Source organism: Cottoperca gobio, chromosome 3 (assembly GCF_900634415.1).
Source record: "Cottoperca gobio chromosome 3, fCotGob3.1, whole genome shotgun sequence".
NCBI lineage: Eukaryota > Metazoa > Chordata > Actinopteri > Perciformes > Bovichtidae > Cottoperca > Cottoperca gobio.
In genome coordinates, this window is record NC_041357.1 from 11,008,340 (window position 1) to 11,079,526 (window position 71,187).

General features: G+C 39.8%; 4 protein-coding genes across 7 annotated transcripts in view; 2 read left to right on the forward strand and 2 right to left on the reverse strand.

Annotated features, from left to right (window-relative positions):
* Positions 1-2,570: 2,570 nt before the first annotated feature.
* LOC115026113 (CD151 antigen-like) lies at positions 2,571-22,947 on the reverse strand. Its single transcript, XM_029458754.1, has 8 exons — positions 22,746-22,947; positions 19,879-19,963; positions 15,535-15,726; positions 8,634-8,708; positions 6,500-6,604; positions 4,851-5,009; positions 3,965-4,051; positions 2,571-3,845 (listed from the first exon to the last, which is right to left on the reverse strand). The coding sequence occupies exons 2-8, from the start codon at positions 19,960-19,962 to the stop codon at positions 3,786-3,788; spliced, it is 762 nt and encodes a 253-aa protein (XP_029314614.1). The 5' UTR covers position 19,963; positions 22,746-22,947; the 3' UTR covers positions 2,571-3,785.
* LOC115026126 (transmembrane protein 138-like) lies at positions 21,023-30,567 on the forward strand. Of its 3 annotated transcripts, none has more exons than XM_029458782.1 (5): positions 21,023-21,134; positions 26,652-27,208; positions 27,404-27,575; positions 27,939-28,014; positions 29,759-30,567. In XM_029458782.1, the coding sequence occupies exons 3-5, from the start codon at positions 27,450-27,452 to the stop codon at positions 29,869-29,871; spliced, it is 315 nt and encodes a 104-aa protein (XP_029314642.1). In that variant the 5' UTR covers positions 21,023-21,134; positions 26,652-27,208; positions 27,404-27,449; the 3' UTR covers positions 29,872-30,567. The 3 variants fall into 3 exon arrangements, with proteins under 3 accessions (XP_029314642.1, XP_029314625.1, XP_029314633.1); XM_029458765.1 differs by lacking the exon at positions 21,023-21,134 and adding an exon at positions 24,696-24,884; XM_029458773.1 differs by lacking the exon at positions 21,023-21,134 and adding an exon at positions 25,215-25,645.
* Positions 30,537-43,362, reverse strand: LOC115026102 (cilia- and flagella-associated protein 70). 2 transcript variants are annotated; one of them, XM_029458741.1, is made up of 25 exons: positions 43,229-43,362; positions 41,791-41,977; positions 41,119-41,214; positions 40,948-41,021; positions 39,922-40,113; positions 39,457-39,639; positions 39,031-39,125; positions 38,392-38,482; positions 38,023-38,160; positions 37,535-37,651; positions 37,235-37,326; positions 36,917-36,977; positions 36,604-36,786; positions 36,320-36,451; positions 36,114-36,242; positions 35,645-35,778; positions 35,045-35,160; positions 34,228-34,434; positions 33,442-33,584; positions 33,055-33,207; positions 32,439-32,600; positions 31,916-32,005; positions 31,430-31,531; positions 30,961-31,008; positions 30,537-30,676 (listed from the first exon to the last, which is right to left on the reverse strand). In XM_029458741.1, exons 1-25 carry the CDS (start codon positions 43,301-43,303, stop codon positions 30,581-30,583), a joined length of 3,096 nt encoding a protein of 1,031 aa, XP_029314601.1. In that variant the 5' UTR covers positions 43,304-43,362; the 3' UTR covers positions 30,537-30,580. The 2 variants fall into 2 exon arrangements, with proteins under 2 accessions (XP_029314601.1, XP_029314594.1); XM_029458734.1 differs by having other exon boundaries at positions 33,382-33,584.
* Positions 43,363-47,990: 4,628 nt separating this feature from the next.
* ddb1 (damage-specific DNA binding protein 1) overlaps positions 47,991-71,187 on the forward strand; it is a 39,368-nt gene continuing 16,171 nt past the window's right edge. The window contains exons 1-15 of the mRNA XM_029461240.1: positions 47,991-48,186; positions 49,735-49,883; positions 50,680-50,796; positions 51,065-51,286; positions 52,535-52,649; positions 53,203-53,300; positions 57,055-57,213; positions 58,811-58,894; positions 59,497-59,613; positions 62,930-63,032; positions 63,744-63,819; positions 63,908-64,016; positions 65,993-66,171; positions 68,122-68,285; positions 69,961-70,068. Coding sequence (XP_029317100.1) covers positions 48,126-48,186; positions 49,735-49,883; positions 50,680-50,796; positions 51,065-51,286; positions 52,535-52,649; positions 53,203-53,300; positions 57,055-57,213; positions 58,811-58,894; positions 59,497-59,613; positions 62,930-63,032; positions 63,744-63,819; positions 63,908-64,016; positions 65,993-66,171; positions 68,122-68,285; positions 69,961-70,068 — 1,861 coding nt within the window. The 5' untranslated portion in view covers positions 47,991-48,125. The remainder of the gene's footprint in view (positions 48,187-49,734; positions 49,884-50,679; positions 50,797-51,064; positions 51,287-52,534; positions 52,650-53,202; positions 53,301-57,054; positions 57,214-58,810; positions 58,895-59,496; positions 59,614-62,929; positions 63,033-63,743; positions 63,820-63,907; positions 64,017-65,992; positions 66,172-68,121; positions 68,286-69,960; positions 70,069-71,187) is intronic.

Genomic DNA, 71,187 nt, shown 5'->3' on the forward strand with positions numbered 1-71,187 from the left:
GGATTATTCCAATTAATTTCAATTTCAGTTGGCAGCCCTTGACCGCCAAGACAATAGACTTTTTAAAAATTTTTATTGAGACAGATTGGCCAAGAGTGTTGCTGCCATCTACAGACTCATGATTACATCCCCCGCCCCCTGCTCAAACAAACACACACACAATTCAGCGAGGCCTTGAATGGAAATGAAAAGACCTGAGATGCAGCAGCAGAGGTTTAGGATACAGAACATGCATACAGTTTAACATGAGAGCAGTTTATGTTTTAGACTTCCTGGATACACCTCAGTCACAGGTTTAGCTGGCTATAAGTCACAGCTAGATTCTGCCTACAGAATCACCTGTAGTGCTTCCCTCACATCCGTATGTCTTTTTATGTAATGTACACACGTTGACATACAGTCGCTCTGTAACCCTTGTGGCATGTGTCCTCTTCTAACAATGCAATGTCTATTTGTGGACCCTCGTCTTAGTTTGCATACCTCTACCCAGTTAGGTAAAAAGTCAGTGCAGATACATAAACATTGATTTATTTAAATGTTTAGGTGCTTGAGGAGGTCAAACTATAAAGTCCTTGATGAGAAGAAACTAACAGAATTAGAGCAAAGTCAGAAAAAATAAACATAATATTGTTTTCCTATGCTGTTAATGATCTGAATAATGAACTGCTGGGATTTATCTTGCGACCTCTTTGGGTGGTCCTGACCCGCAGGTTGGGAAATACTGCAGTGTTTACCTCTGGGGTGTACATACATTTCCGTACTGGTAACCACGTATCCATAACCATATTTACCTAACCTTAACCCGAACCATTTTAGCTCATCATAAATGTAACTGCTGTGAAACCAAATCAGAAAAAACAAATTCTTGACCTCAGCAGCCGGGTTGTCTCCAGTCGACTAAGTTTAAGTTGAAAATTATGCAAACTATATCTAAAATTAGACACACACAGGTTTCTGTACCCTTGGGTTCCCCTGCCTTTGGGTGACCCTGGGAACAAATGCCTGCATGTTCCTCTTACAGTCACCAGCTGCAGACAAAATGTAGCACCGCTCCCTGTTGTCGGTTTGTCCTGTAGGCACAGAAATCACCTCTCGGGGAAAAAAAGGTGGACGGAGAAGGGTGGACGAGCCCCCTCCCAGACAAAAAGATAGCATACGTCTCTGCTGGATGGGCCAACAGGTCGAGGTGCAGCGGGTGACATGTGCACTGGATAGATTGGAGGAGATATTTTGGAAACGTCATGCACCGGCGTTATTAACATACCCCTTGTGTTAGCCTGTATGTGGGCTGTCACACCAAGCAAGCAGAACAGGCAGGGAGGCCTGCACGGCTGGCAAGGATGAGGGAGATTTATTATGGTTTTCGTCAGCGTGGCACAATTGGTTGGGACACGCTGCTTGTTCAAAGGCCCGTCATAATGTCTGTCATCTATTTAAAGGCAAATTCAGGCAACAAGCAAAGGCAGCGGCTGTGTCAAGAGCAGGACTTGCATTCCACAGATGTCCGCTCTTTGGAAAGAAGCCCTGTTAAAAATGGCCATGTGCTGAACTACTTTCACTCCAATGGAAACGTTAACTGCTGAACCCTTATGAGGAAATAAATAAATAAATAAACACAACTCACCTGCTCATTTTGCCAGACATGACTCAGCTTTCACAAGGTGAGAGCACCTTTAAAGGGAACTATGACAATACAGGCAGATTTCTCTTGTTTCCCACGTGCGCCTGTTACACGGAGGGGAAATGTTTTACTCTGCCATCTTCACCAACTGAGAAATGGCTTCATTTGCATTGTTAGCCGTCCCAATGGAAACCAATTAGCAGTCATGCCATTTGAGCATATTTTTGGATGAATGAATTGTATGTTTTTCAAAAACAAATTACAAGCAGATAAAGTTTAATGTCCAAGTAACATTTGTCATGTCTAGCCACCCTCCCCTGAACGCTTTGGGAAACCATATTAAAGCTTTGCCATTCTGAATGAGGAAGAGGAAGCGAGTGTGTAATCCTCAATAGCCTCAGGGTGTTTTGCTCACACTCTCACCAGCTGTTTTCATCAGTGTGGTGTTGTGGTGGTGAAAGCCTGGCGGGTGCTGCCTCCCTGTGTTTGCACGCAGTAACTGCCGCAGCTCGCAGTCATGACACTGATGCACAGTCACTCTAATACAAGGGGTCAAATGAGGTGAGCTTTCACCTAACAGCAGAACAACTCCCATTACAGACCATATAGCTGTCATGGTATAGGTAATACACTCCAGCAGCAGCTGTTAGAAATATGGCTCACATCCCAAATCACCACAGTACAGTAACATTAGGGAATTGACTTTGGGTTAATACACTAATGCACCTGTAAGCTGGTGCCAATTGTGTAAGGGCCACTGGTTACAGGCACATGGTTTTGTCTTTACACAATGTTTTTGGCAGTTTTTATGAATGACATGACCTGACAACTGTGAGGTGAAGGACGTTGCTCAGTATTTGTGCAGTAACGTTATTCAAATATTTGGTTTATTTGTCAGTTGTCACACTGAATAAAAGAGATGAGATAAGGAAACACAGCAGACGCAAAGTGTTATTGTTGATCAATGTTTATTCAAACTAAAATAAATCCTGGATTATCACAAAAGACAGAAATACAGATTAATTTAATGTCGTCTTTGAGGCACACGGGAAAAAGATCAATGCCAACAGTGAGTGATTATCATGTCCTACCAATGTGTCCTGTTAAATACAATAATATATTCATGGTCTATAGAAAAGTAAACAAAATGTTAATTTATGAAAATCTAAAAAGAGAGACATCGGTAGATACGTGAACAAGGCTGGAAGAGATACAGTAGGTCCTTACACAAAGTTGACACCTTTGGCATCAGTGGATAAATCCCTTGTACAAAAAAGAAGCAAACACGAGGCACATTCTTATGAGCAATATTAGTGGCACTGCTTGTATGTAACAATAACGTCATCAGTGTTTACACGGGGGCAAAATGCTGGCGGGGCTGAGTCAAAGGGCAGCAGTCATGCTGTTGAGGGAGGCACTACCTTCCCCCAGCTGATACTGTGTCCTTCTCAGCCGGTCATCAAGGTGGCACAGTTGATTCAAAACATGATCAAAACACTGAACATGTCACTATGAAGACACATAAATAATAAAAGCTCACAAGAAAGCACCTCTAATGTTAAAAATGACCATTTACAAAATATAAAAACGAACAGTTCAAAAGTTTAAAAGGCCACTATTGAACAAATATTTGAAATGCATGAGTGTCTAGTTGAAGAGGGCCCCAGAAAGGAGGCTTGTTAAGGCGCGCTGCTGGGAAAGGGAAGCTGCTGCGACCAGGATTAACATCCTCTGCAAAGTGCCAGTTTTACTCCACTGATCTTTACAGCACTCTCGGGTGTAGCACCTGGTCCACAAACAAATGTACATCGAGGGAATCGGAGTGGAAAAAAACTACAATGTTTTAGTCCCATGGAGGCTGTCTCACACTAATTTACACAATCTGTGTTAAAAATCAGTTTCTCTCGGAGGGTTTTTTTCAGTGCTGTGATCTTCAAGATGTAGCTGAGACTGCAATTTGAGTGCCTAATTACTTCAAGAAACCTTGTAGTGTTATTCCATCCTTTGTTTACCAAAATGATATCTCAGATGTGCAATTTGATCCCTTGCCAAATTTTCCTTCCCCTATGTGCAAGGAAAAGAAAAGAACCTATGGGCTATTTGAGTATGGCATGTGGTGATGAAGCACCTCCCTCACCCACACACTTTTCTTCTTCTGCTTCTCTTAGTACGGCTCTGCCTTCAGACTTCGATATAGGCAGCATGTAAACACCATACCTATGACCTGGGGATTGGATAGCGGGGAAGGGAAACTTAATTTAGCAAATTCTCCATGGATCTCCATTTATATAATCTGTGTTTGTGTGCAAGCAAACTGTCGAAAGAGTGGACTTTATTCCTCACCTGTACACAGGCAATCCCAATGCCCACCGCTCCGATGATCTTCAGATGGTCCAGGATGAATTTCTCCAGTTTGGTGATGCAGCCACCCTAAATGAAAAACAAAGAGTGTCTTCATGTTGCATCAGTTGATGTGGGAGAGTTGCTGGAGTCCCGGTGCAAACAAATGTTATGTACGTGTACAGTTGGGAAGCGACAACTCTTCTTTCTCTGCTGCTCTTACACAGTGTTGGAATGTAACTACGTGCATCGGCTCAAGTACTACTGTACAAATGTTCATGCCACTGTCTACTCAACTACATTTCAGGGGGAAATAGTGTAACTTTTTACTTCAATTCATTTATCTGACACATTTAGTTACTTTACTAATTAAGATGTTTGCATACAAAATACAAAAAGAGATTATAGAATATGTTTTATAATAAGTTAAACTACTAATTAGTCAATTGACAGAAAATTCATTGGCAACGATTCTTTACGCTTAAGTCATTTTTTAAGCAAAAACCTTTCCAGCTTCACAAACATTTGCTGGTTTACCTTTTAACGCTTTAAAGTTTTAAAGATATAATATGTAATATATATAATAGATTAAGAGTTACATTTTTCTGCATTGAATATTTTTACTTTTTATACTTTTAAGTATATTTTCCTGATTATACTTATGATCTTATTTAAGTAACAATTTCAATGCAGGACTTTTACTTGTAACAGATTATTTCTACGGTGTGGGATTAGTACTTTTACTTAAGGATCTGAATACTTCCTCCATCACTTCCCTTACACTACACAATCTCAGCTGACGTACGGAGACATGACAGAAATACTGATCCAGCCACCCGCAGTGAAAGTTCAACCCCATCGACACCCACAGCACCCTTCATCTTCTCACCTCCACCTTGTAGATGTTGGATGGGTGGTCCCTGCGGCCGCAGAGCTCAGTGAGACTCTTACAGCAGCTGTCAGGCACAATCCTGCCGTCCGCGTCTCTGGAGCGAATCCAGACGCTCTCAGCCCAGTCGGATGAACTGTTGCTGCCACAGCACTTGAACTGACGGGAGACAGAGGAAGACACATTTTCTATCTTTAGACGGGAATTTTGATGGTAGCAAAGACATTGTTAAATTGTTTTATACCAACATTGTAACACTGCACTTTAGAAAGACGAGCAAAACCCAGTTTAATGTGCTGAAGGAGTAGTTTGAACCTTTGGGTTTATTTGTTTTCTTACCAATAGTTGTATGAGGAGATCGATACTTCTCTGATATCTGTACGGTAAATATGAGGCTACAGCGAGCGGCTTGGTCTAGCATAAAGACTGGAAACAAGGGGAAACAAGTCGCCATGCACAAAGGTAACTAAGTGCGGGACTGTAGGGCTTTGAATTTGATTCTTGGGGTCACGATTCTATTCAAAACAAGGTTCAAGATACACCAAAATTAAAAATGCTGCCTTACTTACATAAATACAATTGATAGGTTTAGGCTAGCTGCCTTTTTATTTCTCACAAACTTGCCAATTACAAAAATAAATTGTCCACAAAATCACACTGTAAATGTGATGTTTGGTGTGATAAAAGGAAGAAATCACAGACACAACTTTGACTAGGAGTGTAGGACTTCTGAGTGTTTTAAGTTTTCAAAAATCGATTTTTGGAAGTTGTGAAGATAAGAATCTGCATTCTTACAACAATCAATTTAATCCCTCACAACTCATTTCTCAGGGCGGGGGTAGTAAGCCTCCTGGAGACTGGTAACTACTCCCAATTACAAAATAGTCCAGCACACAACCGCCTGTAAAACCACAAAGCATTTTTACAGTTTGTTTTTGGTACAGATTGAGCAAAGGGAGATTTAATGTGTTCATTAGTCATTAGTTCATTGAAAGAACAAAAAGATAAATGTTGACGTCTGACAGCCCGGGGGCATCTCATACTTAACAAACTGAACATAAAAACTGAACCAACTGAAGTCTCGACTGCTGCTCAGATTGATCCGTTCCTTCATGTGCTGTCGACCGGTATAAGCAATAGAGAGGGTAAATTACAAAACAGGGTGCAGACAAGTCCATCATGCTTAGCTGAAGACAGAGGGACTAGAATCGGATTTGTTTTTGACTCGCCCTCATCACCAAAATCTCTAATCTGATGGGATGATAAATGACCAAAACCAATCAACAAGCCACATGTGTGTCCCTGTGACTGTTGCTTAGAAGCTCTGGTTCACTTATAAAATGATGCTTTCCAATGTATCTTGGGTCAAAGAAAAACTGCAGCCTTATAAGTAAATATCAGTTCATTTCAGACTTTGTGTTAAAAATACGATTAAATTAAGCCCCGCTCCACAGCTGCAACAATTAGCAGGCAGGAAATGCTGTTTTCAGCCTCTCCAATATGGAGTTCTCTGTTTTATATCATTTAAACTTAATATCTTTGGGTTTCGGACTGACAAAACCGGACACCTTGGACTTTGAGAAACTGGGATTAACATTTTTCAGCATTTTATAGACCAAACGGCCCTAAACTGGTCTGCAGACACTTACCTCCTTCTGCAGCTTGTCCACAGCCCTGGTGATGTGCTCATGGGTGCTCTGTTGATACTTCTGGGTCATGGTCTCCCTCAGGTTCTGCTTCAGCTCCTCATTCAACTGCTCAGACACACAGACACACATATTATATTCACTAGCAGCCCACTACATAGCAACACAAACAATCTCAGGCCAGCACGGAGCATGACAAAGTGATGAAATGAGTTGTGACTGTTGACGGAGGAGATTTACAGCACTCAGACTTTAAACGCTCTCCTGACGATACATGTCATGGACAGCAGGTTAACAACAGAGGAGCAGATGAGGACAAAGCTGAGGCGAAGGCAGAGGATGTCTGTGTTTTGTTCTCGAGACCAGTGGCAGAAAACGCACACTGTAGGAGCGGGAGGTCTGGGGGGCTCAGTTTCTATGGCAACAAGCCAGCTGGGAAACCACTGTAAATCAAAGCGTGAAGGAGATATCAAGGGAATAAATGATGAAGAGGGGCAGGGAGGGGCGGAGAGAGATGAGAGATGGGAGGTGAAGACAAAGAGGGACGGACATTTTACCTGTTGACAGTCTGGGAAACACTGCGGCAGTAGAAAATGGCCCAATAAGTAGAAACAGCCGTCGTGTGAGAGAACAGCACTGTGTGGCGTTAACCACACACAAATACACGCAAACCTGAGTTCAAGCATCTATTCAGGTGACGGCTGACACATTTAGCTCCACTTGTCTGTTGATCCCTTGGCTGACAAAGCTTAATGCTAATCTAAAGCCATACAAAGATAGAACAAGTATTACATCTTAAACCTCACGCACAAAAAATATAAATAAATTGCGGATGTACAGGAGCACCCATCGGCTTTAAGTGGTGGAAAACAGTTGAGCCGCTGCTGAAGGAGGCAGCGTATTTACATCTGCAGGTCTTTGTGAGTGAGTTACAAACAGCAGGTTCCATGAGGTGTTTGGCATAGTTAAATAAAATGTCCAGTTCTCACAACTAATCATCAGAGAGAAAAACAAGGAATACTAACAAGGGATGAATAACAGAGGGAGGGAAGAATAGTGGCTTTAAAGAGTTTAGCAACACTTAATTAATGCAACACTCTTTGAAGCAAGTAAAGGAGCTTTATGAAACAGGAGAGAGCCATGGAGCAAAGAGTCTGCTCATGTTCAGAAGAGTTGTGTATTATGAATGAGCAAGTTATAATGAAGGCAGTGCACCTCGAGACAGAGAAAAGTCCTGTTGCTGAGCTACAAGCCACCAGGCTTTAAGACTAGTCGAGGTGGGAGTGACGTTGGTGGAGAGCAATGTCATATTAATATTACACCAGTGAAAATGACTTCTCATTTGCAACTGCTTGCCCTGCAGTCGGTCACACACTGTCGCTTTTAGTTTAGTTTTTACATCAACTACAGCACATGATACAATAATCACCTGTACTCTCTTTAGTCATCAACCTGTGTCAGTAGAGCTTTTAACAGCTCTGTTTAAGTGCAGTTCAATCCAAAATCATACCAAAATGCTTCTGACAGTGCAACCAGCTTTGTTATGCGTACTACTGGAGGCTTTTTCTCTTCCATTTGGACCAAATGTACCACAAGTAATATGGTCAGTCGGATATTTGGATTTGTAATGTGTGATATTTATTCCCCGCAATCTGATTTTAATCACGGCAAAACCAGCATGATGAATCTCTGTGCAGCGCTTGCCACGAGGGAACAGAAAAAGTAGTCTTTATTACAACTGCTTTGACTGCGTGCTCAGATTAAGACAACATGTGTCAAATATGCTCTGTTGATGTTCGAAGCACTTCAGAGCTGCTATACACGCAGACATCAGGTGATACGTTTTAACATTCAGGGACAATACACTGGACCATTTATCAAAAATATGTAAATCAGAAGACACAAAAAATACTCATGAAATTTCATGACAACACAATTCAGCAAAGACCGTATAATCACTTTAGAACAATCACAAACTGTGTCCAAATATGAATCATCAATATCTAATCTTCTCATATCTGTCAGCTGCTCCTCCATCATTCCACACATACAACCTAACCAACAGTACAAATCCCCGGGTGCGTTGTAAAATATATTAGAAAGGACTTTTTCTTTTTATCGCCCTGAAGGGGATTACCTGCTGGTAGTAGATATAAGCCAGGACGCCAGCCAGGATCTCCAACAGGAAGATACACAGCAGCAGGACAAAGTACTGAGGACACAGGGAACAGCAGAGAAAATACAGTTAGTGGATGAGTTTATGTTAATGAATGAAGCGACAGGTGGCTTAACAATCTGATGTGGGAGCATTTGAAGTCACACATGCTGCGCTGCTAGAAGTGGAAACATATAGTGGCTCAAGTCTGGTCCCATTATATTGATACATGTTCATTAGAAATAAAAACATTGTGGGTCCACTGCACTGCAGGTTTCTACAGACATGGGATAAAATGGAAAAACTGCAAACAAACAATGCTCATAAATACAGTTTCCTGCTGATGGCACAAAAGCACAAATAAAATGAAGGAGCAGCTAGAATTGTAGATGGTGGCGAAACAGCTCCAGGAACATCTCAAAACATCGTGTCGTCTCTTTGGTAACTTTTATTGGCAGTCACAGTTTGACGTGTGAAGTACTGGATTATTTATTTTGTTGATTCTGATTATGGAGCAACGTAATCCTTCATTTGGAGTCGTGTTTGTGTACACCTGACCTCTCTATTTAGCCCTATGTTTCATCTCTAACAACTCCTGAAGGAAATATCCATCTTTTTAGCTGCTAAATGCTCCACTTTCTTCACCAGTTAGTCTCCAACTGTGTCTGTCTGCTGTTTGGTGCTGAGCAGGTAGTGCAGTTGGGTGTATTGAGCCTTTATGTGCAAAACAGCTGTGGCCGAAAATGACGCTAGGAGAGCGGTGAGAGTGAACAGTAAAGCCAGACATCTAAAACAGTGCGTTGTTTTCTTGTAAATGCACCAACATTATGTTGTAAAGATTAGTATATATTCCACATACAATTTATATGCAGTATGGCAGTGGGACAAAGCGTCTAAAACGTCCAGGGTAGCATGTGACAGGACTGTAAAACATTTCATTAATGAGCAGAAAGATGATGATTTCAATTCAACATGAATATAAGAGAGAAAAATGTAAACTGGCAAATCAATACTTGTTCATGTATAAGACCACAGAGGTGTTTTTAGGATATTATTTCACCTTCCTACATGTAAATATAAAGTAATCACCAAATAGAGCCTAAATAAGCTTCACAAAAGTAGGATTTATTGAAGGGCTGATGTTGTATATTTAATTAAATTGCACAGGTCTAACTAATGCCTAATGGTACAATATAATACCATGTACAACTGTGCCAGCCCATAAGAAAGAGGCGTCACACCGGATGAGAAAGCATCGAGTTAGGCAAATTGCAGTAAAAGGACTCTGTGCTTTCTTATAGTTTTCTATTCATGTCCACCTCTGTTGCTCAAAGTTGGTTTATTAAAGTCGGACATTGCAAAACTTTGAGATATTGCTCAGTGACACATCTCACACTCTGAACAGAGAAACCTCACTGAAGGTCAGAGTTTATCTTCAGTATCTGATTTGTGACCAGCCCCATGAGATTTAGAGGGAAGGTCTGCGGACGTTTCTGCAGAATTAAAGACAAAAAGATATAATCAGACTAAAACCTTGACCCAAATTCCTCTGGCCTGCTGCTATCGGAGAGAAAATCAGGCTGTTAAAGTGGACTTGGACTTTGATTTGATAGCTTGGGCTGATTAGATCTCTGAAAGGCTCTGAGCCTGAATGCTGAACAGACTCTCAGATACAATTTGTTGCCGTGTTGATGGTTTAAGAAGCATGGCAACATAGATGCTAAATACATAGAAAAGTCTGATTAAACACCACGGTACAGTAAATAATGTGTGCGAGGATCTGATCCGACAAGTTGCATCAGATCCTTTATGTCAAGATTTGATTTGATTCATTTCAATACTTCAAAAGTAACTAAACTGATTCAACATGAACACATACATGTGTTTGCTGACACAAAGGGGGAAGTTGCGGTACATAGATGCATACATTTCAATAAAGTTATTTAGAATTAATACATTTCTAGTTAAGTTTTCCATTTCATTTGATGTTTTCTTCACTTTACTGTTAGGGTCATGTTTGATAATAATAATAGTGTTACTGTAAAATGCTTCTCAGGCTGATCGCACACGGACAGTGATGTGTACAGCGTGAGACGGAGACAATGTTGTTGGCTGCTAGAGACTGAGGCGGCTGAATTACAGACTGCAGTGACGGCTTATGAGTAATTACTGCCAAAACGACTCTCAGCAGGTTCATATGTACAGAACCTGCATTGCTTCAGACTTCCTCATGTCTAACATCCCACGGTAAACCTGCTGAAGTTGCAAGAAATTCTTTGAACAGCTTCTTTTGTCTTGTGTCTATTTCACATCGGAGATTTTCTCATTTCTTTCCTCCGGGATCCAGTGTACATGAAGGAACAACGTTTAACTGCAGCGAGGATTCACACACACATTTGTATGCAGCTCCGTGTTTGACTGTGTTTCTATTTCAGACTTCATTAGAAGCGTACTGCTGCATTTACAATTACTGGCCGAGTAGCAGTTCAGAGTCACGCTGAAGGACACGTTTTTTTTTTTTGGAAGGAGTCATCCTGCGACCTTTTTTAGCTATATGATGGACTCTCTGGCCACATGCAGCAAATCAACTGGAACTTTAAATTGACTTCAACCTGATGCAGACTCTATTATCCAGCAGCTGGTGATTATCAAACTACCTTCAGCTTGCTGTCTGTCTGACCTGCAGTGAAGCGTGTTTTCTCACTGCAACATGCTACTCTTCATTACAGTGAGGCAAGCGTGATCGATCAGTCACCTGCTGAGCTGAATCAGGACTTCTCAGCACTTAGTTACGAGATGACTGTTTAAATAATCACCTAATTTATAAATATATTGCCTCTGCCGTCTTACGCAGAGGCTCTGTCTTACTTTATTTTTTTAATCAATTATTTAGCTGATTATCTTCTTGAGTAATCACTTAATTACAGTTTGACATTGCTTATTTTGGCCAAAAATGTAAAAAAACGTTTGTTTATAATGATATAAAAAAGAAAATCATCACATTTGAGAGGCTGGAAGAAATAACTTTTTTATTTTTGCTAGAAAAAAATAAACAATTATCAAAAAAGTCATTTTCTGTCCATCGACTAATCGATTGTTTAGCTCAACATCAAATCTAAACTTGTAAACTTACATAACACAATGTCGTGTAGTGGCTTTCCCTGGTGTAGCCTCAGTGAAATACTATAGTAAATAAATTCAGAAAGGCAGAGCTGTCATTTTAGTTTCATGGATTTAAAATTCATAAATAAAGTTTTTTGTGCGTATGCAACAAGATCTCTCTCTCTCACTCACTCTCTCACACACACACACACACACACACACTTGTTTTCTCCATCTTAAAGATTTCTTCACACACACACACACACACACACACACACACACACACACTGTATTTATGTTATTAAACAGCATAAATAAATTATTTTAAAATCCTTTTTTTTAATACAATACTGTAACCAGAACTTTTCATCCATCTCTTCTGCTCTTGACGAAGCCTAAAAGCCTGTCCTAAAAAATGAGCGATGGTCATAACTAAGTCATGAAAGACTCATCAGGTTGCAGAGCAGGCGCCTGATGGAAAGTGAACTATGAAGCAGCGGCCTCTTTAACCTTTGCTTCAGGTTGCAGCTCTGCCAGCCTGTTGCCTCATAGAAATACAGTACAATAGAAAGAAAGTAAACACCAAATATAGCAAGATAGCATTTGCCCTTTTTAATAGTAATCAAATATTTAGACTTTTTTGACACACTTACATCCTGCACACTATTATCATTCTATTCAAATGACATAACGTAAAGCAGTAGCCTGACAGTATTACACATTATGTCCTAAACTAAAACGATCAGTCGATAGATAGAAAATTAAAAATGTGACGGCATTCAGCGTATTTCTTTTTATTATGTTTTTGTCATTTAACAGACTTAACAGGGATTAATTGATCAAATTGATAGTTGCAGCCCTTATTATAAATAAAAAACTACATTTAAAATGAACAAGTTATAGAAATTCAATTGGTAACTTTATTGCATAAATAATTTTTTGATAAAACGGGAGAGACAGAAGAGGGGCAGACAAATAAAAGACACAAACAGATAAAGAGACCCAACAGATGTTGTTTTATGTTGTTTTTATGTTATTCTGTTGATTGTTTGGAGCCTGTGATGCGAGACACATTTCTGTGTGAACGGACCATAACGTTTTATATTCTCTTATGACAAACCGATAAAGTGAGAGACAGACGGAGGGATGTAAAGAGACAGAGAGAGAGAATGAGAGAGAACTACAGAGAAAGGCAAGAGGCACACTCAGACTTGTAATATGTGCAGTCAAACTGCATGAAGTCAGTTTCTCCACAGGTGGATCCAGCCTCTGTTAGGACTGCTTTCCATTTGGCTCGGTCATTTGGAAGGAAAAACTTTCTCTCTCTTCGCGCTGAGTCATTACACTGTTCTGTCGCTTTTCTCCTACAAAACAATGAAGCTGTGTGCCTGCAGACACACACACCACACCCCTCTTCCCGTGGGAAAGTGTTCTACTTTTTCTCTTTGTCTTACTGACCTCACTCATACTTTGTATGGTACAAACATCCCTAACAGCTTTACAGAAAGTCTGATACTGGCCTTCCCTTTAATCTTAAAGCAGCTAGTTTATTTAAGCCTTACCGCTGCAGATATCGAGGCAATGTTATTGCTGGATCAGTTTTTTTGTGTGGCTAGAACTTGTGACCTTTAGGTTACAGGACAGCTGCTCTCATGTACACTCAGCAGGTACCAAGCACTCTCCAGGAAGACAATTACTCCCCCCCCCCCCCCCCCTCCCACAGACACGCACCGCCCTGCCCTTATGTTTGCCCTCTTTAACAATCTCGATAGCATCTCTCCTTGCGACAAGTTCATTCCTTCACTGTGATTCATCGACCTAATCTCAACTCTCTTGGATGCACCGAGCGCTTCAAAACTACACTACACGCAGCACAAGAGGTGGGGAACACATCTCGATCTACGCACAAGTGCCGAGTTAGAAATCAAACCATCTGGACAGTGGCGACGTCATTAAGTGCGTACAGATTCTCAATTTTCTTTTAAAGTCTCAAAACAAATATATCAAATCACTAAATATAAAGCAATCTTGTCTTGTTTGCGTCATATTAGCAGTATTATTAGCATTAGTTTACAACTAACCCTAACCCTTCAAGATTTCCATCCATGAAAAGTAGGATATTTAGTTTTGAGTCAAATGTTATTGTAACGTTACTCTTGTAAAATAATTTTAAAACCGAAGATATTGTGAGAAGAAAACAGCAGATCCCCTTGAATGAATAATTGTTTATTTTCTGACTACTGCTTTTATTCTTGTCCTGAACTTAAAACCAGAGTACGCAATTACAAGAATGTTTTTATTTATTTTTTAAAGAGATTTCAGATGTTACGTATGAGGCAGACAGTTGTTGCATAATTTGAACTTGACAAAAAATACTTTTCTTGTTTTCTAGGTGAAATATCAAAAGGTATTTGTTCCAAATGATGTCCTTGTCACCTAGAAACCTTTTGCTACTTCATGAAACTGGCTATATTTTGGCCTTAAAATATCTGGCTGTGCTGAATGTTTGTGGACTCGTCTCTGGTGCAAAGTGCAAATGCCAAAGATGACGCATGTTCTTGCAAAGCTTATACGACACAAACATGCGAGCTGCGCCCACAGTGGTGTGCATGCAGAAATGTATAATGTAGAAATGTACCATGTAGAAATGTGTGGATGAGGGCTGAGCAGTGTTTCAGCATATTTAGTGACATGCAAGTCTCTGTTGGCAAAGCCCTGTGCTGTGCCAAGTCAAATATGGGCACACTCGGCTCTTACTGTATGAAGTTTTTGTTTTGTCTGAACTGAACCCAATCGAGGCTGACACCTTGGGCCGTGGTGTGTGTGTGTGTGTGTGTGTGTGTGTGTGTGTGTGGCACCACAATGTCCTTCTAACAACCTATTACTTCTAGAAGTTATATAAGGTGTCCCACATTTACTTTTTGGCTTATTTTAGGGCAGAAAAACAGAATCCATTCACATGTCAAGAACGACCTCAAATAAATTGACATCCTACTGAAGAACTTTTTGCGCTCAGAATCTCTCTGAATCTTTAAATAAAAACTCTACTCAACTTCTACAATGGAGGTTCATTTTCAAGTTTTTGTTGCTTCACATCTGCATATCATCACCACATGTAAAAAATGTTTTGCTTCTTCCAACAATACGCTAGTTAGCCATCTGGCTGGAGACACAACAGTTTAGTCAAGTAAGTGCTTCACGTCCAACTCAATAAGATCATGTGATACAGAACCAGTGTTTTCCTTTGTTTCGTACCTGGCAGGTGGAGGGCAGCAGGGATAAAGTTTGAGAATGGCATATTCCATGAAAAGAAGTACATTCCCTCAGGCTATTCGACTCCTGGATGATAAATGTTTGGCACTTGAAGGTATATTCTGTTTCCAGCTCAACTTGGTATTTTTGTGGATTTTAAAATATCTTATTTATAAAACGCTCACCAAGGCAGGTTGCAGTATCTGTTATTAATGGAAGTAAAGGTCAACTCAACATAAACAAACACTAAAGACTAGTGTTATTTTGTTATTATTATTATTATTATTATTATTATGGCTGGTCTTTCATTTTGATGTGATGACAATTGTATTTAGCTAATTGGTATAAAAACATTGTTTTAAAAATGTTTTTAAAGATGCACATATAGCAGATTCTTACTGTCCCACTGTTTGGTTTAATTGTGTTCAGGTTGCACAACACAAAGGATTTTGGTTTCACACACACACACTTTAATATATTCACAAGTGTGCCTTGTGCAGCTTTTATTATCTCTGACGTGATCTCTTACCACTCGCAGTAGCCTCCTCTGCTCCTTGAAGGTGGCACAGCAGCCCAGCACGCCTGTTACCATGACAATGGCTCCAGCCAGGACCAGTATGTAGGCGGAGGCAGCGTAGGTCTTGGAGGAGAGAAGGCTGATGTAGTCGCTCTTCTCAACCAAGGTCCAAATACCCACCGCCATCACAACGCCGCCTGCCAACTGGAAGAAGAGCACATGTTGAGAGTCCGATCTCTGGCGATGACCGGTACAAGAGAAGCGACTCTAATCCCCAGAAACACGCACTGTACGATATAAAGAGATGAGACCTGGGAGTAACAAAGAGGTTTCAATTATTTATCACTCAACTCGGCTTCAAAGTGACAAAGGAGGAGAAAGTAATGACCGTCAATGATTCAATGAACTGATAAAAACGAACCACCGCTGATAACACACATGATCATTTAATCGTGAATCAGTTTATTCTGCAAGATAAACGTGAAGGAGCCAATTGAAGCTGCTCAGGTCCGTAAGCCAGAGCTGTCTCTGTCGCAGGTTTGATAAAAAACAAGCAATTAGTTATAGAAAACTATTCTGCAATTATTATGGTAATGGGCTAATTGTTTCAGTTATTTCTTAAGCAAAAATGCCAAACATGCTTTCAGCTTCTCAAATGGGAGGATATGCAGCTTTTGATATGGTAGTACATATAATATTTTTGGGTTTTGAACTGTTGGTCAAACTAATCAAAGACGTCATCGTGGGCTCTGAGAAATTGTGAAGCAGTATTTCAAAGTTGTTGGTGTTTTTTAACATTTTATAGACTAAACGATTAATTAATAAATAATAATAATAATAATAATAATATAATAATAATAATAATAATAATAATAATAATAAATGTAATGATCGTTAACAGCAACCATAAACTCTGACCTTTTTTCCCCCAATTGTTGGTTGGGGAAGATGCATTTGAAAAGGTTTTGAGATGCAGGACAGAGGAATCATATGGATTAAAGTCTGAGAGATGATAAAGCATCCAGTGAATCCTTAAACACACAAGATAGATAGCATAAAAATCAATGCTTCCATCCAGCATATAACTGTCATAGTCTGACATCTTTATTATCTGAGATATTTCTTAAGAAAATGAAATCAGTGAGATATCAAGTGTGACGAGTCAGCAGATGGTACAGCGCTGCAACATAAATCTGTCATTGTGCCAAAGCCGCCAATCTAACAGCTGGCCAAATTTAGATTTAATTTATAAAAAAGGAAAGGCGATGGCTTCAGAGGCTGGACAGTGAGTCGGATTGTACGACACACCCAGAGACAGTGTGGCAGGAAAACACAAGAACTACAGTGTTGAGCAAGATACTTCAGGCAACTCTTTACTTTATTTTAAATAGTGGCCACAGAGGTTTACTATAAACAGAGGAGGAGCAGTAATTATCATCTGTTACAATACTAGATATGTTCATTATTTTTGTTTGAATTCTTACTTGCATTACAGTTCATGCAGGTGCAGTTCTAAACACAACCTGATAGCTCAGCAGCACAATAACTTCATGTTCGAGGCGTTTAGAGCACATTTATCCAAGAATATAAGATAGAACTTTATTTATTTGTAGTGCAAACATATAATAAAATATATATTAATAAAATGTCAGTGATTCTCAATGTTCAATAGTTATGACCAAATTTCAATCAAAGCATTTGTTTCCCTTTAAGAATTTTGCAATTTACTACAGAGAATATTAAACCATAGTAGTCATAGTAAATAGTTTATTTTACTTTAATTTAACATAAAGCTTCTCACAACTCTCTTGCTACACACAGAAAAGAGAGCCACACACTGAGGAAGTAAAATGGGCTTCAGTCTTTGCAGTAATCACTCCATGTGGTGAACGTGAAGCGTGCTGGAGCTTTACTTGCTGTTAAAACTTAAAGAACCGCAGGAATTAGTGAATCTTGTCAAACTTTGGCGACCTCCAGTGGCAACAGGAGGTACAAACTGGAACATTTAAAGTCTTAAAAAAGGACCATAAAGTAAATGTGTAGTGTTCATGTCAGGGCCTTTCCCATTCATGAAACCTACAGGTGTAAAAAAAAAAAAAAAAAGCAGGTAAACATGATGGGAAAACATGTTCTTTGCATCTCTTCAACTATTACTAGTAGCTGAGGGGACAACATTGGATGACATTGCTCTAAAATGTTAAATGAATGCATTATTCAGTGCAAGTTATCATTGATGGCACAATGATAGCATTTATTGAGCCTGCAATTTTTAATAATGGATTTGTTTAAATGGCAATTCACTGCACTGTTCCCTCAAACGTATCTCCTTGGCCTTCAAGATTACAAAGTTTGTTTATGTTCACAATCATAGCAGATATGGGTTTGAGGTCTGATGGCCATTCAGGTTCATTTTCCGTCTTCGAGTCAAACTTATCTGGAACGTACTGTCGCAGTTAGTGCATGAAATGTAGATTGTGTTCTGAAAATGATTCATTAATGCAAATAATTTCAACCTAAAACCTCAAAAGATGGAACACGTTATAAACCTACTTCAAATGAAAACATAGAAAATAACCCAAACTTTTAACTTTATCGACGTCAACAGGGCCAAATAAATCCATGACTGTACTTTTAAATATCAGCAAGTCTACTGATATTACTTAGCCATTTCCGTAAGACGTCCCTCTAGCAGCATACATGAAGACCCAAAGACCCAAAAATCCATCTCTTCCCGCCAAAACTCCTGTAATTCCTAAGCATTGGTGTTTTTTTTAACTCAATTTGGTGTCTTAAGCCAAAATTCTATCAAACCGACATCAGTAGAAAACAGGACGCGTTACTGCTGCAGTAAATGGACAGCTTCCATTCAGCAAAATACTTTCAATAAAGTGTTGAAGTGTGTTCATTTTGTTGTCTGAAATATGTTTTACTTGCAACAGTTGTGATACATGTAGCTACACTGAAGTATTTGGAAAATGCTTTTTCTAAACTAATTTAATAATAAAAGTAATGAATCTATGGAAATAACTGAAATATCCAACTATTTAACTCTGGCATCTGTCACTGAACATGTTCAGTGTGGTTTGTCTGCCAGTTTGAGAGCGATCCTGATTCTTTGGCAGACAGATTATCACATATGGGATGAGCTGCAAGTGCGATTTCACACAAGAGTGAGGGAGAATTAGAGAGACACTTTGTCTTTGCTGCAGCGCTGACGTTTGACATTTCACACAGAACTTCCAAACAATGAAATCAAGTTATTCGTAGTGCTTTCCTCCTGGAACACCACATTCTTAATGCTGGAAAGTTTTGGGGGAATAGGCTCTGAATGCATCTTCTGTTTCCGCTGTAGAAGTATGCAACTTGGCTTTGATTCCATGAACTGGAATAGCAGCAGGCATTCATCTGCTGCCTGAATGAGAAGTCTTTGTTGAAGGGTTCAGAAAGTTGCTATTTATGCCATGCGAAAAGGTAAATGTGCATGTTGTGTGCACGTGTATTACTGTCAATTTCATCTGTTGGGTGTGTGTCATTTTCAAAGCATATGAATGGAAAAGTAAAAGGAAAGTGCCTAAAAGAATTCGGAATTTCAGACCAATCAAATATGCAGCCTTTTATTTCAGACTTAAACGCAGTCAGATTTATAACCTTCATCCCTGCACCTTTCTTGATAGCAGATATCAAACAAATTATTGGGAAAATCTTTCCATTTTATTACCTTTGGTAGTTTTGACCATCATTTCGGTATCAAAGGTTTTGCAGAGATCTGGGAACACGACGGAGTCACTATAATGAAGTCCAAGCGGTCAGACAATCAGGGAGGTTGTAAGCAACTTTGCCAGATTATCTAAACCCCTTTATTTGGAGGTACAACTCGAAGCGAAAGCAACCGAAATGTCACAGGAAATCTGTGTTAGAGCAAAACAGAAGGTCAAAGTTGAACCAGGTATGTAAACTGTGACGCATGCCTACAATGGAGTTTGGTAGATCATTTTATGGTTCTCCTTCGTTTTCTCTTCTAACGGTTTGTCTAACCTAAAGGTCCGTTTAACACTTGTATAATTGTCTGACCGCTTGTGTTTCTTGCCCCCCATCTGACCTCTTTTTAGCCTTGTTGTGTTCCAAGATCTCATCAATTATCTTGTTGAGTAAAAGGTTATTATAACCAATAATAAAGATGGCCAAACCAACAGACAAAAGAGATTGCACGAAAAGTTACATATCCATATAAATGTTTTAAGACACGCCTGTATTTTGAAAAGCATGCAAGTGCTTGAGAAACACTTTAGACCAACACAAGCACTTTGGCAATTATATCCCTTGTGCAGGCTCAACTATGCCAGAATGGAAACTTACCCAAAAGAGAAAGTTGAAAGTAAACAGGAGGTATTTCAGGCAGACGGTTCCGCATGCTTCCTTTTTCTCCTCATAGACCCCCATTCTGCAAAAGACAGCAGATTTCAGGTCAGTTATGACAACAACAAACTGTAGGATCAATTGTTAGTCAACACAGTCAATACACTCAACTTGAGATCAAGAAACAAAATCTTGAGCTTTCTCTTATAGAAATGTGTTGGTAAAGATAAATGTGACAAACATGTCTCCTCTGATGACTGCTAACCTTGTTTGTACAGCATTTTAAAATCCTTTCTGCGTTAGGTATGGTTTGAAATGTGATTTGAAAAATCAAAGAAAAAGTAAAGAACAGTAAAAATCACAGCGAGTGTTTGTTTTCAGCACCCGTCAGGATTTGATACTCAGTGCGACAGACAGACATTTTTGTTGGCATCAAAAAAGTATTGCAGTTTGATACCCAATCTGCCGATTATTTTCTCGATTGATCAATTAGTCGGTTTATGTTTTTTAAGAGTATACAACTAATAACATACACTTATTAAAGTGCAATGCAGGCTATTAGTTGGCACAGAATTAGCCTGGAGCTTGAAATAAAAGCCAACCTTTTTAGAACATGGGGGAGTAAACGTTAGATCAGCAGTGTAGGCAGAATCAGTGAGCTGAGTTACTACATGTGTATGCAGAGAGATCCATGACTAAGCACTGAGTAGGAGCTGAGAGTTGGCTAAAGGCTGGAAATTATAACCACCCACTTCCCTGGTGCCTGGTACCAACATCCAACGCTTTTTTAGAAACAAAAACGTCTTCTTTTAACAGCAAATTCATATTTTCAGCAGTATGTGTTTCATAAACAAAGTGAATAAAGCTAAAAATGTGTACTTGCATGGTTAAAAATGTCACTTCTTTTAACAGGAATGAAAACAAATTGAAGTTTGTAATTGACACCGTATTAAAAACTAGACATTGTTTTCATCACAACAATGTCAAACACGACTCTAGAGTTTGAAGTTTGGAAGATGTATAGATCCCATCATAACACTTTTTACATGCTGCCTTCATGTAATCTTTGTTCCCCAAGTCTCACATCCCTTTTTTTTTTTTTTAACCCACAATTTTCTTTGCTCACTTGCCAGTCAAGCCCAGACTCGCCCTCCTCACACTGCCTCTTTTCGAACTGTTCTTCCCCTCTTGACTCTCCTGTCTGCACCCCCACACCCGCATCGACTACTGTCAATTCAGAGGAGTGCACTGCATGCGTGAGTATGTCTGGGCCCTGTCTGGTGACCATCTGTTAGTGTCATAGTGGGACCACTTAGCGTGATCTTGTTAATTGAATTCAAACAAGACTTCATTTTTACTTTTTAGAGCTGGCTAGAAAACAGCTGAGTCAAGACAGGATCTAAACTGTTTAAAATGTTCTGCGTGGAGGGTTTAGAGTGGAAGAACAGTGGCGTCAGTTGATGCATCTTATCTTATGTTATCACAAGGGCACATTAAACAAGACTGTTGCCTGCACTCTCAAAATAATGGCTGTATCGTCTAACTTAAGAGATTACCGTGGTGAAATACTTGGAACAGGTCCAGAAAAGTTTTGTTTTTTTTAAAGAAGTCTACACTATTTGTTGCATTTGATTTGAGCAGCCTCAACATTTCATTTGAATTAGAATTGATTATCTGATAATAACATGTATGTGTTGCACTAAAGTCTTGGGGATCAAATGTTATGGAAATCCAGTAAACAAAAAGAAAAGTAGAATCCTGCATGTTGTAAATATCCAACAATTTATATCAGTCAATAAGGATCTTCTGTCGGTCTAAGATATTACAATTTAATAGAAAAAAATGTAATTTCTTCTTTGTTTTTTAATCATGTCAGGGTTTCCCCAAATAAATTGTTTAATTGGGGAAGTAAGCCACACATCCGTTTTCAGATTCCCTCCTGGTCAATTTAGTTAGTAGAAAAATACCTAAATAAAAGTCTCACTCATTAAATAAAATGTTTTCCTGAGTGAAATAGTTCTGCTGCTATTTTCTGTAACATGTATTTATCTCTGCTGTAAACACTGCAGGGAACACTACTTTTAATAGACCGGACTTGGAAGAAAAGTAGCCTCCCCTGATTTGGATGAGAGTACGTCCGATGTGGAACCAGTCTGAACATAACATTTCATCTGTCCTGACAAACTAATGTTGAAAACAAAGTTCCGATTTAAATGAGTCACTTTGAATCTACATGAATCACACCTGTGACTGGAAAAATACACAAGGTTGTTTGACCAGCTGCTTTGTAAAACGTACGCTAAAGAATAAAATAATGTTGTTATTATTAGTATGTTTATTACATCGCTAGCACTGACTACAATAAAAAGTTAGCTAACGTTAGCTGAACATTTCCATTACAAACCGTCCTAACGGCTCAGCTGTAAAACCTCTGGAAAGTCCTCTTGTGGTTTTAGTGAAGGGTTTGAGTTCACAAAAAACATTTATGAACCTCGTTTTAATAACGCAGGGTAACCTTCTTCGTGTTTTAATTTACAGGACTACATACACACATACATATCACAGTTTTGTACGTTTCCTCGATGGTTTTCAACTGACGGTACAGCGCATCTCTTCGCCGGTGTAAGCTAACGCTAAAGTTATACGTCTTTAACTGCTGCTGTGGGGAAAACCACCGATTGTATCAAGACGACCTACTTTTAAAAGCCGGCAACAACATGGTAAAAACCTGTCTGATAGCCGAGCTTTCATAGAAAGGAGTAAAATGTCTCGGCTGTATCGTAAAAGGACGATAATGCTGCCAGCCTGCTCAATGCGACACCGCAGTGTGAAGCTAACCACTCAGAGCACTTCCTGCTCTCACTTACCTGATGTTTCTTTGATCTCCTGTCGATAGAAAGCGATGAAATGTGGCAAAATATTCCTAAATGTCGTCTGTTTTTATTCCACTTTCCTCTCCGACAGCCGAGTGTATCTGGAGGCCAGAGAAATCAAAGTGCTGAGCTCATGTACAGATTGAGGCTGGTGCTGCTGACTCCACCCCGGGCCACCTTGCATGTTTCTGGGTGTTTTTTCTGTCCCGGGGCAATGCTTATGTGATGCAAACAGAAACACAGGGGGAGAGAGAACGAAAAAGAAAAGCAAGCATGTTTCGAGGGATTTGTGTGCATTTTAAGAATGACTTTAGTACATTTAGCATATTTCAGCATTAACATTTAGTCCTTAGAAATTAAAGGTTCTAATAAATTTGAGCTTATATATGTTGGAAGATGTACTCAGATATTTTACTTATTAAGTTAAGATAAAACTTTATTTATCCCGAGGGAAATTGCTGTGCATGAGAGGTCCTACATAAAAAAAAAAATGTAATTTACATATGTAACATTCAACAATCTAATTAAATATTAGTAATTGATTAGAAATGATATGTACCTAAGGTACAAGAGTTATATTCTTCCTGCTTCCACAAGGAAGTTATATATTTTATAGTTTCTGAACTGCTGTCCAAAAGTAATTTCTTTTTTGAAAAAGAAAACAAAGTTGAAGTTAGACAAAAGTAAAAAAAAAACAATAATACAAAATGCCCTCACATATAAAGTATTCACTAAATAAATTATAGTTAAAGTTAGTTAGTTAAATAATTGATTATATGAAACAGCGGTAATTGTCAAGCTAATTATAGTGGACAGTTTCTCTATGATGTAAAAAGTGAAAATAAAAAGTATCTGCTTCATCTTGTAAAGGTTTTGTTGAAGTATAGTTAACTTGTGCTACTGCAGGTTAATCAGCTCCTTCTTTCAGCTAACTTAAACTTTGATAATAGTAAGTGCAGTGGAGAATAATGTGCAACATTTATTTTATTTTAAATAAATTATGTAAAGATTTCACTTAACACTTCATTGCATAAAAGAAGCACATGGCCCGATTAACCTGGTGACACATATCATCGACCCTTATAGACTGTCAGGTAGTAAAACATAAGCCATTGAGAGGTGCTCCTTAATTTCATAACATTAGACAACATTAGACTGAATCTAATTCCCAAAAAACAACTGACACTGCTGGTCCATGGAAACAGCCCCTTGAGACAAATTTGTGATATTGGGCTACATAAATATTGACGAGAATAAATGCACTGTAAGCATAAAAGTTAGATCTACTTTAGATCACGTAAATGGTGCAGTATCGTGTGTGTGTGTGTGTGTGTGTGTGTGTGTGTGTGTGTGTGTGTGTGTGTGTGCGTGTGTGTGTAATAATCCACATTCACCACTAGATGACAGTGGTTTATTTTGGCTCGACACCAGATATCCTTCCTAGAAGTATTACCGTAATCTTCAATGGCAATGTGACTGAAGAAGTCATGGAAAAAGCTCAGGCAGCATCAATTTAGAGCACGTCATCAGTTGCTCATACGTATACAGCCTTAACCCGTTGTCCTTTGTAATAAATGTCAGTCCACAGTGAAAGAAACACTGAGTAAGGTACCCAACAATAATAATACAACAGTGTATTAAGTTTATTTTGTTTTTCAAGCATGAACCCCTTCTTATAGTTTCAGGGTAACAGGAGCAGAAATGATTACAAGAGGAAATGAAATAAACGTTAAATTAATACAAATAAGTAGCAAATAGAAGTGTGAAATTAAGTCCACAATAAAATGAAAACAAAAACATGTCATATGATTTGTTTTGGCTATGTTTGAAATCTAAACAGGTACTCCACCAACGTTTATTTAGGTCCAAAAAAGCAACATTTTAATACGAATATCCATAGACTCATGAAATAAGATACTGTATGAGTCTATGTCTATCTTTCAAAATAGGTTGTTAAGGTGCATGGAATCCATCCAGCCACAATTTCACTCAAAAACCTTGTGCCTGTCTATTAGAGAGGATAAGGGGATAAACCCTGTTACTAACAAAGACACAAGCTGTCATCCTGTGCTGCACACTTGAGTTGTTTGGACCGATACTACTCCAGCATCTGATATCAAACTTCATTTAAAGGTACACACACTTTTGTTGTTTTGGCAGCAGTTTGGTGGTAGTAGTTGATATTCTGAAGCAGTAAAAGGAAGAATGTATCACTTCTGTGCAGAGCAACAAGCTGTTAGAGCTTCCTAAGAAGATTACATGGTACTAAGAACTACAATATGGAGCACATGAACAACAACAACGAGGCTTTTTAAATTAAAACACTATTCTTGTCAACGAGAAACTAAATATTTGAAAAACTGATATATTTTTCGAGTCCAATTTCTAAGAAGAAAGAGCAGAAATTCTTCTTCTTCTCTGGAAAACCTTGAAGACGTTTCAACCTAACACGTTTGTCTGTTTACATACACTGGTTGTCTGGTGTCTTTTTTTGTGTGCCAAGGAGCCAGTAGTTCTGCTAACCCACAATCTCAGTGGGACAGCGCTCAAGAATAAGTAGTCTTCTGTTCAACCTGCCACTGTGTGGAAGTAGTCTTAATCTTCCTCACACCTGCCACGGCCGTGCCAAGCTATAAATACGGGATACATAAGAGGATCCACCTGGTGACAGACAGTGTGAAGGAGCCATGTTGGATAGTGATCCTGGCTCACAAGAGGAATCAAGGCAAAGATTTACAGTTCCTGCTTAACTAATACTCCCAGTGGAGACATAAGTAGTAAAAGGACCTTAGGAACACCTCAAGATTTGTTTGCTTCCTTTCCGTATTTCTGGGATATCATTATCATCAGAAAAGGATGCTCCTTTGAGAGAGAAGCTGCCTTGCTACTTTATGGTAAACTGTAATTTAATGTTTAAATGTCCTGATGTAGTGTTAGCTGTAATTTATTGTTGGGGCTTGTTTTGGAGGCTTGAAATACCACTAGGTTTACCTGGATAGAAGTATTATTTATTTAAGGTAATCTTTTGTTGTGCTTAATGGTTTGGTTCACCCAAATTATAAAAATAAGAAAAAACATTCTGTGACCTGCCTCTATTGGCATCTAGCTGTGCAGATAATTTGGGTTTTATTTGTCCGGGAGAGGTCAATACAATGGTGGTGATAAAGTTTCTTCTTTGGTGCTCTTAGTACGGACAACGTTGTTTTCAGAGAATCTATTTTAGTATATTGCGGTAGAAAGCCGTTCCAATAAAAACTAATGACAACATGGGAGAGGCAGGAATCTGTATTTATTTTTTTATTCAGGTGAACTGACCCTAAAAATATCAAGCTGGCCAGTCCTAATCATTTGGCAGGTAGTCTCTCCTTGGCAGTTAATGCAGTCTGCTTGTAGACACTGTGTGACACGTATTCAGTCAGCAACATGCCAGTCCATGCCTTGCTGGTTACACATTCTTCAGTCCTTGTTGCACCAGTTGCTGCTAGAAGCGCGGGGTCCCTTCCTTACAAAGATTCAAAAGTGTGAATCACAAGGTTTAAGTTTAAGGTGAAGGTTTTTCTGGTCGTTCAGTTCCTCTTAATCATTTTGCTAGTGAACAAATATTTGATACTTTTCAGCAGTTTTACCAAAAGGCACTGACTGTGTGTTAAAAAGGTCAATAAGGTTGAAAGTTCACTGACAGTGAATGACGACCAACCCTCTTAGAGAAACATCAACTTGAGGGAGTTGAAGGGATTCATTTTTCAATTTGAACAACGTGTCTGGTTACGTTTGGTAGGAAAATAGCAATATCTGGGGGGGTTTTTGCACATAAATCTGCAACAGAATAAGAGTCGCACTATACAGAATATAGAGTTTCTCAGCAGAATACTAATGTATCTCTCCTGTCTTATTTCACAGTGTCTCTGCTGGATTTGGGTGCTGATGTTTCACTAGTTTTGATATGAAGGTTCAAGAAAACCTGGATGCTTTTACCACACCATAGACTGAACTGCGCCACCACATCTGTTCATGTTGGAGCTGTAAAAATCAACACTTGTGACATGTTGACATCTGGGATTTCCACGCAGCTCATCCCAAAACCTGCCTCCCATTTTGAAAGGACTTTAGTTTTTCCCAAGTAAACAAGACTAATTTTAACAACTGAAAATGGAGCCTTAACGTTGTATCCATCACACTTCAGAGTGGAGTTATTTAATCACCTATAACAGTCAGGACTGTTGTGAGTGGATTGATGTTTCTATGTAGCGAGTGTGCGAGTCCAGTGCAGCCTTGGATCCATCGTGGAACCACCACAGTCCGCCCGGGCGACCAGCATTCGGGCCGGAGACGCTCCAAACCAGCAACTACTCTCTGGTGTTACTGATTCAGCTCAGCCTGCTCTCCTTTGACCTGTTCGTCAACTCCTTCAGCGAGCTGCTGAGGGGTGAACCGACTGTTCAGTTGGTACTTTTCATGTAAGTAAGCGTTTCCTCACTGTTTCAGAAGCCAAACATTATCTCTGGCTCCAGGAGAACAGCTAAAAATAGTACGCTTTAGTTGTCTATGCTGATTTGAAACGGCACCGTATAAAGACAGTAAATCTTTTGTTTCTGCTGGTTACACATTTCTTTCTCTCGTCTTTTCTTTTCTTGTATGCTTTTCCTCAACAGAATCCAGGACATTGCTATCCTGTTCAACCTGATCATCATTCTGTTGATGCTGTTTAACACCTACGTGTTCCAGATCGGCCTGGTCGCCATATTGCTGGAGCGGTTTAGAGCTCTGCTAATGCTCTCTGCTCTCTATTTGACCTTCAGTATCATACTCCATTCCTGGCTTATGGTACGTGCTGTATGTGCACAAATGGGAAGAGACATATTAGATATATTAAATGAACCAAATAGACTGCACATTTTTTCTGAAAATGATATTGTTTAAAGATGGACTACATAAGCAGGCAAAATCCTTCTAATATCCTAAAATTAAGTTAAAATATGAATACTAGAATAACAATATGAGATTGGGAATTATTTTCCATCTCTTCTTGACTAGAAGAATCCTGGTGTGAACTAAATCAAACCCCTCTTGTCCAATTTTTCCCATCAGTCAAATTTTTGCAATTAAATTGGAATACAGTGTTTTGCCATTTTATTAAAAGCTGTGACATTAAAATGACCATTAATGTTTTCCGTATAATCTTTCCAGAATCTACGTTGGCTAAATACCAACAGATTTATTTGGACAGACGGGCTTCAGGTGCTGTTTGTCTTCCAAAGAGCCGGTAAGATGACATCTTAATAAAAAAATGTAATGCCTCGCAAACATATTTATTTTAAATGTTTACTGCTGTCTCTAGGGCGTTGTTAAGGATATCTTAAAAAAAGGGAGCTACAATTTATCACTGCATATCCAATGAGATTTACTTTATTCACAATCGGAAATGAAACGAGAAGCAATCGAGGCGGTACTATTGATGTTAATTATATTTTAAATTTGAGACATGCTCAATTTAAAGGAGTTACAAGAGAACAATGAGTGATAAATGAGTTGTCAGGGCAGAGCCTTTGTGTTTTTCTCAATATAAGAAGTAGGAGATAATACTTGGAGAATTTCTCCTTCGGAGCAGAAATATTTAGAGTGAATGCTGCTTTTCAGTACAAAGAATAAACATCATTTATATTTGAAGGACTAAGAAAACTGTACTCTCATTCCCCCTCAAATCTTTTTTAGTTTCCCCTTTACCTCTTACCTATAGGTTTCTGTCACTATGCCACCTTAATAAAACACACCTGGTTTTATGTAACCCAGTTTCAGATACATCTTTAATTTCATCAATGGTTCAAATTGCATTTCAGTGCGATTATTATTTTAGTTTTATACTCTGAAGAGTGTCACTGACGGAAATCTCCTAACAAGCTCCAGGCAGCGCTCTCACATAGCCATGTGGGTGTGATTTTCATACACGCATAAGCTCATAAGTGGATAATGGGATTTATTGTCTAGTTGTTGTTCTTCTCTGCAGGTGATCCCTTATTAAATATGAGAACGGACTGTAGCCATGTTTTTTTTTGTCTCTCTGTTTTGTCTGCTACTTATGAGCCACCCAGACGGTTACTCATTGTGTGATTCACTACTGCATCACCAGTTCACAAAATCTCTTTCATTATGACCCTTCCTTAAGACACGGTACACTCTGCTGGGCTGAGATGTAAATACTGGTGGGGGTTCTCTGTCTCTGTACAATCACATATTATCTCTCAAGTATCTTAATCCTTGTTCAAAGTCTAACACAGGAGCCACTCACTTGGGAATGGCTGATGAATTATGCAAACTAAAAAGGGCCATTGATATATTCATTTACACAGCTGGCCTTTGGCAATTTCTTTTGCAGTTGAGTTATAATTTAAATGTTAAGTTATCATTATTATGTTAATGGTGATTGGTTTCAGACAATAACTGACGTGATTCAGTGTGATGGATTACCTCACTGAAGCTAGCCTCAAGTTTTTGTGAATTGATTTTGACAATATTGAAAGTTGATGCAGCGGGTTGAATGAGTTCTAAAAAATGTTGTGTAACAGTTTGCAGTAATGTAAGTAATGTGTACATTGTAGTACTTTGGGTTAAACAGACACAAACTTAACATGGTTCTAAATAAAGATTCTTAAGTTCCCAACAGAACAACTAAACTGGCTTATTAGAAATGAAACTGAAATGCTATACTTTATTTGGTTGTTCATTAGCTGTTGTGGATGTTTTGCGCTGCTGACTTCTTAGTTGAGACGTTATGGGATTGGTGGAGTCCAGGGCAAACTAAAAAAATCTGAAGTCAGATATGTCAGCACCAATAATAAAGTACCGGTAACCCCTGAGTCATCAGTATTTATTAACAACCTTTAAAATCTTTGGGACAGTCTGACTCAGAGCACCGTGAAATTGATTGAAAAGTTGGAAACGAGTGTATTTTTGGTATGTTTTGGTGTTTTTGTGTGATAAAACCTCCTCACATATTTTTCTGTTCCCAGCTTCTGTGTTGTACTACTACTTGTACAAGAGGACCACCGAGTATCTAGGCGACCCTCGGCTCTATGAGGATTCACCGTGGCTGCGAGAACTGTTCTCTCGGGTCAGACAGTGATGCCACAGAGGCCAGGACTAGTATGAAAGTGGCACAATAAAAAAATATGGAAAGCATAGATGTTACAATAAAGTGTGCGTTTGAAAATCCATACAATGGCAAACATTGGGCACTACAGTGTATTTTAAATGTAATTACAATACCACATTCATTTCCAAAAATAGGAAATACATTCTGGCCTAAAATGCATTACTTGGAACACATGCATTATGAATCTATTGACAGGAATTGTAGCCAAACAATATATTCCACTTAACATCTCCTTCCAATGCGGGAAGGATTGTGCCAAAATCTGGTAAGACGTTTTAGAACAACAACGTCTCATCAGGCTTGTTTTGATGTTCAGATGGTAAAAATAACATGAAAAGTGAGAAAATGATTTAAAGTATTCTGTTGATAGCAGTCACCACATGCCCTTTTTCTTTTCTTTTGTTAATACTGTTCATTCTTTTTTTTAAGACTATATTGCAGTTGTTTTATATACATTTGAGATTTGTGTTGCTTTGAGTTTATTTATAATGTCAATATTGAACAGGATTTAACTTTAATATGGCTTGGACAGTTACTGATCTTCACTGTCTGTAAGATCTGACATGTGCATCTGAGCTGGCTGTGTTTCATTTTCACAAGAAGTGTTAAATACTTAAAATACAATAAAGATGTCTTTCAAAATGTTTGTGTTTGTATGAAATGTACTTGGCCAACTAATTTATGAGCTTGTTCCAAAGCATGACTGCAGATGAGTGAAGCGGTGCTGATCCTTCACCTCATCTAACTCTTTGAGGAGTGACTCCTGCAAGTTGAACTGCAAACCAAGAAATTAGAAAAGTTTTTTCATTAGATGGGAGTTTCTCTATGCCAAATGAAAACAGAGATATGACCTTTAAATGTGCCTTAGACGACAGGGACATATTTAATTAAATGAATACATGGTGACAAACGCCTAGATTTGTTCATGTAACATTACAACAAAACAAAAAAACTAGGAAATCTATATAAAAAAAATTAGTTTAAGCATTATCAATATTTAACAACAAAACCAAATCTGGTACTAACCTTACTTTAAATGACTGATAAAAGCACACTCACCCTTGTTGCATATTTATAAAACTGCTCTGCTTCCTCTTGTCTGCCTGACTGAAAATAAAAGGTTCATTACATGGTTAGTTCAGGTCCCTGCGGCCTGTCTCGTAAAAATCCTGTTGCTGACGACAGTAAAAAAGTGAATCTGTGTTGAACTGTGTCCTGATTCAGAGGCAGCATTCCTGAAGGGATAAAGCTCACAAAGAGGTGTCCGTCATTGGACCTGAGGGTTTAGCTGAACTTGCTTTTCCTCGTCAAATGAAGTCGAGTCTCACTGAACAATATGGATATAATAAGGATACACCAGCTGTGCCCCACGTGTTTGGGTAATGGCTACATTTCTTGGTGACATTTTTTGGGGTTCTTTATAAGGAGAAAGTGTCTGCACTTTGTATCTTGAAATAAAGACTTAAAGGGAGGCAGAGCTTGAACTGTAACACGGCTAGTGTGTTTTCAGAGTGTCGTCATCACTCACCCTGAGGCAGATCAGCGACAGGTAAGCCCAGACTTCTGCGTTCTTGTTGTTCAAATGATTGGCCTCGGTCAAAGCTTCCTCAGCTACACACAGCTCCTCTAGCTACACAGACACACACACACACACACACACACACACACACACACACACACACACACACACACACACACACACACACACACACACACACACACACAAACACAACAAAGGCTCACTTCCTTCCAAAGTTAATGAAACAACTCCACAGCTGTCTTGTTAACATGAAACTTCTGCTCTTTGTTCACACATTGGGGTCGTCAGGTTTAACTACTGTCCTAATAAGGACAGGATCTTTCAGAAGCATTGCTAATGTTAACGTTAACTGCCTTTAACACGGTAATGTCACAAGATACAATGTGTAAACAAATCCGCTTTGGTACCTTTCAAAACCAGAATTAAATTGCATTTAAATATATTTCTAGGTTTGTTCTGGAGGTGGGGTTTTACCCGGTAACAGGCGGTGCCCAGGCTCAGCCAGGTCAGGCAGGACGGAGACTGCTCACAGGCCTGCAGGTAGACGACTTTGGCTTGCTCAAACTGAAAGTTAAAAACACAAAACAAAGAGAATTACTTGGTAAATAAATGTATTCCGTTGCTATATAGAATATGTTTTACAATGAAGTGCTTTAACCTAAATTCAATATTAACAACACATGTGTTGTTTGCCTGGTTTCTACAGCACAATGCTTTCTACGGCACATTCACGTAAAGAAATAAAGTAACAAATTGATCATAATCATGCTTCAAATTAAAAACTTGGTCACAAAACCCCATTGTTCTCACGACGTTTTTGTCAATTTTGCTATTTTTTCAAATGTTTCCTAGATGTGTGTGAGCCCCGCCTGTGGCTGGTAGAGTTTAGGAATAACTGCTGAAGTTTGTGGTCTTTCCTGGAAATGCAGCAGGCAGATACACAGAAGTAAAGTGTCTGACAGATCAGAGAGCAGTGAAGCTTGTCTTAATATCTAACCTTTCCCTGCTGGAGGAAAATGGATCCCAGGCGGAGGAGGACAAGGTGAGAGTCTGATGGCTGCTGCAGAAAGTTCAGGCTTCGCTCATAGCTCTCCTGAGCATCACTAAACTCCCCTTGCAGGTAGTGACAGTGACCATTCAACGCCCATACATCCACATCCTGCTCACAAGGAGGACAACACTTATTAGGTCAGGGTTCAGAAGACATGCTAGGCGAGATGCGCGCCAGGCTTATCTAAAGTTGCGCGTGTGGTCATGTCACATTAATATTAACAATCTAAAGCAAAATAAAAAGATTGTTCATTGAAAGAAACAGAGTCCCATCCCCTGAATGATCCAATAAGAGTCTTTCATTCACAAACATACCACTACCAATGAAATGTATATTTCTGACTTAAGCCTTTCAGAAGGACAGTAAAAACATAATATATTCAAAGTCACGTCATCAGGTCAGTTAATTATATTTGTTCTGCCTACAAACAATAAAGTAAAAGAAGTTCATAAATTCAAAAGAAAATGTGAATGTTTGTTGCTAACCGAGCAGTACAGAAGCAGGGAACCATACTGTACATGTCACACTTTCCACGAGTCCTTTGTGCTGTGTGTGTGAGTACCTGGTCTCTGTGAAACAGCGCCTCCTTGAGGGTGGCTGCGGCACTGCTGTAGTCGGCTCTGAGCAGCTGCAACTGGGCTAGATGAAGAAGATAGGAGCCACTGTGACCACCGTTTGCCGACAGCAGCTTCAGCGACAGAGCATGCTCCGCCATCTGACAACAGGAAAACAGTGACTGATGATAACTGTTAGCAACATTTACAACATTTTACAGTTTCATTTTTGTTGAAACTTTACCACTGACAATTGTAGCCATTGTTCCTTTTAGCAAGAACATATGAATACAATATAAATGTATAATTCCTGATCATATTGTCTTTTTTCTCACAATGTGCTTTGACTCCAGCAGCTGGCTGATCAAACCACCAGCTGCGATGTGTGTTTTCACCTGCAGGGCAGTGTTCTGCAGCAGGAACTGAACCGCCTCTGTGTAAATTGTGGAGGAGCATTTAGCAGGAGCGGCTCTGGAGCTGACACTCTCTACTGGAGGGTCTCCTTGCACTTCTGAGTTCTGGTCTCCACGATATGGGTCTAAGAAAAAATGACGGTAACACAGATGAGGCTGAAGTGCACTGAAGTCCAATGAGCGCATCAAAGACAGCAGAGATGAGACAAGTCTTATTTCCAGGTGACTGCTGCCAACAGAGTGCATCTAAACCGTGTATAGATTATATGGTGTATCAACATTCTTAACATTTTATGTTTTCTGTCCTGATGGATTAAATTAAGTCCACAAGAATAGAAATGAAAGAAAAACTACAATCAATTTCTCATTGAGAACTTTTTCTAACTGAAAATGCACCATTTCCTGTTATTTGAGATTTTATAGCAAATCTCAATAATAAAACATTTTGTGGATTTGTTTGAATGTTTTGAATGTAATGAGATCTCTGCGTGTTTCATTATATACTCTGTGTAGTGCTGAAGATGTGAGTAGAGTTTCAACATTGCAGATCCATTAGAACAAAGAAGAGCTGGAGCCAAAAACTCTTCCGGTTCAAACCAAATTATGCTTATTCACCACTGGTACAGATATACCACCAGAGTTACCTCGAGCAATTCTGCTTTTCTCTCCAAGAATGGCATTTACTCATGTGACGACAGAGAAAACTAACACATCGGTCTACATTCAGATGAAGAAACATTATACTCTTTTAATCTCGCTGCATCTCACCTTTCTTAACAGTGGAAGACTGACATGCAGACGTGGCCATGTCCTCCTCCTCTCGCTGGTTTTTCACCTCCTTGTCTTCCTCCCTGACCTTCGTCTCCTCATCCCTCTGTGTTTGCTTCTTTGCTTCTTTTGCCCTCAGCTGACTTCTGGCCTCCAGAAGAGCCCTCTCAGCCAGGATGGATTCGTTCTGGCTGTAATGGAGCAAGCCTGGACAGTAGTCCCAGCAACATGAAATGTCCAGCATGCATCTCTTCTGCTTTCAAATTCAAATTTAGTTTATACAGCCCAATATCACAAATGACAAATTTGCCTTAGGGGGCTTTACAATCTGTACAGCATTTGATACCCTCTGTCCTCTTAGACTTGCAGCAGATGACTCAGGGTCATTAAGGGTCAGAGGATATGTATGTTATTGAAATAAAGTTGCTAAGTGATGATTTATGTGGAGATTTCTTATAAAGGCCTATTTGATATATACCATTTTTGTAGATTTTCATTATAATGTCTTTCAATTTTTTCCTCTTTGAGCCTCACAAAAAGCCTCTGAAACAGCATTTTTTTACCTACCTATCTAAAGAAGTGAAACTTTGATACTCATTACTGTCTTTAAATAAGAAGAATAAGAATAAGAAAAAAATTATTAAACAGACAAAAAAAAAATATATATATATAATGCCTTATTAGCTGTAGCCTCACAAGAGCCTCCATCATATTGGGGTTAGACTACACTGACTGGCTGATGTCTGTTATTCGACAAATGAGTGTCTGTAGTAGCAGTCTTAACAGCAGAGAGTAGAATTACAGACTTTCATCTCACCCAGCAGCGTCCAGGCCACCACACTGGCCGGGTCTATGCTGATGGCTCTCTCCAGGAAGGTCTGGGCCTCCTCGTGATGTTCAAACATTGCTGCCAATACCCCACACATCATCAGGCTGGTGAAACAAGCAGATACAGACACACGGGTTTGGCTGCCTGTTTAAACATAAACATTGAGTCACCTTTCAAATTGGTTGTGTAAAGTTATAGTGTCACACTGTTTCAAATGTACCGAATGACAAGTGATTTGACATCTCTAATTGTAGACAATAAGTGATAAGGTGGAGGTGGAGGTGGAGGTGAAGACCACCATGACCAGGAAATACATTTAATGAGTTTGAGTGTTTAACCAATGTTTGTATTATGTTAATGGAGAACTGGAACTGTGTGGTGTTCTGTTACACAATGCCAATAGACACCTGAAAACTATTCTTTTCTCACTGATGGATAAATAATCAGGATATTCAGTATACAGACTCAGGATTTCAGTGTTGAGCTCATGGCTCTACTTTAAGACATTATGCATTCTTATAATGCAGGAACCATTTATTTAATTAAAGTTTGATAGTCTATAGATATTTAATATTTAGCATTTCTAACCTGGGTTGGTGTGCCTGCTGGATGGACACAGCATCATGGAAACACTCTCTAGCCTTCATGTAGTCTCCGGTCAGCATGTAGAGGCTTCCCCACTCAAACTTGTGGGAGGGTTCACTGGGTTTCCTCACCACCAGCTGCAGGGAAACAAATACACAATTGAGTTTAGGTATTTTACCAGCCAGAGTCCTTGTCTACATAGAGATTATCATCACTGCACGTGAATTGTGGCCACTTGACACAACAAACACACAAAAACACTGATATGCTCCATGAATAATAGACAAACATGTGTACATTAAGGCGTATTTGTGAAAACTAATTGATTCTGAAAAGAGTGGATAACTGGACTGTGATTGGTTATCCACCCTGCGCAGTTTTATTTATATAAATCTTAGTATAGTTATGACTCAAGGTTTTTTTCCTATTTACTATGAGTAAAGTATCAGGAGAGGCGAGTATGCTATTCTACCTCTTGGAAGTACTGAGCTGCCAGCTGATAATCCCCAGTAAGCCGAGCCTCTCTGGCAAAATGTCTGAGCTGAGAAGAACTCAACTGGATCTCATCCAAGGAGTCATCATTGACGTCTTCTGAATAATTCTGGTGAGGAGGAGAGGGGAAAAAAAATATAGGATACAATTTGTACACACATATATACACGTGTGTGTCTGCATTACCTTGTTGAGAGCTATGTGCATCTCGTCCACCAGGTAAACATATAGCTTGCTGACAAAAGCCCTTAGCTCCTGAGGGTCAGTGAATGGCTCTGTGCGCTGCATCTTGTCTCGTACAATCCTCACCACTGCATGCTATACACCAGAAACACACACACAAATGTATGTGGTCAAATATTGACAGAAGAGCCACCGCCACCAGTAAAACTAAAACCTGATTGGCTACAGATCCAAAAAACTATTGCAAGTTTTATCCAACCACCAGGGATGTGCACAGTTGTTCTGACCTTCATCTGTTCCTTGAAGGCGAAGTATGTCCCAGAAACATTGAGCGATCCCATCAGCTGAACCTTCATTTGCTCCCGGCTGCAGTCTTCAGACGGCTTGCATCTTGCTCCAAACAATTCCTTATGCTGGTTCAAAATATGGGTCATCACGTTACCTACCTGCCTGTGGAAGTCAAGCACCGCCTGCAAGGAAGTGGAGAGAATTCAGCAAGTAAACAACTCTCCACTGGAGTGTGGTTCATTTTGTGTGTGTATCTGTGTGTCTGTGTACGTAATTGTATGTATATACAGTGTAAATGTAGAACTGTTTTACTCTTTCTGCTCTGCTAGGACCCGCTGGAAGTGGAGATCTGGGTGGGATCAACGCCTTTACCCTGCAGGAAATAGAGAAAGCTTTCAGCACATTCTCACCCATTTGTGTTTCACAGAAAAGCAAGGTGCAACTAACAAATGTAATAGACCCATCGAGCGTCATCGGGTGGAAATCTGTCACATTAGAAATGATGCCTTTAAATGAGTAAGAGTTCATTTTAATAAAAAGTTAACAAGTGTACATTTTCTGATAGTTTAGAACCGCTAAGACAGTGTGACCAATAAAACCAGTCCAAATGGGATTTATTTACCACATTACCTTCTGGACAGCTCCTCTGGAGATGTTATTGGGACCAGCGGTTTCTCCAAGGCTATCTCAATGATAATATACGTTCTGGCCTCCACGTACATCTGTCAGTTACAGGAATGAGTTGTTAATATGCTGAAGGACTTACAAAATATTGCGCAACAGCAAACAATTATACTTTATATAGGTTTAGAATATTACAGTATTACAGATGTACAGTATGAGTTTTTGCTGTTGCTGTCACTTGATCTATAACTACAACCTATGTTTGCATGCCGTTCAGAATTGTGTTGCTGTTTAGTGGAAGCTTACATTTCCATTCAAGTTCTTCCCTTCCTTTGCCTTGTTAAAGCCTGCAGCTGAGCTAACAGGAGCTTGGACCTGGTTGACTGCTGCCTTGGCCTTTAACACACTGACACTCCGCTTGGCCTTTAAATACAAAATCAATGACAAACTAACTTAATTAGATAAACAACAGTACACATTGGACCAGTATTAGGGTTATTAAGTAGACTTTTTTAATCAAAGTCTTTATTTATGTGTCACACATGACACATAAATAATCACACAGTATGAGCTTCTTTCTGTACTGGACACACAGAGATGGAACTGATATTGTTGATTTCATAAGCCAACAAGCGTATTTCCTTAAAAAAGCAGATGGAATTCCATTAGTGCGTCGGTCACTCCTGGAAGACATTATGTAATGTTTGATCCAGTTAATACAGACCCTGATCAAGAGCTATGAATAAATGAAGAAACATTAAAGCAAATGAGTTACACTGGGCTATTTGAGTGACCTTGTGCAGCAACTCAGCCTCAGAGAAGGGCTGAATGCTGTATGCTCCTCGGATGCGGCTGACTCCAGGATACAGCAGCCGCCCCATGTCCACAAACGCCACACCATGGAAGGGGATCTCTGGGTTCTCCTCAGCTAGCTACACACACACACATACACACACACACACACACACACACACACACACACACACACACACACACACACACGACAGAGACTTTACTAAAGCATCACATTAGCTTTGGTTAAACTTAAAAGCAATTTTTCCTAAAACAATTATGGATGCTGTCCCCAATCGTTATCATTTGGTTCAGTCAATACGGTCCAGAGAGAGGACACATTTCTGAACCTGACAACAAAGCCGTCTCACCGTTTTTGTTTCTGATGCCTTTGTCAGCGGAGCCAACGACCTCATAATCTCCACCGGCCACATTCTGCTCTCAGTGATCTTCTGCCGCAGCCTGAACATCGATACACATATTTTTATATCTTTTTCTGTATCTGTCTCTCTTGTTCTGTATCATCTACTGCTATTATTTACACATCCGATGCTGCAATCCACTCACATACATTATAATGTTCTTCTTTTTTACGTTTTGCTACGTATAACTCATTAATATTTTCCTAGCAATTATTTGTTGCTGTAGTGACCAGTTTTCTGCACAGGGATTTGCCATTTATACTAAGAATTAAACCTTATAACTTGAGAGTCACACAGATCACATAATCCCAGGTTCATTGGATGGCCCTGAAATAAAATCTGTAAAAGGATCAAAGGACTTCCATAACTTTCTGATTTCCTTTCCATTTGACATGAAATGCATTGAATGAGGTAACCAGGTTTTCAAGTATACTCTGCTATCATCCTGAAATATGGTTATTTTGAAGAAATTACTAGAAGTCTAGACATAGCCCCAAAACACTGATGACTTGTGATGAAATGTCACTGCCAACAGGTAGCATGATGATCAGAAAGGAGGAGGAGGAGTGAGTTGTGTGTGTAGCTGACCTGGTAGTTCCTCCTGCATCCAGGAAGCAGCGCATCTCAGTGTCCCAGCTCACCCTATTCATCGTGGTCTCTGCCTCATTGCGAAACTCACGGTCCTGTCGGAACATTTAGAGCTTCAGGCCTGACTGTGTCTACTACAGTATTAGACATTCTACTATGGGTAATTTACTTTTCTTACTTTTAGGAACATAAACCTCTCATATCCCTAGTCACTAGCTAAACCTGTGTGTCAAATTACTGGCATTTACCTTAAAGTCTAGTCATATCTACTAAACAATAGGCATTTAAATAGCATCCCAAATTTTCACGCAGTTCTATATTTTGACAGTTACAGTAATGTGCCATACTGCAAAATGCACCTATCAATGCACCAAGGCATTCCAGCTAACACAATTGACAGCAGGAGCAGTCCACATTTGCAGTTACCTCTAATCCAGTCAGCTGGCCGTCCTCCTCTTTGATTGGCTCTGCCTGGAAAAAGGCAGCAGGCAGGAAGTGGTTCTCCGGGACCAGCAGGGCCTGATGGGGCCTCTTCCTTTTTCTGCCCTTTTCCTCCCTCTTTCCCCCCGCCTTCAGCTGCCCCTCACAGAACACCAGCACCTGATCTTTCTGGGAATCAAAGGAAGCGTACAACCACACTGTTAAAATCATTTACCCTGGAAAGATTTGAAGTTAGTTAGAATGGGGCTGAATGAGTTTTCCGTTTCACTTTGATTCAACACTGCTAGTACCATTGAGCGTCATGACAATCTTACAATCATGACGGATTAAAATATCCCTACATTTTATTCTTAAAGGGCTACACACAACTAAATGTGATGTTATTGACATTGGTCCTGTTCAGTAAAATAGCTTTAAAAAGTTACATGAAATGCACAGTGAAACACTCACCTGTGCAGTAAGCGGGACCTCCAGGGCAGCAGTGTATGTGCATGGAGTGGGGGCGGGGCCAGACTGCAGCATCCATGGCTCAGGGATGGAGTAGGCTGTCTCCACAGTTACCTTCAGCAGGTTGGAGGCTGAGAGTTCAGCCTCAGACAGCAGGGGATCGGACACACTGACACACACATCCAAGGTCGACTGCTAAAGGGGGTGAAATCATCACAATTTATTTATAAACATTTTCTGAAAATACCATTATTAAGTTAAAATAAATCCCTTCAGGGAAATCAAATGCACACCCTAAACACTGTGTGCAATAATGTCTTTAAAAGTATTTTGTTTCCAAAGTGGCCTAATTAACAAATTCCATTTTCTACAAGAAATTTAATCGGTAATTTGTTAGATTATAATGATTCTCATCTTGTGCTGAATTTATTTTTACTATTACTATAGCACCGTGATCCCACCTCATTGTGCCCTGCACAGTAAAAGGTGTCACTTAGTGACATGTTGGAGGTTTGATATTCACCCAAACTGTAACTTTTCTAGCTGTAGTGAGTTGATGAGATTACCTTACTCTTCGACAATACAGTGATTTTGCTGGCCACCTGCTTCATTTTGGCCCTACATGCTGTCTCCACTTTCACGCTGCTCTGTGACTGTAGAACATTCACTGATTAAGAAATCTGGAAGAAACAACTACCATCTATTTATTGTCTCATTCATTAGCTCTCTGGATGAACCATACCGGGGACGGGCAATATATATATATATATATATATATATATATCTTATATCACTGTATATGTAAATATGATTTTATATAAAAATCCATAATGTGATTGTTTTTCTTGGGCTTTTAGTACAGTTGAAAATTGACAGGAAAGGGGGATATAGAGAGAACGAACAACATTTCTTATATTTAAATTCATAACTGCAAAAATACAGAGAAGGTGACTTCTCTGATATTTAAAGAAGCTATGACCCTGTCCCTAACAATGAATGATAATAATGTAGTTTCATTAACCAACCGACCCTGTTGCTGATGTCTTTGGCTGAGTGGCTGGTCACCGGATTCAGTGGGACTGTGGACGAGAAGCTGCACTGACCTGAAGCCAGAAGAGAAAATCATTCCAACAGTGAAAGTGCTGTCAGTTTCTGCTGATCTGACCTCCACATAAGGAAACTACATTTCTACAGCTGTACCTTGTAGCAGTGGCAGCAGGTCGACCACAGCTTGGCCCAGCACCGCTGTCTTCGCCTCAACTTTCTCCTCCTCAGGCGGGGCCTCTCTCACTGTCACTGACCACAACAACACCATTAAACAGTGCTGTGAAAACTGGCCTTCTGGAAATACTCCAGGAATTCCTCTGTGTTCGTTCACCAGTGACCAAATTACCACCAGTGTTAATACAATGATAGTTTAAGCTCCACTGTTGGTTATTAGTGAGCTATGTAAGTGATACATCTACTGTTGGTGTAAGCACTAGTTTGTAAATTTGAATTTACAAAAAAGTTTGTAAATTTGAATTTACAGAAAATTTACAAAAATGTTTGTAAATTTGAATTTACAAACTGTTGGCTGGCACAGGTTGCAAGACAGAAATATTAGACATTTACTACGTTAAAAAAACAATATATCAGCTTTATGAAATCTACAGCAGCCTAAATCTGGACATAATCAGCTAAGCTAAGTGTGGCTTTCAAGAAGACGCTGGTAGCCAATTTGCAGGAAGTCAAAGCAACAAGAATTGATAAAAGTTGAAAGAAGAGATGGACTGAAAGTAAATGTTTATGTTAGAGTAAGACGCTGGTTAGCGCAACTGTCAGTTCTGTCAGATGTGAAAAAACTGAACAACATTTTCAAACTCAACTTACATATGATCGGTTTATGGGCAATGTCACTGAGAGCCTGAGTGTTATTGGAGCAGTGGAAGCTGCAGGTAAAGTCGTAGTCAACACGCTGCTCCACAGGGTCGACCTGCTTCTTGTCTGACTCTCCCAGCACATTTCCATCTACTTCAACCCGCAGGAAACTGTGGAAGCTGTCTGTCTTTTTTCCTTGCTGAAAAGAGAAGAAACTTAATTGGTGTAAAAGAAACTGGTGGAAAGCATCTTGTCATTTAACATGGTCACTTGGTATGGACACTTGAATGTGAAATGTAAAGAGAAACGGTCAAGAGTGGTTTAACACGGCCAGTTAAATGATAGGGAAACCGTAAATATAACTAAGCAGAAGGCATGTACTGAATGTCAAATACAGAGCTCAATTTGCACATTTGTCTGATGTTGGCAGAAGTTTTGAGTTATACATTTTGTAATAGGCATACCAAACTGTATTTATTGTATATAATTAACTCCAAGCTCTCTCAATGATTTTTATTTGGTTTTAGTTGTAATTCCTATTGATTGTGGTGAAGCCAAAGACAATTTTCCACATTATGGTCAATAAAGTTTCTAACTAACATGTTTCATCAGGTGGATACTGTCATCTGTACTCCTTCTCAGCCTCAGCTAGTTTTCCAAACGTTGTTGAAATTGCCTCTGACCCTGATCCAAGTACTGAATCCTGATCCTGTGTTTATACTAAACTACAAAGTAAAATTTTGATTACAAAGTTAGTAAAAACCAATCCAGTTTAAGTAAAATGAGACTCGCATGGGCCTTGTAACAGCAGGGAAGGCTCTACTTGTCTGGTTTGATGTCTCTGAATAGTGAAAATAATTGTGTAAAGTGAATCCTGAAAGCTGGATGCAAATACTGTTTGCTTCCTGAACTAGAACATATAGGTTTAAACATACACAGAGAGGTGAACAGGGCAAACACATCAGCTCACTTTGAGTTTTCTCATTTGACAAAGAAATAGATTAAGGATCAAAAATTGTTGTAATCAATGTTAGATAACAATTGACTGTGATATTACCCTAATGCCCTTAAATTAAATTGTAAGGAGGGCCGTTTACCTCATAATAGCTCAAAACTGAACCACGAAATAAAAGAAACTGTTAACTGAAATTGTTGGTCAACAACGTTGGATTCCGCTAACCGTTGCCTTGCCAGACTGTTCAACCCGTTTGATAACAGTAACAGTAACGTATGTCAGTCTATGTTGGCGTTAACTTTCGGTCTTTTTTGTTAATTTAACGTAAGATAAACTTAAAGGTAAAATGCTCATTCATAAACACCCTTAAGTTAAGCACACTTCTGTTGTTTTCGCCATTTGTAAATTAACGTTAGCTAGTTAATTAACGTGAACTAACTAGCATGTGTGAAGTTCGTCACTTTTATTACACAAAGTAACATTGAACAAGCTTACCAAGTTATTTCCACGGATGACAGTTATTTTTATAGATTTATAGTTTGTTTCTGCAGTATTTCCAGGAGTTTCCATTGTGTAGACTAAAGATAGAAAGGCTAGCTACTGTTTTGATCCGTGGTTGCTTTTTTCGTTGGATACGCAGAGTCACGTTTCTATGGCAACAGCACTACACATAGTGGTGCGTTCAAGTATAACCTGAAATATCGGAGGTTGGAAGAATGCAAAAACTCTAAAGCAGTTTCAAGAGTTTTCTGCCCATACCATAAAAATACAAATAAAAATAAATTATAAAATAAACAAGAAAGAACACCATACTCCCAGAAATAAAGTAAATATAACAACAAGCAAAAAGCAAAAAAAAGCAAAACTTACCAAACTAAATATTATAATAACCAACATTATTTATGCATTAAAGCCATTAATGCTGCCTTTTTTAAATGTATTTTATATTCAACAGTGAAAGTTATTCCAGAACATGTTGTTATTTTCTTTTGACTATATCAATCAATTAATCAATCAATCAATGAAAAAACTTTATTGTCATTACGAGATTATACAATGTACAATTCAAATGAAATTTCGTTGTCCTGGCTTACTGTAAAAGTACCTGTAAAAGTGGTCATAAATATTTAAAAGTGTCGTGGTGCTGATGCATGAATATAAAATAAAATGTGTACTTAAAATATAAATGTACTTTATATAAATAACATATATACACTCTATAAAATATATACATTTAAGAGTTCTTAGAGTGGAGTTCACATCACATTGCTCAGGAGAAAAAGTTATTTTTGGTTCAACAGTCTTTGGGGAAAGAAACTGTTGCAGAGTCTGGTAGTTCTGCTCCTTATGCTGCGGAACCTCTTGCCAGAGGGCAGCAGGGAGAACAGGCCGTTGTGGGGATGAGTGGGGTCTTTTATAATGTTCTGGGCTCTGGTGAGGCAGCGTTTATTAGCAGTGTCTCTGATGGAAGGAAGAGACGTCCCGATGATCCTCTCCGCTGTCCTCACCACTCTCTGCAGAGACTTCCAGTCTGAGGTGTTGCAGTTTTCAGACCAGGTAGAGATGCAACTGGTCAGTATGCTCTCTATGGTGCCTCTGTAGAACGTGGTGAGAATGGGAGGGGGGAGCTGTGCTCTTTTCAACCTGCGCAGAAAGTGCAGGCGCTGCTGTGCCTTTTTCACCAGTGAGGAGGTGTGAAGGGACCAGGTCAGACTGTTTGTGAGTTGTACCCCCAAGAACTTTGTGCTGTCTGTAGTCTTGACTGCTGTGCCGTTGAGGAGGAGCGGTGTGTGACAGTGCTGCTTTTTCCTGAAGTCAACAATGATCTCTTTTTTTTTGTCAACATTCAGGATCAGGTTGTTGGTGTGACACCAGTCTGTCAGTTGTTTCACCTCCTCCCTGTAGGCCAGTTCGTTGTTGTCCCTGATGAGTCCTATCATAGTTGTGTCGTCCGCGTACTTCAGGATGTGGTTCGTACTGAACCTGGCGCAACAGTCGTGGGTCATCAGGGTGAACAGCAGTGGACTCAGAACGCAGCCCTGTGGGGAGCCGGTGCTCAGAGAAATGGTGCTGGAGGTGCTGTTTCCAACCCCCAACGCACATGCTGGGGTCTGTTCATGAGGAAATCCAGCAGCCAGTTACACAGGGGGGTGTTGAGGCCGAGGGGTCCCAGTTTGCTTACCAGATGCTGGGGGATGATTGTGTTGAATGCCGAGCTGAAATCCTGGAACAGCATTCGCACATGGGTGTTCTTGTCCTCCAGGTGGGCCAGGCTCAGGTGGAGTACAGAGGAGATGACGTCCTCTATGGTGCGGTTTGGGCGGTAAGCAAACTGGAACTTGTCGAGATTGGGGGGAAGTATGGAGATGATATGGTCCTTGACCAGCCTCTCAAAGCAGGAACATATTCATATACATTTGAGCTTTTAATGTTGGTTCAAAGTAAGAAACAGAAGTCTGTCTTGCAGGTTTTACTCTTCCAAAACAGAAGGTTGTGAGTTCAATACCTGGCCACCATAGTTCACTGTAAGTCACTCTGGATAAGAGCATCCGCTAAATGACCTGTAATGTAATGAATGTAATATACATGTCAGGGTCCAGTTCAATCACATTTCTAGATTCATTAGAAATCACATGTATACAAAGGCTGCTAAGGTGTTTCTACATATCCCAATTCTAAAAACACAACAGGTTATTAGTTGAGATTTTATGTTGGTTAAAGTTCATCCATCCATCCATCCATCCATTGTCTACCGCTTATCCGGGGTCGGGTCGCGAGGGCAGCAGCTCCAGTAAGGAACCCCAAACTTCCCTTCTCCGGGCCACATCCGCCAGCTCCAACTGGGGGATCCCGAGGCGTTCCCAGGCCAGTGAGGAGATAGATCTCTCCACCGAGTCCTGGGTCTTCCCCGGGGTCTCTTCCCAGTTGGACGTGCCTGGAACACCTCCCTAGGGAGGCGTCCAGGTGGCATCCTTACTAGATGCCCGAACCACCTCAATTGGCTCCTTTCAACGCAAAGGAGCAGCGGCTCTACTCCGAGTCTCTCCCGGATGGCTGAGCTTCTCACCCTATCTCTAAGGGAGACCCCCAGCCACCCATCTGAGAAAAGGCATTTTGGCCGCTTGTACCTGCGATCTCGTTCTTTCGGTCATGACCCAGCCTTCATGACCATAGGTGAGGGTAGGAACGAAGATCGACCGGTAGATCGAGAGCTTTGCCTTCTGGCTCAGCTCTCTTTTTGTCACAACGGTGCGGTAAAGCGTTTGATCCAACTGGTAGCGCTCCACCTCCCGCACTAGTTCCGGCTCCTTCCCCCACAGAGAGGTGACGTTTTACGTCCCCAGAGCCAACTTCTGCTGCCCGGGTGTGGTCCTTCGAGGTCCCTAACCATCACTGCCATCCGTGTGACTGCGCAGCCGACCCCAGCGTTTTTTCCCATGAGTGGTGGGCCCACAGGATGGATGGATGGGAGGCACCATGTAGCTTCTTTGGAATGTGCCCGACCGGGCTCCGTGGCAAACCCGGCCACCAGGCACTCGCTGTCGGGCCCTCCCTCTGGGCCTGGCTCCAGACGGGGGCCCCGGGCTTCCTCCGGGCTGGTAAAAGTCTTGGTATTTAAAGTCATCCATGACTTAGCTCCACTGCCACTTGTGGCCTATATGAACAGAAGAACCAATACGACCCCAATCATGTTACTATTGGGTCTATAGATCGTGTGCATGTGACGCTTATTTCCCAACCCGGAATTCAGTCATCTTGATTATATATACGTTCACGTGTTTCACAAGTTGCTGCAACGCTTTGTCATTTTCTTTGTATTTAAACATTTAAGATTGAAAGAAAATGCCAACCGTTTAGATTTCCTAAAATCATCAAAAACAACGATCCACAAAAGAGGGATGAATTGCTGTCTACCAAACACCGTAAGCGGTGGTTTAGCAACATAAATCGTAAGGATTTAACAGAAGAAAAAGCACAATTCACCCGTGTGTGTGGCATCCACTTTATATCTGGTAAGAGCTCATGCTAAAGCTATGTTTTCAATGTTTACGTTAAACATTTGTGCTTATGATATACCCGAACACTGTAAGACCTTACTTCTCGTCACTAGAAGCGGCAAAGCTTTATGATAGCAGCCATTTGCTCTTTTCTTCTGTGCATGTTTTTGTTTTGCTTATTCTTGAGCCTACTTCACTTGCGAAAAGCAAACCACCAATGTGAGAACATGCTTTGCTTAATCCAGCCATACAATCACAGTGTGCGAGGATAACATCGCCGCTTTTCTCACTCACAAACCACGGCTTGAGCGGTGTATCTCGAGCTCTTTGAGAGTGATTTACACGGGCATGGACGAGCACCCTGTCATCTTTCACTGGTTTGGTAAGAAGATTACCAACCCAGCCAGAAACAAAGAAATTATAAGTATCTAAGCTCTTATATGCCTTCATTTGTGTGTTGGTTGCCCACAACGTTTGTAGCACAAGGTAGTTCACAATATCTGGATATTCAATCGGCAGTAATGAATCTAAATCCTCAATATACGGCTTTAGCGTGTACGGGTCAAGGCCGCAAATTTGGACTTTTTCTCTGAATCTTGCCTTTGCAGAGGACTCCAGAGAGTCAAAATACTTTGAAGAAGTCAGAGTTGTATTGTTGTTGTTGTTCGCTTTAGACGCCATTGTTGATTTGTTTTCCAACCAACATGGCGTCGCACGCCTACGTCACACAGTTTTGTCATGTGTTTGCACACTACCTATAAGAGAAGATTGCACTATTTTGTTGCAGAAAAGTGCTTTTAGCCAGTCAGCCTGGTCGGTCAGAAGTTCAAGAGTGGAATATAATTCCAATTCAGACAACTAAACACTTTTAGATCTTTCAGTAACCAATTAAAACAATTGATGATTTATGCATACACAACGTTTTGCTGCTGCTATCTATATTTCCTGCAATGTGGTTCTTTATGTAGCCTATATATTCCACGAATGCTTATAACAACTGTGTTTCCTTTTCCAATCTTTAACCTGCATGCCGTGTTTTAGTTTTAGTTTTGATGTATTTTAGGAAGCCTTTTGTAACACCTTTGCCTGGGACTACAGATGAAAAATAGCTTATTAGCTAATTATGTCAGCTCACTACCACGTGTCTCTAATAAACTAAACTAAATTAAACTAAACTAAAACTAAACTACAGAGGAGTCTTTTGAGACCAGCAGGCTTCCGCGACAGAGGGGGCGCTGTAACTCAGAGTGACCGCTCTTGCGCTGCCGTTACATTTCTATGCTCCATGCCTAAACGGCTCAGCTAACTACTTCCGGAAGTTTTATTATCAATGATTTTGTCACTTGTGTGAGATAAAAACACTACTCTTGTGTTTGTCTTTTGTTGTTGTCAAAATGTCGTACAACTACGTGGTAACCGCCCAGAAACCTACGGCAGTTAACGCCTGCGTCACAGGTAAATGTCCACGGTGTGTTGTTTTTCTGTGTGGTGGTTGAACGTTTGCCACCTGCGTGCTAGCTGAGCTCCCGCGCTGCAAGTAAAGAGCTCCAGACGGGCCTGTAGCAGCCGCTAGCTGCTGTTTTGCTAAGTCAAATGTTTACTTGCTCTTCCAGGCATAGTTCTATGCATGCAAGTCATCACACACGCACGTCTCTTCTCTGTTCATATCATGTCTATTCCAGCGCACATACGGTCCGGTTGAACCTTTTGTTGGTTCTTCTTTCGGATCTAACGTTAGCTGTTGTTGTGTCGTGTTTGGTCACGAACATTGTCATATCACTGCACAGCTATTTCAAACTGCATGAAACATGCAGGCAGGTGGTGTTTAGCAGTCTGCGTTGTCTGAAACATGATCAAAAAGCTGGTGTCGTCGTTTGATCTAACGTATATGGGCCACTAAATGCAACATATGTGAATATACTGATGGTGAAACTAAGACTGTAGGTGGTATTATTGAATCATCTCGCATCTCTCTTTTGAATTATGTGATGCTAAAATAATCCAGGCTCCATTTGCGTTCAACACATTTTACTTAAGCGACATTAATGTGACATTTTGACATGTGCACATGACATGACTGTCTTAAGTGCGGTGTCTAAAGTAACCTTTCATTTTTAAACAATATTCCTTTTAATAATATATGATGCTAACGATTTGCATTCTCTACTTATTCCTATATCTCTGTAAGACAATGATTCACTGCCAGCCTTCCTTGTAGTTCCAACATACTGTTGTGATCTGAAATGTTCAGATATTGACAGTATAAAGATATAAAATCTGCAACTATTATCTTCTTTTCCTGATTGAATGTTTAAATAACTTTTTTAATTGACTGACTTACTGTACAGAAATAATACATGCCCATCAGTCATCGGCTTAAAGTGATGTCTTAAATTAGTTTTTTTCTGTTTGACTTACATTTACACATTTACTAACAAGTAATTGTTTGGGTTTTCACTTGATAAATTACTATTAATCCATCACTACAATAGACCATCTAATTGATCAATGAACTAGTTGCTTCAGTAATAACTGTGGTACAAGTTTCTAAACTTATCTGATTGTTGTAGCTGTGTGAAATCAGCCTGGTTAGTTTATCAAATGTTGTGGCTTTTCTCTGTTTTACATTCCTATAGTAAAATAGAATATTTTAGTTTATATATAATACTTTTAACCTCAAAATATTAGTTTTTTTACTTTACAGTCACAGATTAGGATGCAGGCACTTTATGATGGGGGTTTTAATTTGTGACTCTTCATAAAGTGACAGAAAAAGTCATAACTAATGCAATAATTCACATAGAAAATAATTGTTAGTTGCCGCCCTAGTCTTGATATCTTTTAGAAGCACCAATAAATGTGCTATTTTTTTTAATATTGTCAATGTTGTTCTCCACACCTTTTGCTGATATTTATCAACCTATTCTCAGTCATCTTTTCCTCCGATACTCCCACCTCCACAACAGTGTAATTAACATATTGTAAATGTTGGTGTGTCTATAGGTCACTTCACCTCTGCGGAAGACCTCAATCTGCTCATAGCTAAAAACACACGATTGGAGATCTATGTGGTCACAGCAGAGGGGCTGAGGCCCGTCAAGGAGGTGGGCATGTATGGAAAGATTGCTGTCATGGAGCTCTTCAGGCCTAAGGTGAGTTTCTGTCTGTGTCTGTGTGTGTGTGTGTGTGTGTGTGTGTGTGTGTGTGTGTGTGTGTGTGTGTGTGTGAGTGTGAGTGAGAGTGAGAGGTGGTGTGTGGCAGTAGGCCAGCACCAGAGTCTTGAAGCAGATTTGGGAAGCTACTGGTAAACAGTGAAGGGAGCGGAGGAGCGGTGTAGTGTGGGAGAACTTGGGTAGGTTAAAGACCAATCAGGCTGCTGCATTCTGGATGAGCTGTAGAGGTCAGATGGCACATGTAGGCAGTCCAGCCTGGAGGGAGTTGCAGTAGTCAAGACGTGAGATGACAAGAGCCTGGACCAGAACCTGCGTCGCCTTCTGGGTCAGTAGGGGACGTATCCTCCTGATGTTGTAAACAGTGTATCTGCAGGAGCAGGCTGTTGCAGCGATGCTGGCACTGATGGACAGTTGGTCGTCCAGTGTCACATCCTTGCAGTCTGAGTCGGGGGGGAAAAACCGAGGTTCTCCACTCAAATATTCTTCTATGTTGTACCTGGCGGACGTCTGTGCCACCTAGTGTGCGTTTACCTTTTTAATAAAAGAAGTTTGAAAAGGAAAACGACACATGCCAAGTATTAGTGGTTGTTATTATTGTTGGCTAAGAAAAAAGACAATAATCCCAGAATAATAGTTGCAGTTCATTGTTAAGTGGGTTCATAGACGGGTCAAGTCCGTCCCTACTAATGAGGCTGGTGGAATGAAAATTGGAAAGCAGTCCTCTGAGTGTTTTGGTTTTTGGATGACTTTGGTGTCTTTTTATCCATTTGTTCAGGGTGAGAGCAAAGACCTGCTGTTCATTCTCACATCCAAGTACAACGCCTGCATCCTAGAATACAAACAGAACGGGGATAGCATCGACATCATCACTCGCGCCCACGGAAATGTCCAGGTGAGACAGAAATATGATTCTTGAAATTCATAGACCCTCATTAATCAAACTTCAGTTAGACTGTCTAAATTCAACCAAATGTTAATAGAATATTTTGTGCTTTTTCTTTTAATCAGGGTTGTTATTTTTCTTTAATATGGTTTATATCAGCAAAGTTGTGGAATTCTAAAAGGAAGTATAAAGGCAGATAAAGGCTTACTAGCTATTTAACAGCAGTCTGGCAAAAGTCTCCTGCTTTAATCTTTCCAAACCAAATGCTGTTTTGCAGGATCGTATCGGGCGTCCGTCAGAAACCGGTATTATTGGAATTGTAGACCCAGAGTGTCGTATGATTGGCCTGCGGCTGTATGACGGGTTGTTCAAGGTGATCCCATTGGACCGGGACAACCGTGAGCTCAAGGCCTTCAACATCAGACTGGAGGAGCTGCAGGTCATCGACGTTCACTTCCTGTATGGCTGCCAGGCCCCAACCGTCTGCTTCATCTACCAGGTGCTGTAGGAGGAGTGGGACTTGGGAGTGGGAGTGTGTATTTAAGGGAATACAAAGGGTTCAGTACAAAGTCTTGGAAGTTTGGAAAATGCTTAATTTTAACAGTTATGTTTTCAAGGTTAGAAATATGCTTGAATTTGAATATTCTCCTTTAAAAATGCTTAACTATTCAAGATCATCTACACGTTTCTTTTGAAATGAAACAATCCCGTCATCATATTTGTTTGTTGTCTCCTGGCGTCTCACCCTAGATACAGAGCAGACAGGAGCTAGCTAACTATTAAATAATCATGATCATAACATGCAATAGTTAATATGAACAGCTGGTTAAACAACAATAATAAGAATAATAAATAAAGTGACAATTACATTGATTGCTGTGGGTATAAAGGAATTCTGTAAACTATATTTGTGATGATAGAGGCTCCAAGAGTCTGAACAGTTTTGGTTTTTAATTACTTTTTTTTTATATAAAGTGCTTTTTTTTTTACTCTTAAGCTTTACAAATCCTGGAATAGGAAAGACTGTTGGTAAATTTGTACAGGTGGGATATTTGCATTTATTGTGTGAAGTATTCTCTTAAAGCCCATAGTGATGGTAAAATATTGTGTGACAGCAGTTAAGCAGCCGTTTAAGATAAGATAAAACTTTTATTGACCGTTCACACAAACATTTGTCTTGTATTACCTGCTCCAAAAAGGTATGTAACATAAAAACAACAAGAAAAACATATGTCAGATCACCATCCAGCAATCATCAAGAAGACCTGATACTATACAGCAACATCTGAGAAAAACACCTGTTTGATGGTGAAGTTTAAAGCTGCAATTGTGGAGTTTTCCTGTAAAAAAACAATAGTTATGTTTACATTCAGTGCTACTCATGTTACTCGTTGTGTGTATACTTGAGGTCTAAAACAAACGTGTTGATTCTGAAAAGTTTTTCAAATCCAGCATTGTTGACATCCATGATTACTAGTTTGCAGTATCCTTCTTGCCTGCCTTTGCTGGGCATTGCAGCATATCTTTGTTGTGTTAGCGCCACCTGTGGAACAGTGTGACAACATTGGGAGGAGTGTGCATCATGTCACCTGCACACACAATAAAGAAAACAGGGATCCATTCATAGAAAACGGCTGCATAACGCAAACTAGAGGTCTAAAACTCCACAGGGAACCTTTTTAATTGTATTTATACTCCCGACATAATGTCATGTTGTCCTCACTCAAGACATTTTTGTGCATCATAGGACCCCCAGGGGCGCCATGTGAAGACCTACGAGGTTTCTCTGAGGGAGAAGGAGTTCAACAAGGGCCCCTGGAAACAGGAGAACGTAGAAGCAGAGGCATCTATGGTCATCCCAGGTAATCAGAGCTTATACTGAAATTATTATTCAATTAATCAGTTAGTAAATCAACAGGAAATAAAGCACTGCTCATGATATTGTTATCAGTGGATTTTAGTTGTTGACTTGTTTTTTATATGGATTTTACCCATCTGGAAAACTTTTGAATAAAGACCTGGTAAAATTGAGTCTTACCAATTATTATTCAAACACAAACCTTTTTCCCCATATCTGATAAGTCAGCAGCTTTTCAGTAAACACTGGCAAACTGGTTTAGTTACAAAAATAGAAAATCCACATGAAAACAAATGTTATCCACAATAGAAAACATCTAAAATGTATATTTGATGGAACTACGAATGTCAATTAGCATTCTTGCTAACATCGGCAATTTTATATTGTGTATTTGTATACTGATGTTCATTAAGGTGTTTATCTAATATTATTATTTTTTTAATAAATCTCTGAATGTAATTGATAATGAAAAGGTTATTAAATGTATCCCTGTGTCGAACACACTGTGTCATACTGTACGTCTGTGTCTAAACTTGTACAAAATGCTTGTATTTTAGTGCCAGAGCCATTTGGTGGAGCTATAATCATAGGACAAGAGTCCATCACCTACCACAATGGAGACAAATACTTGGCCATTGCGCCACCTACTATCAAGGTAAAGACGTCTAATAATAATATCTAATATTGATAAATGTCATCTGTCTCATTAAAAAGTAGTTCTTTCTAAACTCTTCAGTTTTAGATAATTTTTCATTCAGTTGCAGTTGTGTAGAATTGATTTTCACAATTACTAGTTACACACCAAGAATAATGTTATTTTAATTTTATTTAATTTTATGTTTTTGTTACGTGAACAATGATTTATTTACTTTCACAATTGGGAGGTAAAGTAAACTACAGATCTTTAGCCTCATGTCATGTAAATCATTCTACTGGTGTGATGATGGAAGGGTTCGTATAAGCAATGAACATTTTCTATATATAAATGTGTTGCATACTATTCCATCCCATTTCTATTCCTTTTATATTGACTCTTCCTAATAGTCATTAGGATCGGACTGTTATCATTTTTCATATAAAGCATATTCACTTAATATCCAGAGGGTGGGAGAGGCTCCAGCAGAATTTTGTTAAACGGAGGTTTTGTGGGAAATTGAGTCCCAGGTGCATAGCTCCTTGGAATAATGAAGTGAAATAAAAATGGTGGTAGTAAAAGTAGTCATCACAATCCGTTTATGTTTATTAACGTATAAACCATATTTTGCTACATTTAGGAGACCCTAAGGTGTACGTGTTGGTTTATTTGTTATGAATCTTGTGATTGATATTGAAGGGGCATTTTAAGGCAGGTTTTTAAGTGCTGTGATGATGACTTTAACTCCTCACGCACCACTGCTTTTAATGTTCTCTTATCACGATTAAGTTGCAGTCTGTACGGCTCTGCTCACATGTAACAAAGCTCAAGGCCTTAAGGAGCTTCTCAACAGCCCCCTGCTTTAATAATTAGAGAATTTGCTCTCACTGTCTCGATCATTTTTTGTACCTTGGTCTTATACATTTTCGAAAGAACACAAGTTGTTCAGATGTAATAGCTTTTAATTTAGAGTTAACAAGCTTTGTTTTGACTTTATTTATGTAAAAAAAAGTATTTCCCGAGTTCTTGGGTATGTTGATAACAAAGCTATCAGTCTGATATAGGGGTGATGGGTTTATGCAATATCAAACTCTATGCATTCACCAATTATGTGTTTTCACTCAGCATCTTACAGGTAAACATTCAATGATCCACTGTCTAGATAACCGTGCAAGAATAAGATACTTGAAATTGTTATTCCAAAATAATGAAGTTTCCTACATTTAGTTTGAGGTACTTTGTGTTTGCCTGCTATAGAGTTCGAGACACGTGGAAAAACTGTAGCGTCAGCTATTTGTAACTAACAGTTGTCAATTGGTTGGTTGTAGAAATTGTAAAAAACCCAGCTGTGAAACCCTCTATTGTTATCTCTTTAAATTGTATCCTCTGTATTTCTCTCTCCAGCAAATATGTGTCACAGATGGGGAAAGTTTTTAATGAATAATTATCTTATTTTTCTTGGATGTGAGGGCTGCGACAGATTGGGATTCTGCTCCTGCTGATTGGACTACGAACACAATTCTAGTTTTGTGTATGTTTAAGTACCGGTAATAGGGTCTCATAAAGCAGTGCTTTCTATTACAGTACAGGGAACAGCAAATCTCCACTTGTGCAAACTGCACTCGGTGGTATTCAGTACCACTTCAGAAAGCAACCCAAATATCAATATGCAAGTTAGTAGAAAACTAAGCGTCCATAAAATGTAACATTACTTCATGTCGAGTGTTGTGTAGCTGCACCACAAAGTTGTCCTTTCCATGACACCGTCATCTCAAATTAAAATGCAACACATGTGTAGCTTAAACTGCTTGCAAACCGGCTGTTGTCTCATTGTTGTCTGCCGGCTCATCTCTGAGTCCTGCTGATTGGTTTTGTCTTTTTAAAAGCCCCAACCAACCTGCATGCTAACCCAGCTCACTATTGCATTGCAAGCTGTCATGTCTCTGTTACAACTCTATTTTCACAGTAGCATTGCGACAACATTGCTCAGCAGATGTTTGAGGGAAGAAGTAGTGGGGCGTCTGCTGTTGCTATGTGACAATTAAAACCCCATTCTAAATAAGGTTTTACTCCCCCCCCACACCTAATGTAACATTAGTATTCAGCTGAAACACGCTCCTTCCAGCACTGTCAAGGACACAGAAGAATATTGTTTGATGTTTAAACAACATTTTTGGCAGCTAATTAATAAATTGTCACTCATGAGCACAGACGTGGAACACAAATGTGAGACATCAAAGATTCTGCCAGCATGGCGGTCTGCTGAATGTGTCTCTGAGCTCATAAAATACTGGTCTATGTTCGGACAGCAGACTGGTTTCGCTTGTGGAATCTAACAAGCTAATTACCTGCCAGTCAGTCGAGAGAGAGAGAGAGGGATGCTAGAGGTTTGTGAAAATGAAAGTCGATCCACGTTTTACAGAAGATGTAAACTACCACAGGCAGGAGGATTATGAAAATAAGTTTTGTGAAGGTTCGATCAAGTGAGAAATTGACTCGGCATGTACTGTAGATGACGACAACAAAAACAAATGCTTCTATTGAAGGAAAAGTAGAGGAAGCTCAGTCAGTGATTTTAATGCCAATTCCAAACATAACGTCTGTTCTAAAGAGCTGATGGTCGAGACTTTGGCTCTTCTCCAACTCCAGTGCAAAGCTCTTTGTTCATGTGTTGGTGTAACAGTCTGGTTAGGCTCATGTTGTGTGAGGCAGCCCAATCCTAACCAGGACTGAAAGCAGAGAGTGACTCTGACTATAGGGCTGTACTGAATCTCACTGTTTACATTCAAAGCTTCTTTTCAGAGTTTTGAACGAAGCCACAAAAGTCTGAAATCATATAATTAGCCAGGTTGCCACTATGAACCAGTATTTGCTTATCACACATATATCGGTATCAGCGTAAATGTCAAGCTGATGAGTCACAAGATATTCCAGTACACAAATACTAAAGATGTTTCAGGAAATGTAGAAAGTGTTGCTGTTGCATAACTTGTCCTCCAGAGAGCACTGACAAGTTATTTTTCAACCATTCGTCCTTCTCACTACATATTTTGGCTCAGTTATGTAATATTGCTGCATCTTTTTTATGTAAATTGTTTCACACGTGCAACTTTGTGCAAAAGTTTAAATCTGAGTATTTAAAATAACAAATTAATTATAATTCCAGTTTAAAATACTGAATGGAACTCAATCTAGGCTATATCAACATGCTTGTTTCTGTGATGTGCTTATGTAAAAATATGAATATCTGCCAATGAATAATCAGATTTAAAACTTAAATATCAAAATAAATATTAAAACATCAGTATCATTCGGGCTCTAATTGTAAGTATTGTATCTATATAGTCTATCTATATAGACACGCACACACACACGTCACAGTACATTTGAAATGAACCTTCAGATTGTAGTTCCTGTAGTCCATGGAGCAATCTAAGTTTCTGAACCTTTGTATTACTCTGGTTGCCGTGCAGACAGGGTCCGGACGGGACGGCAGGCAGACTTGTTTAATCTGTGCTTTTCTAGTCAGACAAACGTGAACGGTCTGTAGCTCTGTAAGTCAGATTTAAACTTGTACGTTGGGGACACTCCAGGGTAGATGTAAAACAAACATTGTGAAGACGTGGGTCTCTGTGGCCATACATGGACAGGCTCATAATAGATAATGCATGAGGTGAGGATGAAGACTTATTATGTGATTCAGGGAGCTTTTGCAGCTCCTCCACTTTCCGTTTTATATTCTAACCATTTGTTTGTGTCCCACTCTCATTTGTAGCAAAGCACCATTGTCTGTCACAATCGGGTGGACCCCAATGGCTCTCGCTACCTGCTGGGGGACATGGAGGGACGCCTGTTTATGCTGCTGCTGGAGAAGGAGGAGCTAATGGACGGCACAGTGGCGCTCAAAGACCTGCATGTGGAGCTGCTCGGAGAGGTGTTCTATTTATCCTATTCTTTAGGTCTCTTTATCTCCGTCTGTCTTCACTGCCTTTATCCACCTGCTTTTCCTCTGGCATTTCTCCCATCTGATTCTCTCTACCGGGCTCGACCACCCTTTCTGTTGCCTGTTGATTTTCCTCCTGCTGCCTTTTCCTTTCAGTACCTTCTTTGTTACGATCGACTCCTTAATAGTTTATAACCCTGACAGGAGCTAAGGGATCAGTCTACACTTGCAGAGAAGATGAGATAAAATGATCCCACCTCTTTGTTGCCAGCTTGCCATGGTGTGACTTATCCCTTTTAAGTTGATTTAGACATGTATGTCAATACTGTGCACAATGCTTAATCTCAGGTTAGAGACACACAGCTTTTGGCTTGTGGCACCTTCTTCTAATGACTTACCAAGGAGTTTAGAAAGGTAAAATGGCGCTGAATGATGCTGGAGCTAGAAACAATCAAGCAGAGTAGGACTGCTAAACTAGAGACGGATTGCTTTTTAAATCATTCTTAACTTTATCCTTAGGAGCAGTCTGCTCACTCGACAGGCAGCAGCAGCCCTGCATTAAAGAAACGTCTCTTTATTGTGTATCAATATAATAATAATAGTGTAAGACTAGGTTCACACTGATGATGGTGTATATCATTTGTTTTAATGAGTTCTATCTTCTTTTTTTTATTTGATTTTTTACATCACTTTACAAAAAAAGTGAACTTTTGAAAAGAATAGGATTTTCTTTCAACTACTTTCTCTTCCATTTGCCAAACAACAATATTTTGCATTAATACCATTATCCTACCGTCATGGTTAGGACTTAATTTGTTTTAATTTAACGGAGCAGAGTTGTCCTCACTCCTGTTGTTACTGTCAGACAATTACTAAGGTTGGGCTGCAAATGATTATTATTTTCATCATCAAGCAATCTGCCAATTATTATTTTTGAGTAATACTTTATGCGAAAGAAATAATGAGTGGTTTCTCATCTGAAATTACCAGAGTCTAAAGTGATGGCTCATTGTGTTTGGCCAACAATAAAAACAAAAGCAACATCATTTGGCGTACAAGTTTATGACGTGAAGGGCAGCAAACAAATACTTCTATTTGCTAAGCACAAACAAACTTATTATGGAAATTGTCAGATCACTGTTATGCATATGTGTGTTCAGCTTTATTAACTTATTAAATTCAGAGTTCTGGCCAAAGACAAAGCTCTGTAAGTGCCAACTTAATGTGATTTGAAGGTGAAGTGGAGAGAAAATGCATTTTCAGATGTATCTGCATTAGTGTGGACTAGAGCTGCCGTGACAAATACGTGCATTGACAGAAAATTAATTAACTATTTTGTTAATTGATTAGTCATTCGAGTCTCCATCTTCTCCAATGTGAAGACTTCTTTTTCTTTTTCACATATGATAATAAACTGAATATCTTTGGAGTTTAGACTGTTGGTTGAGAAACTGTGATTAGCAAAGTTTCACTCCTGACAGACTCCCTGACAGATGGATTCTGAGCATAGCTCATCCCCTGAGCTATGCTGCTGCTAGCATTGCCAAAAAGAGACTGAGATGTTTTTTGTGTCTCTCTCCAATGACAGACATCCATCGCTGAGTGTTTGACCTACTTGGATAATGGTGTGGTCTTTGTGGGCTCCAGACTGGGCGACTCCCAGTTAGTGAAGGTAAGCTGCAAGAGACATATTCCCATCGTCTACGATCATTAAATCATGATTTATTAATGTTTGAATAGTTCCGTAAAGCTGTTATGTCAGTAAAAATAGATTATCTTGTAACTGGTCACACAATGCTGCTATTATTTATTTATCCTTTATTTATGCAGCGGACTTTTTTTATAATTACCTTTTTTTATATACAATAGTTTAACTGTTTTTCACTAAAAAGGATTTTTACTAAAAAAAGATGTATCCCAAGGTAAATTGATTCCAAGTGTTGTTGCCATGTTGCCAGAGTTTTCTGATGATTATCGGTTTAATATCATGAATCCCAATTATTTTGGCCGTGATAGTTGTGACATGAAACCCTAGCTGCAGGCAGTGCAATTATTTCGTAAAGTGGGATGGAGTGTTACAAAGTATTTGGTCCCTCTTTTGAAATGTATTATTTTGAAATGTTTTGAAGTACCCTTTCACATTTGCATTTAGATGTCTTAAACTTTTAGTAAAAAGTCTTTAACAGAAGTCTATTCGTGTCTCACTTCTGTTCACTACGTACCCTCATCCTTTCACATTGATTTAAAAACAGGGTTCTGTTTGTTTCTCCGCAGCTCAACGTGGACAGCAATGACCAGGGTTCATATGTGGGCGTGATGGAGACGTTCACTAATCTGGGGCCCATCGTGGACATGTGTGTAGTGGACCTGGAGAGGCAGGGCCAGGGCCAGGTAAAAAAACAAAGCTAAATCCTTTTTAGTTTTGTGAAGAAGTAAATTATGTTTGCCACCAGCAAAGCAGGAAAGGCATAACAAGTGTTTATATTCCAGCTTCACATTTAAGGCATATCATTCAGATAGAATAAAATGTGTCTTGGGGCGTTCACCAGAAGATGTAGACATGACATGGTGATTACAGAACACAGTCTCAACCGTCACTGGATGCACTTTATAGCTTATGATGAACCTCCATCTGTGTTTTTCTTTTTATCATCCTCTTCGTCACAACCTTCAGGGAGTCTGGGCTTACACTGCCAATACGGGCTGGCTTCTTGAATCGTGTTCACAGTGTTTTCGTCAGCAGAATTAAGCATGCAACATACTACAGCAGAAAGCTGCCACGGGCCAGAATGGCTGGGTGCAAGTATTCAGGAGATTCTTGCTGACATCAAATACACAGTTTCCTGTGGCTTTTAATAGGCAGTCTGGGTGTTCTTCTTTTGTCTGGTCTATTTTTTTGTTGACAGTGGTCCCTGTACACCTGGCATTAACTTAGGCCTGGTATCTTATTTGCAGCTAGATATGATTTAGCTGCACTGCACTACACCTGATTGTTAAAATACATCTCTGGCTTTCTTGTTCCATTGCAAAAAATGGCAGATTGCTGTGCCTCTTATTTCCAATAATAATATTTCCACCCTTTAAAACTGACAGTGAAGACTTTGTCTCTGTCGTTCCCTGTCTGTGTGTCTCCGAAAAATCCATTATCTTAAGCACTTCCGTGTACTTTGGTTTATTTAGCAGTTGTCAACCAGTTTGTTTTGTAAATATAATGCAATACAACCCTGTACAGTTTAAAAGGTAACAATCTGACACAATTTCATTCATCTACACAGTAAAGGAATTATTTCTTGTTTCTGTAATATCAAAATTAGAATTCCTTTTTATGTTAAATGAAACCAGATGCCTAATGAATCTGCCTGTTTTTGGCTCGTTCTTTGACGTATTTCTAAAATAATAGTTTGACAAAATCCTTTCTTGATTTGAACATTTGTCCTCCTTTTGTATCGAATCATTGAGGCAGAGGGAGATGAAACGGTGAAGTAACAAGAGAGGGACAGTACAGAAGGTTTTCTTGGCAGGGTTTGATACCAGGCCTCAGGGTACTTGATGTGGTTCCAAAGGCAGCAGTCCACTAGAGCGCCACAGAGCCACTCTCTGGGTCCAGACCAGCACACGATCAGCCACGGACAGTATTCTCACACACACACACACACACACACACACACACACACACCACACACACACACACACACACACACACACACACACACACACACACACTCTGGCTCATTTCAGTCTGTTAGGTCCCAGAACTAAATCCAATAATGGTTTTAATTTGCTATTTGCAGTAAATCCACAGAGCATTTGACCTGGTTAATTGGTGCAAACGCATTCCTAGACGAGATTGATGCACAAGCTGCAGGGCAAAAATATAACCGGACTGCAAACCAGGTTGGGGTTTATGACTGATAAATTAAAATGATAACAAATACACTAACATAATGTATTATAGTCCAATAATCTGGATCTAGTCAGTCCCATGAGAGTGTGAGCGCATTTGATGACACACTTGGGGGCAGTTAGATGGGTTGCTGGGATCACAGTGGTTATTTCCACCAGGATGAAGCTTTTGGGTGGCAGGCAGTATAAACTGAGATTTGATGGGATCAGATATTAATCCTGTTGGCGTGCCATCACTGGATGAATAAATACAATTCTGATGCTCTCCAGTCTGAATGGCGACACCAGAAGAATATACCTTCAGGGTGTTGGATCTCAGCGCTGTTGCCAGGTTTGAACTGGCAATCTCATTGAAGCTCTTCTTTAAACTGATTCTGAAATCTTTTACTTCTACAACTGTTAGTGCTACGCTGACTTCTGTCACTACTTGTATCATAAACTACAATTAAAAATAATATATAACTTTGACAAATCAAATCAAATGTATTTATATACCCCAATATCACAAATTATATATTTGTCTCAGTGTGCATTACAGACAGTACAGTACAGTATACGACACCCTCTGTCCTTAGACCCTCGCACCGCACAAGGAAAAACTTCCTAAAAGAAACCCCATAATTAAAGGGGGAAATGGAAGAAACCTCAGGGAGAGCAACTGAGGAGGGATCCCTCTCCCAGGTCGGACAGACGTGCAATAGATGTCGTGTGTACAGGATAAACAACATAGTACAAATACAACATTTGACAGAAAATGATGTTGTGTTGAAAAAGAGAAAGTTTGGATGAATCCAGGAAAATGTCAAAAAGGCTTCCCGGTGTCCAGCAGGACCAGGGCAGCAGGCGCAGCCACGATTCATGATCCTGACGTAAACTTTATCAGTGGCAACCTGCCACATGAGACACAGAAACTCCGGGATGATACCCCGGATGATGAGTTAGTAACATACATTTACATAAATGCATACAGATAGAGAGGGAGAAGAAGAGAGGGAGGGGAGGAGAGAGGAAGAGAAAGAAGAGAGCAGGGAGGTGTCCCCCGGCAGTCTAAGCCTATAGCAGCATAACTAGGGGCTGATCCAAGGCAAATCTGAGCCAGCCCTAACTATAAGCTTTATCAAAAAGGAAAGTTTAGCCTACTCTTAAATGTGGAGCGTGTGTCTGCCTCCCGAACACAAACTAAAAGCTGGTTCCACTGGAGAGGAGCTTGATAGCTGAAGGCTCTGGCTCCCATTGTACTCTTAGAGACTCTAGGAACTACAAGTAACCCTGCAGTCTGGGAGCGTAATGCTCTAGTTGGTTTATAAGGTACTATGAGATCTTTAAGATATGCTGGAGCCTGACCATTAATTGCTTTGTAAGTCAGGAGAAGGATTTAGAATTCTATTCTGTATTTTACCGGGAGCCAGTACAGAGCAGCTAATACAGGAGTAATATGATCCAGTTTCCTTGTTCTTGTCAATACACGTGCCGCTGCATCTTAAGCGACTTCTTGGGACAACCTGATAACAATGAGTTGCAGTGTCTTTTTAGCAATGTTGCTGATAGTACTCACTAATTAGTAATTAGTAAGTGCAATGTTATTATTACATATTTTAATGATGTTTAAAACTACAAAATAAAACCAAAGTTGTATAACATTTAAGTTGTATTTTATGCAAACATAATGGCTACGAAGAAGTAGAAATGAGAAAATAGTAAAACAAAATAGGATCAACTGCATATCAACCCTATTTCAAAAAGAGAAAAAAATCACATCTGTCATCTCAGTTCATGTCTTTATGTATTTCTCTGCTGCTTTCAGCTGGTGACCTGCTCGGGTGCGTTCAAGGAGGGCTCTCTTCGGATTATTCGCAACGGCATTGGGATTCATGAGCATGCCAGCATTGACCTGCCGGGAATCAAAGGTTTGTGTGTGAGCGTGAGTGTGTGCGTGTCTCTTACACCACCTGCCTCTAAAGTCTTGAATTTATCAGGACCTTTATAGCTTTACTGACTTGACAGTACAGTCGGTACAACCTGCACATCTGTTTGCCTCGACCGGCCAAGACACCAGCTGTTGCTCCTCCAAGCTCTGCATGTGAATGCGAGCAGATGGTGCAGGTGTCATAGGTCTTGGCTCGGTACTTTCAAAAGAACAGGAAAATTGCCAAGGTTCGCTTTGGAAACATTTGTTTTCATTTAGTAAACCAATGAGCACTGCGATGTCTGCAGTAGTAAAGTGTCAAGTAGGATCCCATCAGGTTTAACAATGGCAGACATCGCTTAATCCGAGAAAATTAGGTTCTTCTCCCAAGACAGTTCTCTGATGCTTAAATTAGACACACAGGTTAGGCAATGTCTGCTTGCACTTGTTAGGCTTCAGCTGTTTATTGACCATCTCTGCCCTAAAAGCCTCAGCTCCTGCCTCCCGCCCCTGGCCTCTTGACGAGAGACAATTATTCACTCAGCCAATCAATGGCTCTTTGAGAGGGATCTGTAACCTGTACATCTTTCAGTATGTTACCATTTGACAGATGGAATAGTTAAAGATTGGCTGGGTATTGTATTTCTCTGAAGAATGGTGCAGAAAGTTTTCTCATCTTCTTTCTAACACCCTCTCTCAAATCCCCTTCAAGGTTTGTGGCCGCTCCGCTCCGAGGCAGGCAAAGAGACTGATGACATGCTGGTGCTGTCTTTTGTGGGTCAAACACGGTGAGTGTTTGCTCTGCAGAAATGCCAGATAAGTGTAGAGTCAATTCCGAATGCCTTTATCTTATCTTTAGAGTGTGTTTCCCCCCAGAGTGTTGATGCTGAGTGGTGAGGAAGTTGAGGAGACAGAACTTCCTGGCTTTGTGGACAACCAGCAGACATTTTACTGCGGCAACGTGGCACACCAACAACTCATTCAAGTTTGTACACACACACACACACACACACACACACACACACATACACACACACACACACACACACACACACACACACACACACACACACACCTGTTCTATGCATAAAGTACATGTGCTGTCAGTGTGCTTCACCAGGACATGTTTTAGTTATTTTAACATTGACACTCATTTCATGTCTTAAATTAGCAGACTTGTGCATCCCAGTTCAAAGCAGGAATATCATCTAATTTCACATTCTGAATTAATTATAGAAAAATAACTTCTTCAACTGTGGCCTTTCTCCATTTAGTAAGATATACTTTACTGGAGCTGAATCATACATGATTGAAAGGAGAGTTGTGAATGTGAAGGGCGCAAATAGACTTCATGTATTTTACACTTGGCTGAGATGAATATTCCGCTTCATTTAAATTCAAGTTTCAGCCAGGCCTTGAAATGAGCATGAAACCGGCTGGGAATTCTGCAAACTATTAGATAGTCGACCATAAATCTTTAGGTTGTTATGACAATGCTGCTTGTGCAAGGCGAGAACATTTTTACTAACTCTCTTTCCTCTCAGGGTTGGCATACCTACACCGAATACATTTTCACATTTACGCTAATGTAACTGTTTCACATTACGACTCGGGAAAGACAAAGTCACTTTGTCAGTAGATAGTTGCGCTTCATATTCAACTTTTATTGTCATGTGTATTCTAATGGAAAGAAATGCTTGTGCTCAGTGGCACTTACACAAGGGGCACACATGCTTAGACAGCAACAAAGAAGAACCATTACACTAAATATACAATGAGACATTACAAACAACGTTCAGATATTGTTCATACATGTTTACATAATAACTGACCTGACTGCCTGAGGAACAAAGCTGTTACCGTGACGGGTCATGTGTGATTTGATGCTCCAGTTAGGTTTTTTTTAGACATGCATTGAAGCCGCTAGTTTATAGTTTATGTTATGTAGTTATGTTTTTACTTTGGCCTTTAGTTATCTTATCAAAAAAGATCCTGTGGTAGACGGTGTTGGGACACTAGAATAAATCATTTTCAGCAAACGTGTCCCATTTTCTTTATAGTTTTTATCATTTAAAATATGCTATACTCACTCACTGACTTTGAACTTGTTTTAGCTCATTATTTTTTTCCCTCCGTCCCACACATGGACTGTGCTGCTCTAATTAACCCTGCAATAATAAACTGTAGGCAGCAGTTCAAAGATCCGACAAGCCGGCTGTGCACTACCTGCCCAGCACGAAATTGCAAAGGTCTAAATAAGCGCCCTGGAAACAATGCTGAGCGTCTAATTGTACCCAGATATTCTTCTCACGGGGAGACCAAGCCAGAGTGAAAGACCTGGATATTGGTCATAAACACAACTCCAAAGCTATGCTCATGTTGCATACGCACCAGCACACAGTAGTTTATTTTGGAGTATTTATGTGCATTTATGTGAAATCGTTTAACGCACCTTTAAGTTTAAGGGATTGTTGTGTTAGTCGGTTCACCACTTTGGTCCAGATGGAAATGTCAAAAACCTCTTGGGGGCAATTTCTGATCCACAGGGGAAGAATCATAAAAGCTTTGATGATCGTCTGACTTTTTCTCTCGCACCACTTTAAGGGTGATATATTGGTTTGTAGTGAAATGTCTCTTGGGCCAGTTGAGTGAGTAATTTATATACAAATGATCATGTTGGGGGTGAAGTATTGCTTAAATGGGAAGTAATTTATTTTTCCTCCACCATCAAAAATAGAAAAAGTTCTCTTTGCAATTAATCATGATTTACTTTCACTTTTCATTATATAAACAAAAAAAGTGCAACCCTGGCACAGAACCACATATAAATGATGAGATTTGCTTTGAAACGTCGTCACATTTCCGCTCCCAGTCTCTCCCAGTCTCCACATCATCCTGCCTGTCACTGCAGAAATACTGTGCAGAATAATATTCTAACAGGTAAAAACTGTGTGCCTGCAGATCACGTCAGGCTCTGTGCGCCTGGTGCTCCAGGAGAGCAAGGCGTTAGTGAGCGACTGGAAGGAGCCACAGGGCAGGAATATCAGCGTGGCTGCCTGTAACCACACTCAGGTGGTGCTCGCCGTGGGACGAGCCCTCTACTATCTGCAGATCCTGGCTGGAGAGCTCAAACAGATCAGGTAGGACACCGCTGATCACGGTCCCTTCACATTTTTGATATCTATACTACATTTTGTATATACATCTATATTCTTGAATTCAGGATGTCTGGAGATCTCCTGGTATGACATTACAAAAAGAGATCGACATCAACCATGTGCTTTTAAAGGAATCATTTGACATTTTGGCGAAGACACTTATTCACTTCCTCAGCGTGAGTTGGATAAGAAGATTGAGACCAGCAGCCAGTTACCGTACATACCCTACATACCCTACATATTCACCGTACAGACACGCGAGTGGTATCAACCTTCTTATCTAACCCGCGGGAGGGAAGCGTATAAGCCTATTTCCCAAAATGTCAAACGATTCATATAAACCCCGCCATGTCTGTCTGTGGGTTTGATGGTGAGACGCCTACAAACTAGGTCAGCTTGCAAATTCAAAAAAGCTTAAGAGTAAGAAAGTAAAATGTCTGACCTCTTCCCTTCACTTAGCCACTGGCTGGGATCTTAATAAAGATGCACTAAGTAAGCCCAAACACTTTTTAGATAACACATTTGACTGTAGAGACTCTTTATCAATCAAACACATTGTACTCCAACTTACTGTTGTTAACAAATGAGTCTAACTAATAGAGTTGAAGTTTAATTGAATAGTTAATGATACAACAGAAGGGAAGAACCTTGCTCATTATACTGAATACACAATAGCCAACAGAGTTGTTGTTTGAAAGATTAATTAATCAAACATTAATTTGCTATATCCCCAATAGTTCAACAACTTTGTCTCTGACTCACCGTTGCATGTTATTATTTTCCTGCACCAACTTACCTTCATTTGTATTTATTTTGTGTGGAAAAGTTTGAGATGAGGGCTTTGCATCTTATGTTTCAAGTCTGAAGTGAATGGTGCAGTAGAACCTGTAAAGTCTTACATATTTGCTGCTGCGCTTTCCCCTTGTGGCTGTCTTTCTGCCACTATATCCTAATAAAACTGCTTTGAGCCAAAAATTTGTTTTTACAGTAGTTTTCAAAAAGTGGAAGGTACACAAAATGTTTTTCTTTCCAGCAAAAGAATTGCAGCTTGTATAAAAGGCCACCAGGCCCGCTTGAAGCACAAACTGTTTGTTTGCAGCCTTGAGAGTGTTTGAAACTGATGAAACAATGAAGAAGACACACCGAAGTGTCTCACCACAGCTGGGAAATAATGTTTGGCCTATATCATTCCTGTGTGAGTCTCACAAGTCTGTAAATATTAGATAGATGGATGGTCATAGATGGATAAAAGGTGTTTACATGCCTGAAAGGCTCCTTTTGTAATGCAATAAAGTGTAAGTACTCAACACACTGTACAATGATTAGCCTGACATATTTGCATTATTAAGTAGCCTGGTTCTATTACAGCACGGCTGTGTTTTTATTCAATTCATGCTCATTTTCCTTCTAGCTTTACCTCTTATTATCATATTTAAGATTTGTGCAGAATGGATAAAATCCTTTATTACAGCTTATGTTATATTGCAATATTGATGAATGTTATTATATTGTAAATTGTATGGAAATTATATTTCAGAACTGGTTTGTGGATGAAATAACCAAACAGAAATGTCTGTTTGTCTAATCCAGTGAGTTAAATATTGACAAATCAGAATACACATTGATGTAGACATCGTTGCTGTAAGTCTGTAATGACCAGAAAGTCCAGCTGTGCTCCACTGATCTTTGAGACTAAAGTCTTATCTGCTGTCTACACATTGTATGAGATCCCACCACAGCTGAAATGATTGGATGTCTGGCAATTTAAGACAGTAGCTCAGCTCACAAGATGACTGCAGCATTTGAACTGAGAAACCACCAACACATTTAGGCCATTAGTCATTTTGTTCCGCTCTGTGTGTCAAACTTTGTTACACACAGTCCACATTCGCTACTATATTATTTTTCTCACCTCCTCTACACCTTCCTTAGTACCACGGAGATGGAGCACGAGGTGGCCTGCCTGGACATCACACCTCTGGGGGAGGGCGGCGGTGAGTCGCCGCTCTGCGCTGTGGGACTCTGGACCGACATCTCAGCCCGTGTGCTCAAACTGCCCTGCTTCACAGCCCTGCACAAGGAGATGCTTGGTGGAGGTGAGAGGAAAGGGAGGCATGATGCAACTGACAGGAGAAAAGTACTGACTTGACTTGTAAAGAGAGATAGGTAGACGCAGATGATGTCAAGTCAAGTGGAGTTTCTTTTTCTGTAGCCCAATAACACACAAGATGTCTCAAAGCCCATTGAAACAGAAACACCAAAGCAATGATTCACACCTTAACCCACCTTCTCTCAGGAAGCAAGAAAAACAATCTTCATATAAAGGATTGAAAAGAAAAGGAGAAGGGTGAAATGTTTTGTCATTCAATTGTTATTAACCCGCAGCGAGTCACAGTATGAATACATGTCAGGAGAGGACTTTGTTAGCTGTATCTGTGTGAATCATTTTAATCTCAGTATCACTGTAACAACGGTTACTCATTTGATAATAGGAGTTCAAAAATAACCACCATAATAGTCTCCATGCTTTTACCTTTTGTACATTTGGTTTTCAATATCACTTACACCATTAAATCTTTTCATTTAATAGTAACCATTTAGTTTTATTATGCCGCCGTGCCGGCAACGTTCTTGTGAAAGTGAAATCTCACCTTGAGGGAATTTCTTCAAACTTCCCCTTGGACTCGAGGATGAACTGATTCAAAGGTCAAGGTCACTGTGTCCTCACGAAGTACATTGTTGGCCATAACTCAAGAATTCATACATATGGCTTTCACACAAATGTCTAATAGGACACATTTATGAAGTGAGGCGTTTTTGGACAGACCTGGATGTAAATGCACCTTGACTGGTTGGCGGAGGGTCTTTATCTCTAGTGTCATTAATAGATGTAAATGACATCTCCCATTAAGTACTTCATTTTTAATACATACTTGAAAATTGCATGTAGTGCAGCACTTAGACACTTGGGAAGTATTTAAACTTGGAATGTTTAAATATGCAAGAGAGGACTTTCTTTGGTTAAGCTCAAACATCAGCAGTCACTGGAGGCAGTTTCATAACATTATGAACGGGCACAGGCAGGACTCTCACTTTCCAATTTTAATGCGTCACCTATGAGGAATATTTCCAGACTCTTTCCCACAGTGTCACACTTTATTTTCCTTGTGCGTTTGATTGACAGCTGCTCGATGCACAAACTGCAAACTGTACTCTCTTGCTGTCTCCCATAACGAGGACAGTCTGACTGCAGAACTTAAGTTTTTATGAGTTATAAACAGGAAAACTTCAAATTCTTCTTCTAATTGTTGATATATTTAGCTTTTGAAGCAGATAGTTTTAACATCAACACAGTTATACTTAGTTTTGGTAACATGAATTATACTAACGTTGATTTAAAAATAATTCTGCATGCAATTCTTTAAGGACCACATTATTAGATTTACATTACCATGGAAACAAGTAACCACATTTTGCAGACGTAGCTGCTTTGTGGAGAGTCGGCCAACAAGCATTTAAACAAAGCCAATGCTGTTTGGATGTAATTGGCCTGCCTGCAGTCAGAAACGGATGTTTGGTAAACGCAGAAGACTTTATATTTACCCCCGCAGCATTTCATCCCAAAAGTTACCAGCCAGTCTGGCCGACAAACCCTTATTGATTTTTCTGACAAAGACATTTTTGCGGACATTTATCACTTTAGTGTTCATCCATGAGCCTGTTACTCCAGAGTACAGGGAGAATAAATCATGTAACTGTGTGTGTCCTCAGAGATCATCCCTCGCTCAATCCTAATGACCACCTTTGAAGGCAGCTACTACCTGCTGTGTGCGCTGGGAGACGGGGCGCTCTTCTACTTTGGTCTGGACCTGCAGACGGGTAGGTCTTTCACACCACCCTCACTACACCGGTTCCATGAGAGCTTCTCAAACTTCTCGGGCTGATAAGTGCCTTCAAGCAGGACCGCAGGTATCTGTCTGAAAACCTTTTTTAGATTATTATTTCATGGAAACTTGTACAACTGTCTGCACTATATGTGGATGTAATGGTGGAGAAACTTTGCAGCCTGTAGCAAAGTTGCTTATTTACACATCCAGCTGTTAGGGAGCATTTTTAACATTCATTTGAAGTCGTGTTTGTACCTGGCAAACGTAAATCCAGTGTCCTTTCAGTTCTGTTTTTGGTCTCGTATTGCTCGTGAAAATGGAAGCAGAAGAGGCTGATACATCCTGACTTTTATAGCCAAGTATAGCTTCAAAAACACTTAATCCTACGTTTTCTAGGATAAAGCTCAAAAGTGCTTTTTTGTTAGATGCTCCCATCCTGTTAAATGCTTTCAAACTCCACAGCCCCAGTTTGTGAGAGAGGGCTTGCTGTTCAAATGTTTAGTCTAGGTGATGTAACTGAAATGACATCATCTGGGCAAGACACCCAAGTGATGTAATTTCAAGTAATAAAAAAGGAAAGAAATTAAGAGCCACAGAAAACATAACCACTGGATTTACTGGTACTCCCTGCGAAGAGCCCTTTAATTACTTCACCATTTAATGGCCGTCTATCCTAACTAAAGCTGACTTTAAAGATTCAGTGTGTAGGAGGTCTTATTGTTGCACTGACATGTTACTGGTGACACATTACGCACACACAAGGTTCATTCCCATGTAGAGCCTGCAGCGATTGAATACATGTTGTCAGTCAGTTATTTTTAGTCCTACATACATTCATAAACAAGTAGAGAAAAGTAGTGTCAACAACAGGACAAAATGTTATTTCCTTGCGATTGATTCGCCCTGCCACACCTTACCTGGGCTTTGCAAGTTATGCGTCTTCAGTCCATAAATATTTCTCTGTGTTTCTCACAGGATTTTGTGAGACTATGGTGGGTGGTCCGGGGGTATGCTCCCCTAGAAGTTAAATGCAAATCTAATCTACTACACACACACACACACACACACACACACGCACACACACATGCAGATACTTTATTTATTTATACCT

Excerpts from the sequence above, each read along its gene's own strand:
- LOC115026126 (XM_029458782.1), top strand. The coding sequence starts at position 27,450 with ATGCTGTTTAACACCTACGTGTTCCAGATCGGCCTGGTCGCCATATTG. Across the intron at positions 27,576-27,938 it reads TACTCCATTCCTGGCTTATG|AATCTACGTTGGCTAAATAC; the intron begins GTACGTGCTGTA and ends TAATCTTTCCAG. Across the intron at positions 28,015-29,758 it reads GTTTGTCTTCCAAAGAGCCG|CTTCTGTGTTGTACTACTAC; the intron begins GTAAGATGACAT and ends TTCTGTTCCCAG.
- LOC115026102 (XM_029458734.1), bottom strand. The coding sequence starts at position 43,303 with ATGGAAACTCCTGGAAATACTGCAGAAACAAACTATAAATCTATAAAA. Across the intron at positions 41,215-41,790 it reads TGCCCATAAACCGATCATAT|TGACAGTGAGAGAGGCCCCG; the intron begins GTAAGTTGAGTT and ends TGTTGTGGTCAG. Across the intron at positions 36,243-36,319 it reads TGCACATAGCTCTCAACAAG|AATTATTCAGAAGACGTCAA; the intron begins GTAATGCAGACA and ends CCTCCTCACCAG.
- LOC115026113 (XM_029458754.1), bottom strand. The coding sequence starts at position 19,962 with ATGGGGGTCTATGAGGAGAAAAAGGAAGCATGCGGAACCGTCTGCCTG. Across the intron at positions 8,709-15,534 it reads AGAGGAGGCTACTGCGAGTG|TACTTTGTCCTGCTGCTGTG; the intron begins GTAAGAGATCAC and ends CTGTGTCCTCAG. Across the intron at positions 6,605-8,633 it reads CTTATATCTACTACCAGCAG|TTGAATGAGGAGCTGAAGCA; the intron begins GTAATCCCCTTC and ends GTGTCTGAGCAG.